The following is a 72,089-nucleotide window of genomic DNA, read 5'->3' on the forward strand; positions in this document are numbered from 1 at the left end:
CTAAGGAGCAAGCTGCTGCAAATGTAATTCGTACTCTGAAGTCTCCTGTCACCTTGATAGATACATCACAGCCTGATGTCATTGGCACTTTAATGCTTTCTCACTATAAGCAGATATATAGTCATCATCAGGAAATAGACCATTCTAGGCTCTGTAATTTTTTAGCAAGACACAATATGCCTTCTCTATCTCAGGCAGACAGTGGAGCAATGGTGCGCCTATTCTCAAAATCAGAGCTGGAATTAGTGGTAAAGAACCTCCCAATTGGTAAGGCCTGCGGCCCGGATGGCCTCCCCGCTGAATTTAAGGTTTTCTTCTGCGTCTTCTCTGATTTATTATTACAATTAGTTAATTATATGTTAATGGGTGGGCAAGTTCCAGATTCCTTCGGGGAGGGTACAGTTGTTAGTTTTCTCAAAAAAGGCAAAGATCCTAAAGATCCCAACTCATATAGGCCTATCACATTATTAAATACTGACTATAAGATCCTTACTAAATTATTATCAATACGTTTCAATCACATTGCGAAGGATCTTATTCACCCGGATCAGAATGGCTTTGTGGCAGGCCGACAATTAGCCACTAATACACATTTTCTTACTGAGGCTTTAGACTATTTTCAGACAAATAAAATTTCAGCTTTAGTCCTATTATTAGATGCGGAAAAAGCTTTTGATTTGGTGGTATGGACAACCTTATTTGTTATTTTAAAGCACTATGGAATTCCTCCACAGATTATTAGTTTAATTCATAATCTGTACACGGGTGCTAAAGCCAATATAATTATTAATTCAGTTATGGTTGGTAAAGTATCGGTTCAACGGGGCACCAGGCAAGGGTGCCCTTTGTCCCCTATTCTTTTTGCATTCTTTATTGAACCATTAGCCACAGCCATTCGTGAATCCGTAAATATCTCTCCTCCTATTCTTGCCATGGCAAAAATCAAACTATATGCCGACGATATTTTGCTTCTGATCAAGTCGGATATTCAATCTCAAACTGTAGCTCTTCAGCTTTTTGAAGAATTCGAACATTGGGTGGTTACCGAATTAATAAAAAAAAAACTGAAATATTAGTCTGTGGTGGGGGTGAGGTTGAGCTACACACTGATTTATTTGGCTGTGTGAATTTAAGACCGAAGAGGTATTTAGGAGTTATGTATTCTGTTTCGGTTTCCGATTTAGTTAAGTTGAATTTTGATCCTCTCTTATGTAAGGTTCAATCCTTATTTAGTAGATGGGACTCGCTGCCATTTTCCATCCTGGAGCGGGTGGCACTCATAAAAATGTCTATTCTTCCGTTATTTAATTTTTTGTTTTCTGCCATTCCCTGTTTTTTGCCCAGTGGTTTCTTCTCAAAAGTCCAATCACTATTCTCAGGTTTTATATGGGCAAAAAAAAGTCCCAGGATAGCAATGCGGACTCTTTACGCCGATACGGAATTGGGAGGTTTAGCCGTACCCAATGTTAAAGATTATTATAGTGCATATTTTGCCCAATATTTAGAGCGGTTCAAATCTGGAATGCAGACCCCAACTGTGTTTATTAATTTTCTTTTTGACAGAATTTGTCATGAGGTTCAGATCCCATCTCCGCCACATACTCCCAAATTACCAAAACTTACTCGATATAAGACGATGCTTTGGTTTTTCCAAGCGTCGTGATGCCTTTCTTAAAAGATATTCTCTCCCGCAATATAATATGAGAACCCCCTTAAGAAATGCTCTTCTTTTTCTTGGAATGAAGATTGGAGTCGACATTACACTACATTGGGCACGTCTGGGATTTCATTCTTTGTCAGATTTCTTAAGGGAGGGGACATGGCTGTTACCAGGAGAGATGCAATTTATTATTCCAGGGAATTTCATGCTACTTGGCTCGTATGCTTCAATCTTTAAAACGTTGCTACAAGTAGAGCCATAAAGCATTGGCTCCTCCAATCCGTTATGGGACGATCTGTTTATAACTTCTAGGACGAGGAAGCCAGGGGTATGGAAACGATTCTTAGCACAATATACTGAGGACGATCTTAGCCAAAAAGCAATTAAAAAATGGCAAGAACAGGAGAATCATGTACTTACTATTAATACTTGGAAAACTATAAATAAACTGAATTTCAGTGTTCTTCGAGGATCTAACTAGAGAAGAATGCTATTCTTCAGTAAATGGCTCTTGTATCGTACTCCTGCTGCCATTGCTAAAATGTTCACTAACACCACTGCCACCTCTTTTAGATGCCAGCAATATACTCCCGCAAACTGGTCCCACACTATAGCTTACTGTGTTAAAATCATGCCCTTCTGGAATGAGATATTTGAATATTTGCAAAAGTATTGTGGGATTCTGATTACTTATAATGTTAAATTAATATTGTATGGATACGATTCTGATCTTGGCTTGACACAACAGATCGTTAAACTATTATTCATTGCAATGGCAGTAGCAAGGTCATTGGTGCTGCAAAACTGGAAGTCAACTCAAGTTCCTCTTTTTAACGCCTGGTTTAAAAAAATTCGGAATGTTAGAAAGACTGAAATGCGATACGCACAGCGAATAGGTGGGATTATGCAGTTTAATAGAATTTGGAGTCTGTACTTTGAGTAATGATCGATTCTTGCATTTTGTCAATTATTTTCTTCATGTTATTCTGTATTTTTATTTTTTTGCTCGCCAATCTATGCAATTATTTTCTTCATGTTATTTTATATTATTATTCTCTGTTTGCCAACTTATGTTATTGTCAGATTGTAACTTTGTCACAAGAATTTCAATAAAAAATTTATAAAAACCAAAACAAAAAAAAACTATTGCAAAGGCTGAATTAACCCTTCTTTCCCTGCAGCTGTCTTCAGCCTCACCTGTCCCCGACGTGGAACCCTTCTCCTTGCTGAAGTATCCCCGCCTTCCCTTGTTTAGTTTCCCTGTTTTCCCCTGGTGTGCCATCCGTTACTCTAGAGTCTGATAGAGTCGGAGGGCCACGGGGGAAGGCTGTGGTATTCTCTCCAGATTCCAGACGCTCCTGCGGAACCTACTGGTATGCATAACAATGGACCAGTGCGGATGGACAGCCGCCAGAAGCAGAAAAGGCCCATAGTGGTATTTTCACATGGAGTTTCACTGCATGCTCCACGACAAGCCATTTAAACACAACATAAGCAGCGGCGGCCGGCATGCTCGAGGGAGGGAAGGGGTTGCGGGGGGGGGGGAATAAAACAAATAAAACGTACCTGAGTGCCGAGTACCGCACCGCCTCCGCTCCTGGCCAGTCACGCTGTACTGGTGCAGCGGCAGCCGGGTCCGCGTGTTCCTGCTGCAGGAAGCAGGAACAGGAAGCAGCCAGCAGGCAGCTTCACTCCCCTACGCAAGCCAGTCACAATGCTGCAAATGGCAGAGTTGTGATTGTAGGCGCAGCAGGAGAGTGGGTGGTCCTGCTCGAGGGCAGGGGGGGAGTGGCTTATTCACTGTTGTGGGTACTTACTGTTGGTCGGCTCCAGCGCCAACCAAACAGTCAGTACGCACAACACTGGGCAAGCCACTCCCCCCTGCTGTCGAGCAGGACCGCCCACCCGCCCGCCCCAACCAGTCACGCACAGAGGCACTTTTGCTTTCTCGCAATGCGAGAAGGCAGAAACAAATGGTAGGTTTTACCGTTTTTGTTTCTGCCTTCTCCCACTGCGAAAAAGCAGTGGGGCGATGCCCCCACACCCCAATGGGGGAGCCTCCACTGCTTCAAACAGAGGTTTAAATTCTGCCACGATGACTCCACACTCTCCTGATGAATGGTGAAAGCCACTAGCTTTAGGTGTTCGGCAGTTTGGCAGCTTAGCAGCATCCCAGACCCCTCCTGGGTAACGTGTATTTTGGCTCGAGTGGAGTGGGAATCATGGGCGATACTAGTGGTAAGAGGAGTAGTGGATCCATATGCGAACACTTGGGTTGACGTGCATCGTGGAGCCGGTTGCAGGGGAATGGTCTGCAGCACTGAGCGTGCCATGATATTGATAGACGCCCCGGTGTCAATCAGTGCTTGAACCAGGTGTATGGCGATCCGTACACTGGATTTCCAAACCCGCCTTCTTGGACCTCCGTCCGGTTGCATGGTGTGAATAGGACACTTTACCGAATAGGACACTTTACCCCGCACACTTTTACTCCACGTGCCATTACCACTCAGTTTTTACACCGCAAAATCTTTTACAAACGCAGGGCTTTACAAATCAATCCATTACAACGCATTCCCCATTACAACACAATTTACTATTCTAACTCCACCATGGCGTTACTTTGGGGAATTGTAGGAAGCTGGCTCTGTATATACTATACCAAAGTGAGGTATAGTGTGCACAGAGTCCAGTGGAACCCCAAAGGTAGGCAGAGGTAAAGTGGATATCACCTCACTCTCTATTTGCGGTAGTGTTATAGAGCAGTAAGCCTTTATCAGAGGACAGTGTTAAGCATTTGTTGTACACACTCAGAAAATGAATTCACACACTCAAAGACTGAACTTCAGACCAATTGTTTTTGTGTAAAAGTGTTCTTTCAGTTATTTTATTTCCTATAACCAAGCAAGCCTGGCACAGGTAACTGATAAATACTTTGCAGTAAATATACAGTTGTATACCCAAGGCCGCGGGGTGTCGGGTGCAGGGGTGCCTTTTAGGGTCGGATCTTACCAGCTCCCGGTCGTGGTTGGGGGGACCTTCTGGTTTGAGGCTACAGGCGCAAGCTGGAGGCTTGAGGTAGGTTAGGGCTCACCGGATCTCGGGTCAGGATCACCGGGGGTACCTCCTCTTGGTGTTGGGCCACTCGAACTCTGGCCGTGGGCGTCGGGTGCAGAGTGGTGCAGACCTGCGGATCTTTGCGGAACTGGAGTCTATTGTTTGAACAAATCCAGTGTTCAAGGGAGACAGTCTCTTTGGTATTGAAGGCAGCCAGGTGCTCCAGGTTTGTCGAGGTTGCTGGCTACAGGACACACCAGGAGTTCACTGGAGCAGGTTCGAGGTTGGGACAGGCGGGTAGGGCTTGGGCCAAGTCAGTGGGCCTCCTCCTCCTGTTAGCTTCGGCACGGCTGTTCAGTCCTTCTTCTTTTCTTCTTGCAGGTTCTTGTCTGACTTCTTGGTTCAGGGCTGCCCCCTAAATACTGCATTTAGGGGGCATTTTAGGGATCTCAAGGTCAGTAGCCAAAGGGCTACAGACCTTGCGGTGACTACACTATTGGTGTACTCACTTCTCGTGGGGGAGTGAATACAATCCCTAATCCTGATTGGGGAGTGCCTGCCATCTGCAAGATGGCGGGCACTGAAGCGTAGGCTTCACCTCACCTCCCCCACCTGAGGGGTGGGGTTGGCAGAGCTGGGCACACCTTCTAGGCTGGCTAATTTTTCCCGCTTGTCTTCCCGCCAAAAAGGAGGGAAGACAGGCAGGGGGCCTGCTCCTGATAGCAGGAGAGGCTGGGGGTCACATTACAAATGCTGCCAGGCCTCTCAAGCTTTCCTGCCTCAGATGGCTCTTCCTGGCCTAGGGGAGGTGTGAACACCTCTGCCCAGGAAAGGCTTTGTTTCTGGGCTCAGGAAGCGAAGGCTCCCACCCTAGGGGTCCAGAAACATGTCTTGTGGTGACAGGCTGGTGTGTACCAGTCAGGGAACCCACTAGAGGCTGGTCGTTTTTCAGTGGGCATCTCTAAGATGCCCTCTGAGTGCATTTTTCATTAAATCCCACACTGGCATCAGTGTGGTTTTAATGTGCTGAGAAGTTTGATACCAAACTTCTCAGTTTTCAGTGTAGCCATTATGGTGCTGTGGAGTTTGTAATGACTAACTCCCAGCACCATATACTCCTAATGGCAGCACTGCACTTACAATGTCTAAGAATGGACTTGGACACTGTAGGGGTACAGGGCTCATGCACCTGTACCCTCACCACTGGTATAAGGCACTAAGCTAGAAGGGTGACAGATCTATGCCAGGGCGGTGGGTCGTAGGCATGGCACACACAAGGATGTGTGCCAAGTCGACTCTTCACTTTGTTCTGCACCAAAACACGCAGCCTGCAAAGGTAGTGTGTGAGTGTAAAGGTACAGGACCTCTAAGGCTGGCACAATAAGTGATGCAGCCCTTAGAGGCCTTCCCTGGTCACAGTGCCCTGGGTACCTGTGGTACCATTTACCAGGGGCTGACCGTGGCCAGAGAGTGCCAATTGGGTGTACAAGGTACAGTTTTGGGAAAAGAACACAGGCCCTGGGAACCTGATTGGCAGGGACCCAGGGCACATCAAGTCATAATGCATCAGTAGTCTGGCAAAAAGTTGGTGGGTTACTGCAACAGAAACCCAGCTTCTCAAAGGAATGTGATGTAATAGATTGTGGTGTAAAGCCCTGTGTTGTAAAAGATTTTGCGGTGTAAAAACTGTGGGGTAATGGTACTGCGGAGTAACGCATGCAGGAAAAAGGATGTTTCCCGCATGGCATGAATGACATGGACGGCTCCCTCCACGTCGTCATCATCCATGTCCTCCTCATCTTCCATGGACTGGGGAGTGTTCATGGTGTTGACTTGTTTGTTTCGCTGTCCCTTCCGTTTGGCAGAGCGACACACCTTTGCGAAGTGGTGAAGTTTGTTGCATGCAGAGCACCTTTTTCCTTGAGCCTGGCACGGGCCTTGGTGTGGAAAAGGCCCAACACATCCATAGCATGTTCTGTTGGAGGCTTGTGGCTTGCTGCGCACCAACTTCTTGTCTAAAGCTCCAGATAACACGGCATAAACCGGCTCCGTCTTCACCTGCGTTGTAGCACTGCTTCCATGTGCGCCGCTCGCACCTTCGACAATTCTTTCGTACTTCCCATTGTCAGCATGTCTGTCATTGACATCTCCGGTACTTGGAGTATGTGTTCTCTCAGCTTGGGGGGGGGGGGGGGGGGGGGAGGAGTACACCCTTGAACTAATTCCGCCCTTATCTCATCATTGGCATCCGGCAGTGTTCACCTGCTTGCTAGCTCTTTGAGCCGGTGTAGAAACTGTCCACTGACTCCTCTGGGAGCTGTCTCGCAGTAGGAAGGGTTGGCTAGAATGCGCGGTTAGAGCTCCTTTCAGCGTGGCATATGTATGCAGCGGTCCAGCTTCCCCTATCGACTCCCAGTTTGTGTAGTGCAGCACCACCCACTTGCAGTAACATGGGACATTGACGTTCAGCTTGTAGGCCTACGGCCACAAAGTTGGTCTCAAAACACCCTAACCAGTTGCTTTGTTTGGCTTCCTGCGCAGATGGCGGGCCATCAAGCAGGAATGGTTCGACGGATGGCACAGTGGACATAATGTGTGCGTTCCACATGGACTGATGAACCCCAGACTCTGGTGGATGTTCCAATGCGTGACCGTAATCCTGGTGACACAGCAGTGAGGTTTAGAACACCGACGCGGGGGTGATCTACACTCTTTGCGGACTCACTCGTCTGTCGGGCATAGCGGGCGCTGATTGTCCGTGCTCCAGGCCGCTAAAGTAGAAACGGCACGGCAGCACGTGGCTGGGTGGGGCCAGCCCTCATGGCCTCGGAAGCGGGGCGCACTTCACACGCGGGCCGTCAGCGTATAGCTGGGCCGCAGGAAAGCACTGGCCGCTATGCTACGGCGCTAGTTGGTGGGACTGTAGGCAAGCAGGCCAGCTGAAGTCTCACCTGCTGTGGCACAGCACTCAACGCTCTTAAGCCACCTCGTCCCTCGCAGCAGACACAATGATGGCCTCGAGCAGGAACAGAGCGCAGGGCCGGGACTGCCGCCATCAGACACAGGTAGGAGTGCTTGCTGGCACTAGGGCTCGACCATTCTCATCGCCAGTTGTTCTATTGGTTTAACGGAGAGTGCCACAGGATAGTGGAGACACTATATGGAAAAAGTATGGACACACACACACAGGGAATGCTCGTGCGGTCACTGAATCACGAGATGGCCGTCCAGGTCCCATTTATTGGTTCGTATTTTACGGCCACACCCTTTTCTCACCTCCACCCCATTGTTACTCCGAGAGTGGTTGCCGAGAGTGGCACAACCCTCGGATCTCAGCAAGGTGGGACAGGCCACCAAACATAACACTCGTTGCACGGCCTTTTCCCACCTGCACTAAGCTTTTTTTGGCTATTTGGGATAGTTTGTGCTTAGGCCCCTGTAACGTTTTGTACACATAAGGTATCCATGCCAAATTTGTGTTCTTTTCTTCCAACATCCTGAGGATTTTAAAGATACCAAAGGTTTGTTGATTCCCTCGAAGGGGACTCAGGAATTAGCCAAAATATAGCAACATTTTTTTTTTGTTGAAAAAATGGGGGGAAAGTGCTGCAGAAGAAAGTGTCTGTTTTTTTTCACTGCAACTGGTATCAACAAAGGGTTTGTGGTGCTGAAGTCACCACCTTCCCAGCTTTCAGGGACAGGCAGACATTTGTCAGAAAACCAACATTTTCTACACAGTTTTGGCATTTTACTGGGAGTATATCCTATTATTTTTACTATTTTGTGTGCTTTCAACCTCCTTCCAGTTAGTGGTAGAAATGGATGGGAAAGCAATAATAGATCCCAGAAAGCTATACATTCCAGAAATCTAGACACAATTCTGAATTTAGCCTGGGGTCATTTGTGTAGATCCTTCAAGGTTTTCCTATAGAAACTAACAGTTGAAATAAAAATATATTGAAATTGAGTTGAAAAAAACTGCCATTTGTGTCGTTTTCACCAGTAACTTCTTCTAACTATGGCAGATTTTTTAAAGCAATATACGTTACATCCGCCGGACCCTTCTGGTTGTGGTGATATATAGGACTTGTAGGTTCACCAAGAACCCGAGGTACCCAGAGCCATAACCGAGCTGCCCTTTGCAATGGGTTTTCATTGTGTACCGGGCATACAGCAATTCATTTGGTAAAATATAAAGAGTGAAAAATAGGTATCAAGGACGCCCATTTATTTCCAAAATTGGAACAAAATATAAAGTTTAGAATCAGTAATTCTTTGCACATCTCTGAACTTGTGGCTACCCATATTAGTATGTGAATTAAAGGACATATTTCAAAGTGACTTCTTTTTTACACATTGTCTTACATTTGGAAGACAGACAGGCACAAAAAGTCAATAGCTTATAACAAATGTTCTACAATTTTGTGTTCCCCTAAGTCTCCCGATAAAAATGGTATCTCACTTGTGTGGGTAGACCCAGTGCCCGCGACAGGAAACAGCCCAAAATTGAACATGGACATATCCCACTTTTCTAGAGAAAATTGATCCTATTTTGCCTACCCACCCAGAATGCCTCTAAGTCTACCGATAACAAGCATTGGCATAGCCAATAGGTCTCGCTTTTGGGATCTTATAACTGTTTAGTTATCCAGCACAATACCCTTGGTGCAACAACATCAACTGTTGCATGGCTAAACACTTATAAGATCCCAAAGGCGAGACCTATTGGCTATGCCAATGCTTGTTTTCCCTCTTATGATCCATTTTTCTAAATCCAGCATTGATAAATGTGAACGTATCTTGGTAAAAAACTATGGCCACAAAGTCTCACAAAATATGCAAATTTCACATCATGTGAATTTAACTTCACTTTAAATTTTGTGAGACTTTATAAGTGCAAAGTTTTGCTCATTTTTGTGCCTGCGGGAGTTGTTTATGTATAATTAAGAAATAGACCTTGCACATGACCTTAAAACTATAAAATCAACAAAGTGACGCATAGCATCTGCACTGGATAAATGCAATGCAGTTAGACAGGGATTGTGGATCTGCTCTGAAAGTTTTGTAGGTACATTCCATCGGAAGGAGGTGCACATTGCAGAAGCTGCAGTTCAATACGTTTAGCGGTCTGCAGATGCGAAGCAACAGACACTGCTCATGAAAGACTGGTACCCACCTGTCAATCTGAGAACAAAAAGCAATCAAAGACCACTCAGATTTGTACATGGTAAATGAGAAAGTAAGTACCAGATTAATCACCGTCAGCGCACAGACATGCCAGACTCCTTATCTTTGCAGCTGCCATGTTGTGGTTAGTGATGAAACAAGGTGAGGTTACCTACTACCTGAGCTGATGCAGCCACAACAGCGAGTTTACAGGATATGAAACCATGAAACTGATTAGGTTGATAAAATGAAGTTGGTTGAACGGTTCTGGCTGACTGCAGGGTTCGTTTTCAAAAACCACATTTCCATTTAACTCAATGCCGTACTACACTATATTTTAAGAACTTCAAGGAGCTAGACAGCGCTTTATTCCGACGGTTCAGCTGGTAGCCGGGCATCGCGCTCAAGGCTCAATATGTTGCGTCAGTCAATGGGCATGTTGGCTAGTGCACAATGTATAACGTCTCGTGAGCATAAAGGCTGTGTCGCCAATGGTTACCTTCATCGAAACCCGCACAGAGGAGTCTAGTGAGCATTATTGCTCCATAGTCTTCCGCGACTGGAGGGGGAGAGAGCAGCCGTCTTACACCAAGATACGCACACCGAGGACGTGCACGAGGCGCCGAAGAGAGCATGGAGTGGGGAAGCCAACCAGAAGGAAGTGGTAATGATCATATATATAAAACGAGAAAACAGCGATCCAGGCTGACTACAGAGATGGCAGGGGGAAGAGGATAGACACCTAGCAAGATCGAAGGAAGAGAGAGAGCGGGAGGGGGGAGAGGAAGAGGCAACGATAGGCATAGGTAGGCGCCGAAGTCGAGAACATGGACTAAGTAGGCAAGAGATATGTAGGAAGAGGAAAGTAGTAGCATAAGGGGAAGAGTCAGGCGACGGAGGGATGCAGGGAGAGAGTAGCAGTGGATTTAAGGTGGGGACAGGGTGGTAGAGAGCAGGAAGCGGGAATGAAGCAGATGAGAACACAGGAGAGGGCAGAGAGAAGGAGAGGGCAGAGAGAAGGAGAGGGCAGAGAGAAGGAGAGGGCAGAGAGAAGGAGAGGGCGGAGAGGGCGGAGAGAAGGAGAGGGCGGAGAGAAGGAGAGGGCGGAGAGGGCGGAGAGAAGGAGAGGGCGGAGAGAAGGCCGCTAAGTTACGGCTGAGAAGCGGAAGGGGGTGTCAGTGGATGAGCCAGGAGGAGGTTGCGAACACTCTGTACATATGTCATGTTTTTGACTCAGCATGGTCATTCCCGTCAGTCTCCCCCGTGCAGGAGAATACGACAGCCATGACTTGACCCCCAACCGTCTTACTCGGGTTCCGCTGAGCGCGGGGGCACCAGCCATGCAAGGGTTTTTAATGGATTAAGACTAGAAATTAAATGAGCGAGAGCACGAAAAACAGAAGCGAGCACTCGAGTATCACTTTGCAACTGCCGCGCCCTTAAAAAACAAACAAAAAAAAATCAAATGAGGAGTACGGCAGGAAGGGGCGGAAGCAACACATAAGTGGGTGGGGTGAGGAGAGAGCACAATGGGCCCTCAGGTAAAAAAAAACACCATTGATGGAAGTGTGCGTGTCTGGAACTACTCTCCGAGATGTTTTGATGCTCGAAGTGTCACGGGCTGATACCATTCCGATAAAGAACCCTGTTGAGCTGTGTGTAAATCCAGCTGAACCACAGCAGCAGATGGTTCAAGTGGGCTGTCCTAAGCCCCTTTCTGTAGAAGTATCCGTACTGTTTGTGCGATTACAGGAGCATCGCCCGACAGCTACAGCTTTCTGTAGGTGAGACTTAAGGAGGTAGTCCAGCTAGTCAATGCAAAATGATATGTTTACTGAAGACTCGGAACCTTGGTTTAGCACACGGTCTCCCTATGGCGTGCAAGCCAGGTGCACACAGGTTAGCTGCGAGAGGGAGTTTACATATATGTGCATACTTCCCTCTCCACCACAGTCACTGAACACAAACCTGCGCCAGAGAACTCTTACTGGACACAGTTCATTATTTAACGAAACAGCCCCTTTCTTCCAAGTAGAGGAAATTATAAATCAATCTTAAGAGAGCATTTCCGTCTTCCTAAAGGGCTTAAGAAACAACGTGCTAGATTACGACAGAATGGCTCTTGGAACTGAGGGCACTGAGGCACTAGATGAAAGCAAGCCCAGTAGCTGCACAGCTCATTCGAATGTCAGACATTACAGTACAGGCGCTGAGACTTGTTGATTGTTGGGATCTACACTCTAAATAAACTACAGGCATCTTAATACAGGAAACACTCAGCTGCTACTTTATCACAGCCAAAGTAGCAATAAAATTACCGCCCCATTCACAAGCTGGTGCAAACAGCCGATACCGCCAGTTTTCCGGCGATAGCATCCTCAAAAAACATCGCCACGGAGGACCCCGGCAACTATCGCTAATGAGATGCAGAGTAGGTGTGCCCGTGCCAAAAGCGCGACAACACCACTCCACAACATTCACAACGACCAGCCAGATCTGTGATAAGAACACAAAACAGGCAATAAGGCACGTTAGCAGCAGGAAACTAACATCTGCTCTGACCTGGTGCAAAGTCGGACAACAACAAGCAGCAGCCAAGGAAGCACAGCCCATAGCCAAACATGAAGAACAACAGATGCCCCCAAGCAACTGAACATGCAGCCCGGAGCACCAAGAGGGCAACAAGACACACCCACATCCCCCGGGACCCCACCCACCCCCCTCCCTTCCGACAAAGAGAATGCGCATCAACTCCACGAAACCATGACCCAAACAAATCACCTGAAGTCTCACAACCACAACACCTAACATACAGGTGTGGCCATAAAAATGGAAACACACATCCACATCATATAATCCCCAAAAAATCTTTATTACAGATGAAACAAAAAAAAACAATCATGAAGAGGCACGGCGGGTCTTCTGTAAGTCACAGCCTGCAAGACAGAAAGACAGATAAGAAGGTATGACAGGCGCCCATCAAAGGACAGAGAGGGAGAGCAACAGAGAGTGAGAGAGAGAGGGGGAGAGGGGAAGAGAAGGATAGAGGGAGAGAGAGGGAGAGAGAAAGAGGGAGGGAGGGAGAGTGCTGACTCTGCGGACCCAGGCCCCACCGCTCACCTGCAGCCATCGGTGTGTCTCCAACCATGTGCCGGTACACACTGCAGTTCCCCAGGTCACTCATCTGAAACAGTTGCCAGAGACATGAATGGCAGAGTCCATACAGTAGCACACGCCATCATCGCATGCCCGCCCCTGCACACACAGGCTGCTGCACCCCCAGCCCCTCCTGCCGCCCAGCGGAGACTGCCCGCCCATGCGCAGTCAGGCCTCACTGCTCACCTTCCGCCACCGGTGTGTCTCCAAGAGGGCCCACCATGTGCTGGTGGGAGCTCCAAGCCCGTGGTCCACGACCATGGCACCCTCCACATCATGCAGCCACGCACCGCGGGCCACCAGGTCACACACCTGATTCTGGGTCTTGATTTCGCATGGTATGCTCAGACGTGAGTCCCTTGCTCACTTTGCCACTGGATTCAAGCTTGTTTCCGGTCCAGGAAAGACATGGCTTGGCAGTTCGGGCTGGACTGTTCCCATGAGGCACAGGGTCAGACTGATTTGCATATAGCCATGTCTGAACTGGGGTGGCAGAGTGGGCTAAAGAACAGTGATGGATTAAACCCAGATCAGTTGACTGGGGGGGGAGTGCTTGCAATGTTCAACACTCCGTCCATCATTTCCTTTGGTTTAAGCACATCCCAAGCACAAGGCAGCGAAGACCATCAAACACTTGCTCCACATGACTCCGCTCTGTCCATCAACACCCTTAGCTGTGAGATAGCAACCATGAGGCACATGGTCAAAGACCTCACCGCACTGGTTAAATGCTTACTACCAATGTCCCCACCTCGTTATCAGCACGTAAACCAACCACTTTACCACAGCCAAAATAAGCATTGAAAATGCAATAGGTCTCGCCTTTAAGTGAAAGCCCTTTGCTTTGCTAATGGTATTGTATAGCAAAGCAAATGGCTTTAACTTAATGAAAGGCGAGACCTATTGCATTTCTAATGCTTGTTTAAGAAAGAGTTCTAAACATCCTGACACCTAAACCCGAGTTAAAAAACTACAATATATTTCTAGAAGGCAAATCAATAACACTTTCAAAATTAACTGGGGAAAAAATAGATGGAGGTCCAATATTCTGAACAAAATATTTGAGAATCACATAGTGGAAAGGCTGCAGCATACATTGGTCTCCAGACACAAAGTCAAGGGCCTATTCCTGGGACACTTGTGGCACAATGTAGACCTGGTCTGTGATATGAAAAGCCTCCCAGAGGCTGGCCTTAGGTGACCAGCATGTAAAGCTACAAAATTGTCATCTTCTACAACTGTAACCAGTTTATTGCTTTAAACTCCTATAATGCAGCTGTGTGAAAGGAAATACAAAACTGGGTCTGATTGACTGGAGAGGTCGAGGGATTTCAGAATAAAGACCCTCTGGCGGGTTCTCAATACATAACCCTCTGTAAAGCCAAGCAAACAGAGAATAACAGACAGGTCTTAACAGTACAGGATTGGGGGTCACTCACCAGCTCGGACTAGTCTGCCGGGTTGGTGCATTTGTATCCAAAGGGGTACATGAGGAGCTGGGAGTAGCTGTGGATGGTGAGGAAGGCATTGAAGTTTCCGTGACTCCTTATGAAGTTTGCTTCAGACCTCACCTCGACTTCAGACTCAGCACTGGGCCCGTGATATGTGTCCGAGCACGGGTCCGTGCTGGTGCAGGGCCCTGTTGGCAAGGAAAGAAGTGATATTGCCATACAGGGGACCTTGAGGAAGAGAGGTATTAAAAGGAGGAGGATCTATGTAAAGATAGAAGGAAAGAAAGAAGTATCTAAAGACTGAAGTAGGAGGAGCATGAGAGAGGAAGGAAGGATGAATGAAGAAGGAACAATGGAAGTGAGGGAAACAGAGCGGAAGAGAAGATGGTGGAGTAGGAGAGAAAGAAAAGAAGATGGAAGGAAGGAAGGACAGAGGAAGGAAAGAAGAAAAGGAGGGCCTGAGGGAGGGATCCAAGGATTAAGGAAGAAAGGAAAGGAGGGATGCGTGGAGGGACCGAGGTTTACAGGATGGAAGAAACAAAGGGAAGGAGTGAGGAAAGATGAAAGCGAGCAAGAAATGAAAGTAGGAAGGAAGTATGGAATGAAGGAAAGAACGGCAGAGTGAGGGAGAGAACAAGCATTTGCAATGCAATAGGTCTCGCATTTACGCGAGTTTGAGCTATTGGCATTGTAAATGACAATGCCTTTTATTTATGTTTTGGTTTTTAACATTGCATTGTTTTGTTTTATAGATTTTGAAATCAATAATTTGTTGGTGAATATTTCAGGACTGGTGACAGTGGTCGGAGGGGGTCACCCTACACATTAGACTCAAGATAGAACCCTACAGCCAGCCATCTTGTAGCCGATTCATCAAAAAAAATCCAGTCAGCAGAAACTTGAAGGTAGATTTTCCCCACTTTGCCAACAGAATTCAACCATAGTCTTGATGAATCACTGGCAAAAACACAACTATTTGGGCTGGCCTTTTTTGAGACGTTGATTCTTCCATCGTAGCACACAGTGTATACAGCATAGGCCTGTATGCTTCGAATTCCGTTGGATCCTTAACACAAATATCCTCAGCCGATAGTTCTCAGACTCTCTGGCACTCTCCAGTGGTCATAAGGCAACGTAAGGCTATTTATAAAAACTGCAAATAAATAAATAATGCTTCGAGGCGTGGACCCTGCTTGAAACAGGTGCCCCACAAATAACACAACGGTGTCTCCAGATGTAAGAAACATAAACTGGACTTTAATGCTTCTGCTACTTTGTAATGTGTTACAGTTAGCGCTCTAGCGTTTCAGCTAGAGCGCCGCAAGACACGCGTAGGTTGCGCTCATGTCCCCGATGTGAGCGCATGTATAAATAATAAACGGGCGGGCGAACCAGTTAGTTCGCGCCCAACCAAGTGACAGTGTGTGGTGTAGTCATTGCGCGGCGCGCATGCTAGGCCCCCCCTTGACTACCCAGATTAAGAGAGCGGTGACCCAGGTCCCTAACCTTCCTAGACAGAGGTCAGGGAGTGGAACATTACATAATGAATTTGTAAACCAATTTGAGCTTAAAATAAGAGCATACACTTTGGGCAGGCGTCTCATTGGGCATTAATCACACGAAGCAGAAACAAGTGGTAGCGTTTGGTTGCATTTAGTGTGCGAATGTAATAAACACTTGTAACGTGCATAAAATGGGGCTGCGTGCACGTAACCGACAGCACCGCCTTGTCGGCGATTAATTTACGAGCACAAATGCCATTTTACGGGGGGGGGGCTGTTTTTGATACCTTAGCGTTTAATTGAAACTCAGGGACACGTGCTGTTTGCTGTTCGGAAATATACTGGGACGTTTCACAACTATCCCCACAATGCGTGGTCACTTCTGAACAGGTACGTTCATGCGCGACCTCCACCTGTTCCCGTGCTCGTACTGACATAGAAACCTACCTGACAAAAGAAAACACTGCTTTGGCAACGGCAAAGGTGGTGATAAAGGAGTATTTCCCTCGCTACGGATTTCCTCGTGTGATCTGGAGTGACAACGGAAGACATTTTAATGCAGAACTCATCACACATGTGTAATGGACTACAGAATAAACAGAAATTCCATGCGGCTCGACACCCCCAGTCCGCTGGGTTGGTCGAGAAGTATAACGGGATATTAAAGCTCAAATTAGCTAAAATTCAAGAAAGTACTGGATTGAAGTGGCCAGATGCTCTGCCGCTGGCATTAATGTCAATACGAGTTACCCCACATTCTCGTTCTGGTTTGTCTCCATATGAGGTAATTTTTGGGCGCCCTGCTAATGTTTGGGGCGTCCCGAGACCCAGAACATTTCGTAATATAGAGTATCCTATGCTGACAGACTATTTGTATGTTTTGACTAAAGATCTTCGTTCCATTCATCAACAGGTCTCAATAGTTTTGCAGCAACTGTCGGAGGGTCCGGGACATCGCTTGGAACCAGGACAGTGGGTTCTGGTCCGTAATTATCAGCGAAAATCCAGTCTGGATCCTCGATGGTCTGAACCGTTTCAAGTCTTGTTGGCCACGCGGATGGCGGTAAAAGTGAACGGTAAGCGACACTGGATTCATGTGTCACATCTGAAAAAACTACCCCTCCCGCTTCCATATGATCAGCGAATCCAGGACGTGGTTCTGACTCAAGAAAGTGAGCGAGTTCCTCGATTAATCCCTTTTTCTGACACCCAGGTAATTGGAGAAGGGCAAGGAGAAGGTGCACCGGGCTCGGAAGGGGCTCTGTCATCAGCACAATTGATCGCCCCAGATTCTGTTGTTCCTACAGCTAACCCAGAAGCTCGCAGTACCCCTGTTTCACCGGATTTGTCATCCTCTGTTTTGTTCTCTGATCAAGAAGTGCCTGGCCATACTCGATACAACCTGCGGCCCAGAAAACAACACGGTACACCAGGTGAACATGGTAGGAGATAGGGAGAGACTTGAGTGATAGGGTAGAGACCTGTGCTATGAATGTCAGTTAGATACGCCTCTGGTGTACTGAGCGAGACACTGGACTGAACGCGCTGAGAGCCTTGAACATTTGTTTGCTCTGTTCAAAAAGAAAGACTGAATTTCATGTTCAAAGGGGCCCAGGTTGTGTTTTCTTCAAGGGTTGTGTGAGAACATAACTCTAACGTGAGAAGTTTGTTTTGGTATTATCTGTGATGAACAATAGGAGCCTGCCTGTGAGGCTCTGACCGGACACAGGAAAGAAGTACCCTCTGGCAGGTTGGACTGCATTGCCCTAGTTTATTGTCGGACTTTTGGTTAGCATGTATCCCTTTGCTCGTTTTGTTCCTGAAGAGGAACGTCCTTTTGTACCCCGCTATTTTCCTACATCTATGCCTGTTTTTTCTAGTTGGACCAATCGTGTTAAAATTGCATTTAAAGCTACTATAGCAATTTTACTAATTATATTACTGGGAGTATTCATATATCTAGAATTTCGCCACCCTATGCATACTGTTTTAGGAACAACTACCCCACCTCCGGAACATGTGTTTCATACTTTAGCCCCTCATAAGGAAAGGCATCGTCAGACTTATGTGAAAAACGCATTAATTGAAATGCTTAATCAAGCACACAGTGCCACCAATACTACGAATTGTTGGGTTTGTGGTCTTTTACCATCTGTTATGCACAAGCACGACTTATTTATATCTCTAACATTGTCTCTGGGAAGTTGCGAGGCTTGGTTCAAATTGCTTTCTATGATGTATATGCATTACACTGTGAGCGCTCTAAGGTTTTCAGAGAGAGATTATGAAATGATTTTAGCTTAAATTGAGGTTCATCAAGGATTCAACCCCGATGGGAATAATGGAGAGGGAACCTTAGATCCGAATGCCTGTATGAATATGTATATAACTCACGAAAATACCACTTGGTTGAAAAATGAAATTTTGGACTTTGTTGAATTCAATTTCACTCAATATTATTGACACTTTCAGGACCGTAATGTTACTGAAGATAGGGCTATTTCAGTGCCTGTTTTAAACAGCACCTCTACGTTTTGTGTTTAAGGAGCAGGGTACATATCAGTAGGGAAAAGCAGATGTAATTACACTTATCAGTTGCGTACCTTTAGCAGCCCTCCGTTGTTAACCCCTCCTAATGTATATTTTGTCTGTGGAGAAAGTGCCTATACTTGGCTTCCATGAGGTTGGAATGGACGTTGCTACCAGTCCTTCCTGTACCCTCAAGTCTATATTGCTCCTTCTGATTATCAGAAGGATCACCGACTAGATAAACGTAACGTGCTTATTAGGAGAAATAAAAGAGTGATAGATACCACTGATGTAGATCAGACCGATACTCCACTGCAGCATTTCACCGACATTATGAAGGGAGTGTTACCCTTTTGGGGGCCTATGATTACCAGCCAAGAAGTACGACGTTTGTCTAGAGTAGTTGAAGGGGTAATTAACACTACTGCAGTAATACTGACCAATATAACAGTAGAGCTACAGGCGACCAGACTTGTTTCACTTCAAAACCGTATGGTTTTGGACGTTATCTTGGCAGATCGAGGAGGAGCATGCCATGTGATCGGCAGCTCTTGCTGTGTTTATATTCCTGGCTCCGCCCCCTCCGTTCATTTGGCTATACAGAAGCTACATCATTTAGCTTCCAAGATACATGTAGAAACTGGTACGTGGTTTCTCTCTGGTTGGTTCTGGGGTCTGCTCTCTACTTGGGGATGGAAAATTTTGATGGTGCTGGCATGTATAGCCGGTATCATATTCACGTGTTGTGTTTGTGTACAATGTGGACCGGCATGTTGCTCTTATTGCGCGACAAAACTCACTTCCTCGGTGTCTGGTCCATCCCCAACAGCGGTAAAAGCTCAGCTAGTTCAGCAGGAGCTCAAAGACCTAATGCAGATAGATGAGGGGATATTTGAAGATTGAACTGTTTTAGTTAGCTACATCATGCTAAAAGGGCCGTTCTGAGGGATAAAAAAAGTTAGATTTCCCGTATATAAGGAGGATCGGACCTATATTATGTTAGCATGATGCATCTATGCGTACATTCCCTGTTTGATATATATGCTTTTGCTTGGAGGAAACTCGTTTATTTCCTCCCTGTATATCTATTGCTAAAAGAGTAGGCCGAGAACCATACAGACGCCATCTTCTGAACATATACTCGAGCATGTGCCGTGATCAACGCGTTGATCACGTGCAGTTGTCAGGCCCCAGTTCATTTGAGTTACTGGTAGCAGCTGTTTACTCGACTGTTCGAAGACTCAAGGTCGCATCTGCCTTTGGGGGCGATAAGCGCATTCCTGGAGGCGCCGTGCCTACACTCCAAGGCACCAAGACGAAAGGGAGTCACCCCTCCAGACCTCATAAGTAATAGATAGTCAAGCCTTTGTACTGGTCTGATGTGTGCCATATATGGTCCTTTCCTGGAGCTCGAGGGCCAACTGGTGATTTTCCTTTTACAGTGATTGTATGTATTGAACCAAAAAGTATATAACCTCATGTTTGAATACGAGCCAACAGCCTTCTCGGCGCAGCTGATGGGTGAGGTTCGGAGAGGCTCCTCTATAGAGTATTTTGTTTAATAAACGATTGAACCTTCTTCACTGCCAACTGACTGATTATTTGGTAATGGTGTTGGGACTATTGGTAGGTATAGTCCTTTAATTTATTTTTATAGTACATCAGTGTCTCTGTCAGATCTTATTGTGACCAGGTACAAGAGTGAGTGCGAAAAGGTGTGTCTTGTTACTGCGGATCCTGAGAGATCTGGGAGTGTTGTGTTCTGGTGTGTCAAATTACTTGTTTCACTGTCGGTGAGTAGGAGAGCAAGTAAGACACTATAGCTAGTCGGTCCTGGACTTATGGGTACTCAGGTGGTAGGATGGCACAGTCCCTACTTACTAAGATCCCATAATCCTATGCATAGTTCTGTTCTTGGGCAGAATCCCTGCAACGGGAGTCGATTATAACAGCCTCAGGTTTGTCCCGACTGTTTTACAATGGAAGAGTTTGCTTTTTACCGACGGGTGTGTAAACCAGCAGCACCAGCAATAAAAGGGTAATACTGGGTGATGGTAAATTAACTCTGCTCCGCCGGCGGAGTTATGTTTGTGCCGAACTTCCCACTCTAAAGTAGAGTGCAGAGCAGCAAAGCTCCTCAAACTCCTCCGGCAGATCGGAGTTCTCTGCCCACCCTTACTTTTAATCAGACTTTTTGCTGCGCAGAAGTTCCAAGTGGAATAAAAACGATTTTACGAGCCCAGAGAGGTCACCACTTGGGAAGATCGGTGGGGTGGTTCATCCCTGTCCTCTGGAGAAGTCCAAAAATATTTCAGGTCCCGGATTTTTACTGGTGGAAGGAGAAGTGCAATCAGACACACTCAAGGGTCTCAGGACCTTGGGACAGCACTTAGGTGCCATGACTCAAGCAACAGAGGCCACCATCAGGGTCTAGTCAAATACTGGACAGCTGGGAACTTCAGTGAAAAGGCCTCTTGCAGCTTGTTGTGGCCCTGTAGCTACACAGTAGATCAGCCAACTGGCCCTTGAAGTTCACTTCTTTATCCTGAGTACAAGAGGGAACAGGTCCAATCCTTCAGGTCTCCCTTCAGGGCACTAACTGCAGGGCCAGTCCTCTCCTTTTTTCTTCCGTAGGTCCAGCAACTATTATGAATAGGGTGACTGGAGGTGACATATATGTAGTGGGTGGGAGTGACTCCTAGATCCTCCCAATAGGGTAAAAGTTCCCAGGGATAACCCAATCAACCATTGCAGCAGTTCCTGTTTGCCCTATTTCAAATAATGCCAGAGTGACCGTCACTCTCACAATCCAAGATGGGCAAACCCTTGTGCAGAGTGTGTGTGCCCGCCCGGAAGTGTGGCCAAAGCAATAGACAGTCCCTTTCTCTCTGGTCACTCCAAACCCGTTCTGGGCGTAGCTTTTTTACCAATGGGTTTTGTGACAGTACAAAAGCTGGGCCCTTTCCAGGTGCCACTTAACATTTAATTGTGACAGGGGAGACCCCAATGAAATAATTTAAGGTGCTATATCCACCCCTCTCGCCTTCCTGCCACAGGAAGAGAAGAATATAAATCCACACCCAAACCATTATCTCTGCTTTGGGGGCATATTTTCACACCTCTTCAGGGTTAATCACTGGCTGGGCCACTGAAGAAGAGCTAATGGAAATTGTAGCCTGATTTACTCAAGTTTCATGCAACGCTATGAAGTAAGGGGACCAATTTGCAGCGCTGCGTTGCAAAAAAACGAGAGCAAAGATTTGCCATATCTACTAAGATGCGGTGCACATTTGCTCCCTCCTTGCACTGACACACTGTGTGCTGCCTAGTGCCAAGGTAGACACCCATTCATCATGATGCAAGGACCCCTGCTTTACAGGTTGCATTGTTTTTGTGCCAGAAGCGATACCTTCCTGCACAAAAACAATCCTAAGAAGCTATTTTTTCTTTCAATGTGTGTTGCAGAATTATAAATATTTCTTCTTGTAACACCAGCCTCAATAGGTGCACCATTTTGGCTCAATCCCAGGTTTACTGACTGTAATAAATTTGAGATTGCATCTAATTCCATAGGTGGATGCATGGCAACATCCATGCTTGAAATGCCTACCACAATTAAAAGTGATGCAATTCAGTGCAAGTTGCTGCGTTGCATTACATGTCTTTACAAAATCTCGCAAGGTGGCTCAAATTGCCCCTTGTGTGGCTTACTAAATATTAATTAAGGACTTGCATTGCTTTCCATCGACTTGTATGACTCAATGGTGGCCGACCACGCTTGGAACAGCACCGACACCCACGGACCACGCACGCAGCCTGGGTATCATCCTCGACTCCTCCCTCTCCATGTCGAAGCAGGTCAACGCCGTCTCCTCCTCCTGCTACAACACCCTCCGCATGCTCCGCAGGATCTACAAGTGGATCCACACCGAAACAAGAAGAACAGTGACCCAGGCCCTCGTCAGCAGTAGGCTGCACTATGGCAACGCATTCTACGCTGGTATCCCGACCAAACACCTGCGACAACTGCAACGTATCCAAAACGCCTCCGCCCGACTGATCCTCAACGTCCCTCGCCGCAGCCACATCACCCCCCACCTGAGAGACCTACACTGGCTCCCCGTCAAAAAGAGGATCACCTTCAAGCTACTCACCCATGCCCACAAGGCCCTCCACAACACCGGGCCAGCATACCTCAACGACCGACTCAGCTTCTACACCCCCACCCGCCAGCTCCGATCAGCCACACTAGCCCTCGCCGCTGTACTGCCGGTGGAAGATCTTTCTCCTTCCTCGCCGCCAAGACCTGGAACACCCTCCCTACCCACCTGCGGCAGACCCAGGACCTGCTCACCTACAGAAGACTTCTCAAGACCTGGCTCTTCGAGCAGTAGCAGCACTCCCCCTCCCCTCAGCGCCTTGTGACCCTCACGGTTATGTAGTGCGCTTTACAAATACTATGATTGATTGAAGGACATCACAAGGCTTCAGTACATCTTGGCCTTTGCCTCCAGGGGTTTCGGGCAGAGAAAAGGTAGCTTTCTAAATGTTACTTATCCTTAATATTTATTAACGAATGATTTTACCATTAAGTTGAGCTTTTAATAAATATTTTAAAAAGTTTCATAGCTTGTCCCTAACCAGAGATAGCAAGATTACCATATAATTTTGCTTCCCAGTATTTCTCAGCTAGAGCTTTCTTATAGTGAAAAAAGCTTTTGGGCGCTAGCCACTGTAAGAAAATGTTAACTTTGAATTTAAACTTGTTCTCTACTTTTTAAATTCCATTTACACTACCTAGTGGGCTATAATGGCTACAATGGGGTGACTTATTAATATTAAACGGAATAATTTCTCCTGTCCCTGTCAAATACTGGTTATATTGACAGGTCACACTGCAGATTGCACTTTGCAGCAGTCAGGCTTCACAGGATAACATTTACTGTATGTTTGCACCTCCACTATAGGTGATGGCACAACAGGTGTTTCAGTCCACAGGTGGCATGTAACTTCCATGCCTTGGGTGCACTTGTTATGGGGAAAAATAAATAATTCCCTACACGTCCTGAGAGGTTTTTTTTTGTTCTGGAGTGCCTGTGTTTACTTTGTGATCCCAAACAGAAAAAATGACAACTGACCACTCACTCTAAATATAGCAGTCAGTCTGATGGGCCGTCAGGGGTGGGGATGATGGAGGGTCTCGAGCCACCATTTAATAACTTAAATGCCATTCCCTAACCTACCCTGACAAAATAAAGTGTTGATGTCAGGCTTCTGCTCCCCGACACAAAACCTACTAACATGCTAAGTTACCATATTCCCACTGAGCATAGTAAGACACATAGAAGTCCATAGCACCTGTAGAACCCAACGTACATAAGCCCAAATAGGAGGCCCAAGGCCCAAAGGCCACCACCCCATGATATCAGTATGTAACATTCAGAAGTTACTAGGCCCAGGGTTTCCAGAGTTGCATTTCAGTTGCACCAGAAAACACGAGGAAGCCCAAGCCACTAGAAAAACACAGTAACTTTCCACCGTTACAAGGCCATTGCACACCCCCACGTAGACAGAAACTCAGCTGGTACAAGTTGACATTGTTTATCATCACTGAAACCCTATTTTTGGAAGTTAGCTTGCTCAAGATAAACCGCAATGTCTGATGAAAAACTGCACCTGCCTTGTGGGTGCTGGTCACATGCATACTGTAAGAAATGTACGTGATCACAACATTTCCTTTGTTTATACGTTGCGGTCAGGCATGACCTATCAACTGTTGTGCCACCTGGCCACCTTACCCCACCCACGGCCTTGGAACACATGCGGTTGACCCTTTCCTGTATCTTGGAACACATGCGGTCAAGCCACCTGTTGGCAAAGGCGTCAGAAAATACGTCAGGTCCACCCCTGGTTCCCCATATCAAGATATTTAAGATCCAACACGACAGTTGGAAGGTAGAACTTTTCTGTGCTGTCCACAGGCCTGTTCTCCAGCCAGCTGCCTATCTGATTTGGGACCTTACAGCCTATTTCAGGTAGAACATCCCCCTCTTTGGGGATTTTCCTTTATCTCTTAAAGATATCCTCCTTAGCTCTGCATTTTTGATCCACACCCATTCCCTTGCATTTCAGCTTCTAATAATTAAGTTTTAAGGATTAGTTGTCTTAAATTGAGGTTGCCTCTGGGCACTATGCTTTCCTAGAATAGCTTTTGCTTCCATTTAAGTTGTCTTAAACATGTTTTCAAGGTCTTAGCCGTAGCAAATGTAGTCACCATGAAATGTTTTAGCCACCTAGATCTTTATTCACAGACATAGCTGTATTTCAAATGATTATCTGCAAAAAGAATGCATTACAATGAACATCTAAACCTTCCTAGGGTTTAAATACATCGTGTCATTAATCATTAAGCGTCTCTCTCTCTCTCTAACTGATCCATCTTATCATTCATCCTTAGCCAGTATATTGCATAAAAGTGTGTGCTGTGATGCTCAAATGCTTTTCCCTGGCAGAGTGAAGCCAGGTTTTTGCTGATGTTTTAGTCTAAGACAACGTGAACATTGTTTCATATATGTAGCATGCTTGTGTTAGTTAAATAAACTACGCCACTCCAAAATAAATGCCACTGCGTCAGCTCACTACTTTGTTCCTCATTTCAGTAACTGTCGAGTTGGTGCCTGCGATCACCCACGGAGGGTATTTCTCACTCTTGAGGGCCAGTGACCACACCCTTGGGGTTTTGATCTAAGACCTCCCTTTCTCATCTGGCGCCCAACGTGTCATCGTACCACAGCTTGCGGTGGAGGAAGTGCTTCCCCAGGAGCCACCGTCGGGGGTCCGCCGGCGCCAGTACAGACCTCGGGTAAGACAAGGTTTTTTTTTTCCCTTGCATTTCCCTGGTCACGCCTGGCTGCCTGCGAGTACCGCTGCCGGTTGGCACTGACTGAGGCACACCTCACACCCTACAGCACTCTCTCTCTGGTCACGATTTTCGAACTCTCTTTCCTTCCTGTGTGGTCCTGCCCTGCTTCGTTCTCTTCTGTTCATGCCTTCCTTTTCATTTTTTTATCGCCTGCAGACTTGCGGTTAGTCGTCTATTTCTGTATCATTGAGGGCACACAGGATAGCACTGTGTGTGGAGCCATAGTGTGTGTGTCTCACGCCTCGGTGACTGTGAGACCGTGCTTTTGAGGGCACACAGGATAGCACTGTGTGTGGAGCCATAGTGTGTGTGTCTCACGCCTCGGTGACTGTGAGACCGTGCTTTTGAGGGCACACAGGATAGCACTGTGTGTGGAGCCATAGTGTGTGTGTCTCACGCCTCGGTGACTGTGAGACCGTGCTTTTGAGGGCACACAGGATAGCACTGTGTGTGGAGCCATAGTGTGTGTGTCTCACGCCTCGGTGACTGTGAGACCGTGCTTTTGAGGGCACACAGGATAGCACTGTGTGTGGAGCCATAGTGTGTGTGTCTCACGCCTCGGTGACTGTGAGACCGTGCTTTTCCCCTGCTTTTTCTGGACACATAGATTTCGCCCTGACACTACAATCTCCATCTTTTCTCTTGCTGGCGCACCATCACCCATGGGGACCACCTGCCTCTATCCCCCTGTTTCACCCCCTCCTGATCTCTATTTGCAAGGGTTGAGTGCCTTGGTTATCGGTATCTCCCTTCTTCTTCGGCTCTCTGCGCCACTTTTTCGTACCCCTCGTCCGCCGCCCTTGCCGGTGCCTCACCCTACACCCACCCACCGCCGGACACTACCTTGTGGTGTTTGCAGATCTCTCGATCCAACAAGCACGCACTTCCTTGCCTGGCTCCGGCCCGTTCCTCTGCCTCACTCCGCCTCCCCTCCCTGACTCCCCCATGCAACTTTCTCTCCTGCACTTACTTTTCTGTCCCTCTGCCCCCCCCCCATATCCTCCTTCTCTGCATTTCTTCCCTACCTCCCCTCTGTCTTTCTTCCCTCTCCCTTGCACTCATTCTTCCACTTTTTTCTTCCTTTCTTTCCTCCCCCCACTACCCCCCCCCCCTTTTTTCATCTTCTTGCCAGCTCCCATTCCTCTCTCTCTCTCCATCCTCCCGCCACTGCCAGCGCGACGGCTCCTGCATGGTCTATTTTGGGATCAGGGTGTACTGCAATGTTTTCATTTGGGGATTGCCATGTCGTTGTTATTTTTGACTTCTCATTATTTTCCCTTCTGTTTATGTTTTCTGTCGCCTTGTCTCAAAATGTATTGCGCTTCTTTGTCCCGCGTCCCCTGTGTGCTTTCCTATTCCCGCGTTGTGCTGTGCATATTAGGTGCTTTTCATTGTGTCAGTGCCAGCTCCTTTTGCTGTTTCATGTGCCTCAGTGCGTGCGCTCTGTTCAGTACTACACTTCCTGCACCACCCCCCACCCGCATATGTTCCATTGCCCACTGATAGTCTCCTTCCTTCCTTCCTTCAACTGGGTGCCTTCGCTACAGTCTCTCCATTCACACGCACGGTTTTTCACCCAGCCCACCTCCTCACATTTTGTCTATCATTTGCTCTCGCCGATGATAGCCAAAAAGGGGGGCTCAGGGGTCTCTTAGTTGCACCCTTGCCAAATAACCCTATCTCTCGCACCAGCATTCTCACGCCCCGCCGACTACACAAACAAGTCTCACAAACAAACCAACAAATAAGTGCTCCTTTACTCACTACACCTCTGTAATACCGGTCTGTCATTTACCTAGAGTCCGACACAAATAACAGCCCCATGCAGGCACTCCATGCAGTGTACGACAAACGAATATTTGGCACCTCAGTGCACAGAACACCCGACTGGATCTACATAGGGGTTCGGTTGCTGTCCCCAGGCTTAGAGTTACCCACCGTATTCACCTCCTCTTGGCCACGAAACCCACTGCAAAGCCAAATACGTCTTGCCTTTGCCCGCCACAATCTCGAATTTCCCGACCTTTCCCCAGAAGGAAACTACAGGGGGCCTGATGAAATGCACCTAAGATTCATACTGTACAACATAGTATGTACGGAAGTAGGTGAAGAACTTATCAGAGACCTGCCTCTCCCTGCCTGTAACACCACCCTGAACACACACTCCACAGACCCCAACAGCCCCCACAACTAGCCTCACTACGTAGACACAGGCAGCCCGTGTATTCCAGCCACACATCCCCCGCCATTTCCACGTTGCTCTACAGGTGACACAAACACGCACTAACTAGCCCTATGAGTAGGATACTGAGTTCCACTGTGTATAAAACACATACTGTGTTTCAAATATTCTTTATTTTGGAGGTCCCACCAAGAGAGACCACAGTTGTATCAGGTTTCTGGCCAAGAAATCCCCTCCAATCTAAAATAGCTGACGCCTGCTTCGGCGGACAGCTGACATTCCCTGGGTGCACCCCCTCCCAAAACATTGAATTACAGAACGGTATATATGACCGCATCCTCGAAGGGGTAGGTACAGAACTAGTGCCAGACCTCTAGGGGCGCATAGATACACCACCCCAGGAACACATTCTGCGACCGCACCCATATCCCACCATGGCGACACCCCTTCAGCACGTCCTGAGCGTATTCGGCGGACAAGAGGGAAGGATACTAAAGCATAGTAGGGAGCTCCATAAGTTGACAAAAAATATGGACCACCCTTGGCCCTCGGAAGGGAGCTTTAATAAAACTATTCTGGAGCACGCCACCACCTTCCTGAACACCAAATACACTGGTACCAAGCTGCAAAAAAGGAAGGCCACTTTAGATCTCTGGCGCATCTTTAAAGACAGTACGCAAGAGCACACGCCCACCCTGCCCACTGCCCCTTCGGCACCCCCACCCTATCAAGCTAGTGGCATGTATCCCGTGCTCCCGTCCACAGAAGGAAAAGAACTAACCTTACAGACAACCACTAATAGCATGCCGGCGGTAGGATATAGTCAGCTCCCCTGCGATATCAACGCAACATCTGAGCCCCCTCCGCCTCCCACCGATCATTGTATTACCCAGCCACCACCGGCCACCAGCAGTGGCCCAAGCTCCCCCGTCACAGTGTCAGCCACAGCAGCCCCCATCACAGGACCATCCCCGAGCATCCCGGGTGGAGCAGCCCAGCCCCCGTCGCCCACTTCCAACAACGGTCCAACACTGCACGCTGCAGTACCTGGCCTACTAGGGCCAATAGACGCGCAATTTACATTAAGACTCCTCCCCACGGCTGCCTCTGCCCTACACACCGAAGAAAGCGATGAAGATGTAGATGATGCGTCCATCGCGTCATCTATCGCTTCCAACACATCATCGCATCATTCGTCCACTACATCTCCCCACTCACTGTATCCCCGCCTCGACGCCCTCCGTGACGCAACTGCTCCGCAAGTCCAGGAGCAGGGAGCCACGCTCCAAGACCGCATGCCATTCTGTAACATTGACACCACCGACCACATGACCACATTCTCCTCTGTCCAACAGCAGATGGGCAAGGGGCAGCGGCTCCCTCCGCCACCACCCCCAGTCCATTATGACCAATGGAGATCGGCCCCAAACACACACGAAAGCCTAGAATGTAGTCCGACCGAATACGCCGCCACAGAATTCTTTGGCAACCCAGTGCTACACCGCCTCGAGCCAGACTCAATAGTTCCTTCAATACGACGCATGTCGCTAAGATTGGAACAAATTAATGACAGATTAACTGAGACACTGATCCTGGCCCGCCCGGAACAATATACCGCTCAAACACCGACACGTATTCCAACAACACAACACGTGCAAAAACATACTTCCACAGCCATAGCGGAGGATGGGACACTAGGCTGTACTGAACAACAGATCACCGACCCTCCACCCCCGGGAACTACGGACCCCTCCACAGGCAAGGTGACGACACCTTTGGGGGCCTTTGAGGGCACAAGCGGGAATAACGCAACAGGCCACGCCGGCCAGTCCCCACGCCCGCAGGCAGCAGCACCAATGCCCTCACTTTCCCCACAAACTACGGCACCTGTGGCAAACTCATTCGCCCCACCACCCGCCACAACTAGGGTACGATCGTCCGGCCAACCACGGGCGGCGACAAATACAAACCCCTTCCACCAAACGGCTCAGGGACTGACGAGTTCAAGGGATACAGGGGGAAAACGGAAGCCTAGACTCACAGAAGTAGATAACCTTAGGATACTAGGAACGCACGGGCGCCCCGATGACACCGTATATGACTTCCCTGATAATGACTTCCCTGTCACTGACGCCTACATCAGCTATGATGTCACTGGTGCCGTTTCCATGCGCAACACTCGACACAAGAAAGGTAACAGCATGCTCCTCTGTAGCTCACATGCCCTACAAAAGAACAATGGCATGACTCCCAACGAAATAGTAGAAGCAGGAGAGGGTTCAGATTATGCTGTCAACCCTTTCACGGACGACCTGGCTGGCTGGACGGAGTCTCTGGCCCCGCAGATGCTCCCATGGCCCAGAGACGGGTCTTTTGAACCTCAGCATCTGGCTACAGCCGTAGAATGCATCCTGCAAGGTGCAGGGGATGAGGATTGGGATTATGCCTACATGCGAGCCAGTTTAAAAATATGGCAGAAATATGCCAGACGGTATGACACCACGAGACCAACGCTTCAAGATGCGGGATTTGCTCGCCAAATGCCACTCTTGTACAAGAGGAAGCAGGACCCCCCAATATATCACTGCTGGTTGTTTGCAGAAAGAGAAGCTATTAAAAAGAACCTCCCCCCCCTCACGGAGGGTGCAGGCAAGTGGATAGTGGCCCTAGAGAAAAATACAACAGGCACAGTTCCAGGGATAGGCGATATGAAAAGTTTGCTCATTTCCCTCATGGGGAGAGAAGCGGAAGAAATTTTTAAAAGTATCAGTAACGGACTGATAACTATGAATGACACAACATACGACGGAGAACCCTTTGACAAAATAAGAGCGGGGGTTTGGACAAAACTGACACTAAAATACCCCGATGTCCCAGACATTGGGTCACTCATGTCATTAACAATGCAAGTAAATGAGGACCCGATTACCTTCATCTCTAGGATGAAGGAAAAGTGGCACCAAGAATTAGGCGACTCTTGGAATACCACGGGGGGGAACAGCAGACTTTTTTATCACATGGTTAAGAGAGGCCTGCCAGAGGAAGTACAGGAAAAATTAGATGGCGTAGTTGCCATGGAAGCAAAGCCATGGCCTGAAATACAAGACCACATCATACATTTTTGCAAAAAGAAGATAGAACAGGAAAAAAATAGGCAACTTGCCATAGAAAATGCAGCTGCAAAATTGGTGCAGCAGAAGCTTAACAAAAAGAGAGACACTGTGGATACTGTCATGTTGGCCGCTCCAGTGAACCAAATGACAGCCGTCACCACATTTCCCCAAGCCGCTCAAAATGTGCTCACCACCAATACCCAATATACTCCGCAACAGGTGCTGCAGCCTGCTGTACAATATGCACAGCCACAACAGCCACAAGTACAACAACCAGCCATACAGTATGTGCAAGCGCCGATACAACATACCATGCCCCAAGTGCAGCCCCAGCCCCTGCCACTAGTACAGTATGTACAAACGCCACAGCAACTCCAAGGGCAAAACGTTGCTGCACAACAGCACCATCATAACGACCAGCAACAGTATTACGGTATGAACAGCAATAATACGGGCATGCGAGGCAGGAGTAATGGTATGGGCCAGCAGAGAACTCAACAGCAGTCAGGACCGACAATTTGCTTCTATTGTAACAAACAAGGCCACATACAAAGAAACTGTCGTACTAAGTCCATGGACCAAATTAGGGGCCAATCACAGCCGATGCGACAACAGTTCCAACAACAACAGTCATACCCGCAGCAACACCAACTACAGTACACCCACGCCCAACCTGTCCCCCTGCAGAACATGCAGCTAGCACAACTACAAACGCCAGTAATGGCACAAATTCAACAGGCACCCCCACAACAACTGGTCCCCATGCAACAGGCACAAGCTACATTACATGCCCCTATGCTTCAACAACAGCAGATACCTACATACCAAGCGATGCCCCAAGGCCCCAGTTCGACACCCGTAGGGGGTATCATAGTCGCGTCTACACCCAACAATTCGTACCCACAAAGCACCACCCACCAATACCAACAAGGGGGGTACACTTGTTAGGCCAGCCCACAGACAACCCTTGTGTGCCCAGTTTTGTCATGCACCATGAGCGGTGAAGAGGACCCCACCGTCCTGGTCACGATAAACAACGAAACATACAGCTTTCTCATTGACACAGGCGCCACGTACTCCTGCATCACTGGCGGACTTCTGCCCATTTCCAGCCAAGTAGCGGACACACAGGGATTCTCTGGGGCAATAGAAAGGGTCCCTTTCACCAAACCAGTGCCCATACAAATAGGAGACCGGGTGTTGGAACAGCCACTGCTTTATTCCCCCCGCTCTCCAGTGAACCTTCTGGGGCGCGACCTCATGACAAAATTAAACATGTCCATACACTTCCATGACAATGGAACTATGATTTGCTCGATACCAGGCACCCCCTTGGCAAGGATGATGGCACTCGCCGTTGATTCCTCCTTGGCAGCCCACATACGAGCTCGCCCTGTAGACGAGCAAGCATTTTCCACTGCAGTACATATCGTTGTGGCCAACACCCCAGAGCTGCATGACCGCACAGTTCAGCTCCCAAAGGAGTTCCTCTTCCGCCCACAATCCAGGAACGCCCAGATATCAGACACAAGCATGATTTTAGGCCTACTTGCCCTCCATATTACACCGACATATGGGGCGTTCATAGCAGGTGACGACTATATGCGTTCCTGGGCCTGTGTGATATTCATTGAGCCCGGACACCAGGTGAGAGACATTTCAGACGACCAGCTCTTTAGCGATCCCGATCAGTGCCCCATGACAGAGATTCTGTACCAGTATGAGGTGCCCCTCTCAGTGACAGTAGAGAAAAGAACACCCACTGCCCCTCCAAAAATTGATTCAGTGCGCGAGGAAGACTTAGCTCAAATTCCGTCACACCTGTGGACTACCGGCCCCAATGATGTAGGTCTCATTCGTTCTGCCGCTCCATTTAAGATAACTTTAAAAGTCGGAGCAATATTACCACGAATAAAACAGTACCCATTGTCAAAGGAAGCAGAAGAAGGCATAGCTCCCACAATACAGGCCCTGCTTGACCAAGGGGTAATATACCCATGCGTTTCCTGTTGCAACACCTGTCTTTTTCCGGTGCGGAAGGGTAAGACCAACCAATGGCGTCTCGTACATGACCTCCGTCCCGTAAACAACATAGTGATACCCGAGTTTCCCATTGTCCCAGACCCTTCCGTCATCCTGACAAACATTCCCCCGAACGCGAAATATTTCTCCGTAATAGACCTGAAAAATGCGTTTTTTAGCGTCCCCCTTCACCCAGACAGCCAGTACCTATTGGCATTCTCGTTCAAAGGGGTCCAGATGACATACACCCGTCTAGCTCAGGGATACTGCGAATCCCCTAGCGTCTTCAACAGGGCTGTCAGAGAAGACCTATCCAACTTCCAATGCGGCAGCACCTTGTTGCAGTATGTTGACGACATTTTGCTCTGCAGCACCACGGAACAGCAATGTAGAGTAGACACCATCGCTCTGCTCCACACCTTAGCCGACAGAGGTTACAAAGTGGATAGGAACAAACTCCAGTACTGCCAAACAGAAGTACACTATCTAGGCCAAATACTGTCAGCCTCAGGGAGACGAGTCACGCCAGATAGAGTTGATGCCATAAATAGAACGCCAGAACCCCAAACTGTAAAAGACATGCAGAAATTCCTTGGACTGGTCAACTATGTCCGACAATGGGTCTTTGACTTCACAACAATAACAGCCCCTTTGCTGAAAGCTGTTAAAGCAGCTAAAGACAGACGCAACAAGATAAACTGGTCCCCAGACATGACAGCCTCTTTCAAACAGCTAAAAGATGAAATAACGAATGCACCAGTGTTGGGTTCACCTGACTACACTAAAGAATTCTACCTGTTCACCCACTGCAATGGTCAGGTCATGACATCTGTGCTTGCCCAGAAGTACCCTATGGGTCACAAACCCATTGCGTACTTTAGTGGCATGCTGGACTCTGTCATGAAGGGTCATTACCCCTGTGAGCAGGCTCTTGCTGCCGCCGCCTTTGCTGTAGAAAAGAGCACCCCCATAGTCATGGGATCCCCCCTGACACTATACACTGAACACGCCGTCTTCGCCATAATTCAAAAAGCCAAGACAACGTTAACCACACAAAGAGTGTCAGGATATGAAGTAATATTATCATTACCCTCCCTGAAAGTCGTCAAATGTCACACGGTGAACCCTGCTACATTTTTTGCCCATCCCATTGCAGCCTCAGACGATGACACTCATGACTGCGCCACGTACTCTCCAGATGAGTCAGGAGCAGCAAAAGAGGACCCACTACCAGACAGCACTGTGTATTTCGTTGATGGGTCCTCTACCATCGACCAAGAGACAGGGATCAGGTACACCGGAGCAGCAGTAGTTCGGGCCCAGCAGCACGAGTCCTCTGACTCTATACGCTGTATAATGCAGCAATTAACATTGCCTCCACATTACTCAGCCCAAGCTGCCGAGTTGGCGGCATTAATTGCAGCGTTACAACATGGGGCCGACGACCGCATCACAGTATACTCGGACTCTGCATACGTCACAACTACAACACATTCAAGCATACTGCGCTGGAAAAGGCGCGGATTTCTCAAATCAGACGGAACACCTGTATGTCACAAGCAATTGTTAGAAGAATTGATTGAAGCTCTGACACTTCCAGCTGAGGTAGCTGTTGTCAAGTGTGCTGCACACACCAATGGACAGGACTTTGTCTCCAGAGGGAATGCTCTGGCAGATTGGGCAGCCAAAGCGGCCGCCAGAGGCCCCCCACCTGTAATGTGGCCACACACTCATAACACACCTATCCTCCTTGCCCAAGCACTGCCACCGGCTGACCAGGTCTCCACGCATGATGACTTCCAAGCCCCGATACAGCAGACAGACACACACCAAGACAGTTTAGATTCACAGCTACACACAGGCACGACTAACGAGACACCGGACTCGACCGTTGCCTGTCCTATGGACAACACACAGCAATACGACAAGATCGCACAACTGCACCTCAGGGAAATACAGGAAAGTGCACCACATCAAGAGAAAGAGTTATGGAAAAAGAGGGGAGTACAGCAGGACCCTGCAGATTTCATTTACAGACAAACGATGTCAGGAAAGCCCGTTATGCCGCTAGCCTTACTGCAGGTGGCGCTAGACCAACTCCACCTTCCTGCTCACGTCTCCCGAGATAACATGTCCACTACATTGCAGGCAGACTGGTTCATTCCCAACGCCTACGAATTAATACAACTCTTCGTCAATAAATGTCTCATCTGCCAACAATACTCACCAAATCCGACTCTCAAAACAGTCACTTCCACCATCCCCAAACCCTCTGGCCCCTTCAAAGAGCTCCATATCGACTATGTCGATATGATTGATCGATGTCAAAACTATCGATATCTCATTGTTGTAGTTTGCCCTTTCTCACGCTGGATCGAAGCTGGACCATGCGTCCACTGCGATGCCAAAGCAGCAGCCACATTCCTGCTCCGTGATGTTATCTCCCGCTTCGGGATCCCTGAGGCCATCCGAACAGATAACGGAAGTCATTTTTCAAATGCCATCTTCTCCTCCCTGACCACGATGCTAGGCATCAGACACAAACTGACATCTGCTTACCACCCCCAAAGCAACGGCATTTGTGAGCGCCTTAACGGCCTACTCAAGAACAAAATAAGCAAAATCAGCGCCACCATCGGTAAAAAGTGGCTCTACTGCCTCCCACTTGCCCTCTTCTCACTAAGAAACTCCCCAAGTTCGGATCACCACCTCACGCCCCACCAACTTGTCACCGGACGATCCATCAATGTAACTGTCCCTCCCACAAGGCCCAAAACGGATAGCGAGTCATCTTCTGAGATTGTTAAAGCTGAGCTTTACGAATTCTTGTGCTCACTAACCCGCGCAGCGCAGTTCCTTTCTGTACAGGTATCCAAGAGGAAGGAGAAGGGCCCCATCGATCCGGAGCTCCCACCAATACGTCCTGGAACTTTGATCTTTATCCGAAAGCACGTCCGGCGCTGGAAGGATCCCAAATTTGAAGGACCTTTCAGAGTAATAGATTCATCCCCAACGGCTGTCCGGATAGCGGAGCGCAAGGCATGGATCCACAGGAAAGACGTCCGGCTCGACCCTGCCCCGCCGCCACAATAGACAATGGACTAACTGAGGAAATAGAAATGGCCAGCGTCCCCCTGAACGAAGATAGCGGCTGTCCCTCCACTGTGGAGGAAGAGGATGAGGACACTCACGTGCTGATCCACGAATACAGTGGCCGCGAAGCAAAGATATGTATACTGTCTATGGTACTGTTTTGTATTATCATTGGAGTGGCGCTAGCTACATTTAATTGGTATATCTTTTTCCTTGCTGTAAGGAGCTATCATGCTGTAAGCAATAGTGGTACAGGAGCACCCACTGATGCCATGTTACCTACAACACCAGCAACTGCACCAGCGGTCACACAGAACACAGATATCACGACACATAGCATAGGATTCTCCAGAAACAAAGACACAGCCCCACACCACACGACAGGCCCTGAACTCCCAGCCTCTAGAGCCAGTAACGTACACACCACTTCACCTCCCGAGCCCCCAATGGTAGTACAAGACGACAAAGGGAACACTGGGGATAAGACTGCCAATCTGACGGAAAAACGAGTAGCCCATGGACACCCGTCCCGCCGTCACAGAGCCCGCAGATTCGCCCCCATCTCCCCATATATAGGGAGAGCCACAAAACACTGGGTCATCCATGGTCTCCCTATCGACCCGAGACACAAGCCTAAGGGAATGCCATTTAAAACGTTCCAACACCTCGTGACGATACAGGAAGGCCTCGGGCCTATGCTCAGCCTACCCCAATCCATAAGAGAACATTCAGTCCACTCCTCCCTGGAAGAAAATTCATGGTACCGGGACATGACAGCCATAGGGAAAAGAATGTCAAACGAGTCCTGCTATGTGTGTTCATATGTCCCCCACGCAGTTGGTGCAGACAGACTAGTTTTCCCTAAAGAGGTCCCACCACAAACAGTGATGTGCTTGCTACACCTTTACCTTTGCCGCATTGAGGGGTTAGTGCAGCTAGTAGGAGGGGCTGAAATATGGGTTGGAATTGTAAACATATCGGAATGGGACAACAACAATGTGATATTTAAGGTCACTTCTGACAAATGGGACATAGAGCGGATGATACAAGCAAAGATCAAGAGAAATAGACCCAATATGGATCGGCGAGCAGAGCTGTATAGGCAAGCACGCTACATGTCAATTTCAACACCCTATGCGGACTGTGACACACTACCGCACCTCCATCACCACTCCCACCCGGGGAATTTCCCTGGCCCAGACTGTCCATGCCAGAACAGAACGCTCCTGGCAGTACTAGCCCGAGTATATTACAACGATAAGTGGGAGGATCCTACCAACATATACTGCAAAGCAGCATCCCTGGGCCCCCCATGGTCGGGCGAAACAGAGTGGGAGGAAAATATTGATTGGGATGTAGAAGAGGACTGTGCACAAATTTGGAAGGAGGCAGGGAGCCGATACACCTGGGGTGGGGACAGACTGTACAAACATAAAAAGGCATTTAAACTTAAAAATCCTTCTCTTTGCTTCATAGGCAATGGCTCCGTCTCTGTTGGGCGTAACACAGACTGTAACTCTACAATATTCAATTTCGATATGCAGTACGGCACCTCCACCCTGATGGACTACTATTGGGCCTGCGGTGAACACCTGTACTTTCAACTTCCTCCTCAATGGCTCGGACTGTGTTCATTGGTAACTCTGCACGAGATACATCTGGTGGTACCAGCATCGAACGTCTCCCACATACTGTCACATCCAATGACAGGGGATGTTACATTCCTGCACCGCCACAGGAGATCAGCTGAATATTTCGCAACAGAGACACATCGTAACATTCCCCAAGAATTCCGCCTCTTCAACGACGCCCAACTATTTTTTGGAGGAGCATTTCCCTTATTTCAAACAAAGGCGAATGCCCGCTGGCTGGAAGTCACCCGGTATGAGGTTATGAAGGCCATCAACAGTACTAGGGATGGGCTCAATGCAATTAGGGAAGAGCTGCGTCCCCTCAGACAGATGGTCTTGGAGCACCGCTACTACCTGGACATGCTGACCGCCAAGGAGGGTGGTCTGTGCCACAAAATAGGGAAGTCATGCTGCACGTTCATACCAGGAAACGACGAGGACAACGGATCAATTGCAAGGGCCATTGAGGAGTTGTCGAACTTGGGAAAGAAGATGATCGACGAAGGAGGTGCCCCTGCGGACATTATCCCAGTGAACTGGTTTGACTTTGACTGGATGCCATCCTGGCTAACAGCCATACTGAAACTAGTAATACCTGTAGTTGGAATTATGTTGGTTCTGTGTTGCGCCTTTCAGATAGGGAGTCATTGTATTAGGAAATTGAGCACAAAGGCTGTAGGGATAAATTACGCTAGCACAGGGATTTACCAGACACCCAAATATGAAGATATGGATAGGCCTCCCGGGGATGGGTCTGGAGTACAAGTACCAATGATAGAGTTACCCCTCATCGCCTCACGCCATGGTGTGCCTACGGCACCTCCGCTCCCACCAGCCAGAAATACATACAACAATACCCCTGATGCTGTTCGGTATGAGTGTCTGATCAGGGAGCCAGCCCCAGGCTATACGCAGTGGAGTACAGAGACTGATGAGGGAGCGGCCAGGCAGCTAGGACAACTCCCCGATAACATTGAATGCTATGTTAACGACACCCCATGGATTTCACCGATAGCCGAGAGACCACCACTTGTCAGCAGATATTCACTTAGGCATGTGTTCATGTTGAATGAACAAGAGGAGGGAGATGATGGAGGGTCTCGAGCCACCATTTAATAACTTAAATGCCATTCCCTAACCTACCCTGACAAAATAAAGTGTTGATGTCAGGCTTCTGCTCCCCGACACAAAACCTACTAACATGCTAAGTTACCATATTCCCACTGAGCATAGTAAGACACATAGAAGTCCATAGCACCTGTAGAACCCAACGTACATAAGCCCAAATAGGAGGCCCAAGGCCCAAAGGCCACCACCCCATGATATCAGTATGTAACATTCAGAAGTTACTAGGCCCAGGGTTTCCAGAGTTGCATTTCAGTTGCACCAGAAAACACGAGGAAGCCCAAGCCACTAGAAAAACACAGTAACTTTCCACCGTTACAAGGCCATTGCACACCCCCACGTAGACAGAAACTCAGCTGGTACAAGTTGACATTGTTTATCATCACTGAAACCCTATTTTTGGAAGTTAGCTTGCTCAAGATAAACCGCAATGTCTGATGAAAAACTGCACCTGCCTTGTGGGTGCTGGTCACATGCATACTGTAAGAAATGTACGTGATCACAACATTTCCTTTGTTTATACGTTGCGGTCAGGCATGACCTATCAACTGTTGTGCCACCTGGCCACCTTACCCCACCCACGGCCTTGGAACACATGCGGTTGACCCTTTCCTGTATCTTGGAACACATGCGGTCAAGCCACCTGTTGGCAAAGGCGTCAGAAAATACGTCAGGTCCACCCCTGGTTCCCCATATCAAGATATTTAAGATCCAACACGACAGTTGGAAGGTAGAACTTTTCTGTGCTGTCCACAGGCCTGTTCTCCAGCCGGCTGCCTATCCTATCTGATTTGGGACCTTACAGCCTATTTCAGGTAGAACATCCCCCTCTTTGGGGATTTTCCTTTATCTCTTAAAGATATCCTCCTTAGCTCTGCATTTTTGATCCACACCCATTCCCTTGCATTTCAGCTTCTAATAATTAAGTTTTAAGGATTAGTTGTCTTAAATTGAGGTTGCCTCTGGGCACTATGCTTTCCTAGAATAGCTTTTGCTTCCATTTAAGTTGTCTTAAACATGTTTTCAAGGTCTTAGCCGTAGCAAATGTAGTCACCATGAAATGTTTTAGCCACCTAGATCTTTATTCACAGACATAGCTGTATTTCAAATGATTATCTGCAAAAAGAATGCATTACAATGAACATCTAAACCTTCCTAGGGTTTAAATACATCGTGTCATTAATCATTAAGCGTCTCTCTCTCTCTCTAACTGATCCATCTTATCATTCATCCTTAGCCAGTATATTGCATAAAAGTGTGTGCTGTGATGCTCAAATGCTTTTCCCTGGCAGAGTGAAGCCAGGTTTTTGCTGATGTTTTAGTCTAAGACAACGTGAACATTGTTTCATATATGTAGCATGCTTGTGTTAGTTAAATAAACTACGCCACTCCAAAATAAATGCCACTGCGTCAGCTCACTACTTTGTTCCTCATTTCAGTAACTGTCGAGTTGGTGCCTGCGATCACCCACGGAGGGTATTTCTCACTCTTGAGGGCCAGTGACCACACCCTTGGGGTTTTGATCTAAGACCTCCCTTTCTCAGGTTTCCGATGGAAGAGCCAGCAGGGGCACCTCACAGTGAAACATGACAGTCCTCTAGACTCTAAACAGCATGGGTGGACTGTCTGTTTTGCAGACTGGCTACTATGTCACAGAACCCTGTCCACCAAAATCAAATCGGGCCTAAAGTCATGGTCTGACAAGGATGTTCCTGGAAAGGTCTGCAACACACCAACCCGATCACAAGTGAGCAATTTCTCAGCCTTCAGGCATGCTTGGAAAAGAAAGGACAGACTCTGAGGCCCTGATTCACAAAGGTAAACTTACACTTTATGTAAGTTTACTATATTTCAGTAAACACAAAACTGAAATTTAATAGCAACTTCAGGAGTATATTATGTGCACAGCTCTCTTCTCCAAATGCTAAGTCTCCATGTTGATGAAGTTACTATTAAGCTGTAGTTTTTTGAATATCGAAAAAGAGTAAATGTTGGAAAATGGCCCTCTCTGAAGGGTCACCCCAAACTTTTCTCCTCCTCTTTTTCTGACCTTGTTTTTGTTGGCTTTAGGAATCTGAGCCCCTAACCAGTGCTAAGGTGCATGTGCTCCCTCCTCTAAACATGGTAGCATTGGTTCATACCCAATTGGCATATTTAATTTACTTCTAAGTCCCTAGTAAAGTGCACTACCTGTGACCAGGTCTTATAAATTAAATGCTACTAATAGGCCTGCAGAACTCAATGTGCTACCCACCTAAGTAGCCCCTTAACCATGTCTCAGACCTGTCACTGCAGATCCTGTGTGTGCAGTTCTAAAATGCAATGTCAGCTTGGAATGTTAAAGTTCTTGCCAGGCCTAAAACTCCCCTTTTTTACATATACGTCACTGTTAAGGTAGACCCTAGGTAGGCCATAGGGAAGGGTGCTATATAACTAAAAGGTAGGACATGTGTTTTTAAGTTTTACATGTCATGGTATTGAAAAACTCCCAAACTTCTTTTTCACTACTGAGAGGCCTACCCCTCTCATAGGTTAACAGTAGGTATTCCTTATTACATTAAATAAACTGTAATTTCGAATTGAGAAAAGGTAGAGTTGCCATGTTTAGTATCTATGGAATGGTAATGATCAATCTTCTGTAATGGTGAAGTTGGATTTGTTTTAACTATTCTGAAAATGCCACTTTTAGAAAGTTAGGCATTGTCCTGCTCTTAGCTATTTGGTGTCTGCTACCTGTCTCTGATCACTGGCTGGGCTGGGTGACAGCTGGGCTTTGTGTATTCTGTCTAGACAGTCACACACGAAGGAAGTCTAGGCGTGACTTCATGCAATTTCCTGAGAGGATGGGAGTGAGGAGCTAGGCACAACCTCATATTTACACCTGAATAGGCTATGTCCTGTCCACACACACAAAGGGCTGCATACCTCTCGTAGTGAGTTTGAAGCCAGGGCAGGAGGAAAGGCACTCTGTGTACTTCAAAAACCCCTCTTTTAAGCAACCGCACTTCAAAGGCACAACTGGGTACAAGTACTGGGCCTCTGACTCTACCAACTCTGTGCACTTCTGGGCCTGAAACCAATCTGCCAAGAAGAACAGCTGTGCTTAAGGACTGCCACTCTGCTGGACTGCTGCTCTGGAAGACTGCTGCCTTGCTGTGCTGCCCTGCTGCTCTCTCTGACTGGACCTTCATCACTTAAACCCAGAGTGACTTTAAGGGCTAGCCTCCTGTTCTCAAGGCTCCGGCACATCAATGTCTTCCATCTTGCTCCTGTGCCTGGGTCATTGGAAGTGGACAGAGGTGATTGTTCCAGCAGAACTGATGCCTCCTCTGCTGTAAGAGCTGAATTGATGCATCACCACTGTTACTGGAAAAGAACAGGTGCATCACACTTGGAACCAGGGCATCGCCATCAGAACCGCTGCATCAGAACCACTGCTACACCACAACTGCAGAGAGTTGATCGGCACATCCCCTCAATTGCGTGGAGATACCCGGTGCATCGGCTGTGGAACCAACACATCTCGCAACCGGTGCCTCGGCTTTGGAACCAACACATCTCGCAACCGGCGCCTCATCTTCGGAAAGAAAGCATCGCCATCATGGTGTAGAGAAAATCCACTCATCGCCCGACTGAGGGATCGACATCAAAGCAACGCTCAGCTACACCCCGCATCTCACTGTTTGCGACTAGGATCAAGGTAATTTTGTTCAGCGGGCCCTGCATGGGTCCTGAGCCCAGCTCAAGATCCATTGCAGTCGGTCTGAAATCTTGACTTTGTTCCGGTCCAGTGCAGCCAATTAACCCCATAGGTGCTTATTGCTTCTAAGTGCTATTTTTATTCTTTAAAAATTATTATCTTGACTTCTACTTATTACATTTGAGTCATTTTGGTCTTGTTTTACTTATTAAATTAAGAGCTATTCTTCCAACTAGGTGTGGAATATTTTGTGTGGTTGTACTGTTTTTAACTGTATGATGTGTTGCACACATACTTTACACATTGCCTCTTAAGTTAAGCCTGACTGCTCAGTCCCAAGCTACCAGAGGGTGAGTTGTGACTTACCCTGACTAGGATTGTGGTTCGTGCTTGGACAGGGTGCATACCTCTGCCAACCAGAAACACAATTTCTAACAGTAAACGTACACAAACGTGTAAGTTTACCTTTGTGAATCAGACCCTGAAAGTGTTGTTCCAAGCAGCATATAGCTAGCATCAGCAGGGTCAGTAATTCCACTGTGTGAAATCACACAGGCCCAAGTACAGCTCTTACATTCTGTTTCTTGATATTAGTATTAGGCCTGTGCAAAAATATTTGCCCAGTTTGTGAAATAGGAAATTTGCGAACATTTATGGAACATTACTGAAATGACACCAATTTGAACACTGAGCTTTTACATGCAATTTGTCGCAAACACACTGGAACAACAGAACACAAGCCGTTGTTTGTTGTGATTTTGTTTAAATGCTTTCTTGTGCCAAAAATGTACTTGAGTAAGCATTTCACCCTAAACTATTGTGCAAAATCTCAGATTTGTATTTCATTCATGACGTTTTGCTGACATTTGGTAATTACTCAAACTGTGCAAATGTCACGCTCCTATAGTTATTTTAGGAAATCAAGCCTTGGGATTGTGATTTCAATCTATTATGTTTCTTTCTAAATATTATGCTGCATGAATATTGAATCTATGCCATGTGAACTATTATTGCACTATCAACCTATTGTCACCTACAATACACATAGCTCCCCGAAGGCCTCCCAGAGCTAGAACAGTTTTCATTGTTGCCAGCTCACTATCAAGGGGTAATTACTGTAAAGACAGGTTTTCAACGCCTTACGAAAGGAGCGCTCACTAGACAACTGGTGTAGCTCAAGGGAAAAAGTGCTCCAAAGTTTGGGGGCCTGATGGGAAAAAGATCAGCCCCCCTGTGAGATCTGCTGAACTCAGGAGCTTGCAACAAGTGAGAAGAAGAGGATCTGAGTGACCTTCCAGGAATATCCGGAGATCTTAAGAGTGGGGCCTCTCTTGTAACGTGATCTATGCAGAGGGCATTGGGCCTTGAATGGAGCGCGCTGCTCCACTGGAAGCCACTGAAGAGCCTTCAGGGCCTTTTTCCAGATGTGTGCCGCGGACAATTCATAAGACGCCGGACAGCAGCATTCTGTGTGGTCTGTGGTGAGTCAAGATGAAGCGCATTGCCATAGTAAAGGCGAGAGATGCTGAGGACCTGGACAATTAATCTTTTAGCTAAAAATGGGAGCAGGCTTAAAACCTTAGTTTTTAAAGTTTAAGGATACCAAAGCCACCCGTCGCAAGATTTGTTTGCTTGGTACTCCAGTGTGAGACTAGAGTCTAGCCACAGTCCAAGGCTCTTTGTCACACCTTTAGGACTAGGGAGTCCCTCGAGACGATCCAGCAGAGGAGTTGGAACTTTCTCACTGATGTTATTACCCAAAACCATGACCTCAGTCTTGTCTTCATGGAGCTTGAGTTCACAGTCGGCCAACCATCTGGCCACTTCCTGGGATCGGGGGAGAGGGATATCAGCAGCTGGGGACCATCAGCATAAGAAACGAGTGACACCCCGAAAGGGCGTACAGTTTCTGCCAGTGGATCCATATAGACGATGAACAGGGTAAGGCTCAGGGAAGAGCCACGCGGCACCCGACAGCTCCAAGGAAGGCTGCCAGCAAACCAGGAATGACCGAGCCCTGGGATGCCCTGCTCTTCAAAAAGGAAGAAATCCCCACGACACCCACTTTAGAAACTCTGTGAAGTGTGGGGTAGTATACCGGGCCAAAGGCAAGCCTGCATACATGTATATTGAATGAATACATGAATGGTAAAAGAGGGCCCCAGAAACAGAAATAAGGAAAACCTCACAGCAGTTTGCCCTTACGTTCATGTCCTAGGTAAGATTCAACTAGACTCTACATGGCCCCTACACCTGCTCAAGTAATCTAAGCTGCATGAAAAATAGCTCTGTCTGCTGTTTCGGCCTGTTTTTAACCCTCTTTCATTCCCTTACTTCACACCCCTTTTAGTACATTCATTTTCCTTGAATGTTTAGGGAATATCAGTCTATAAATTCAGAGATAATTCATAATTCCCGTACTCCGTGGTTGATTATGTCATGAACTCTACGAAGAAATCCATGGTAATGCCCTTGGCCAGGTTTACTGGGACAATTTGGACTCCCAAGGTCTGAGCATGGAGAAGGTGGCAGTATCCCGAAATATTTAACACTGCATGAGAACACTCTGTGGATGTGCACAAGATATCATGCAAGTGTGCCCTTAATGCGACCCATGATATGGGCCCAAAAATGTGTGCCCTTAATGTGACTCAGTACAAACAGTTATTTCCAGAGAGCTTGTTATGAATACACTCCAGACACCAGCGCCACCTGCAGGCTGCTGACAGCTAGGAGTGTGCGCCGCTCCTGGAGTGTCTGTCTGTGGAGTTACCCAAAAAACGCCCTGAGTTCCTGGGAGCTCTGCAAATGGGCAGAAAATGCACTTGGTGCTGCTCACGCTGTGATTTACTGCTGGTAGCTCGATCCGCACTGACAAATTAGTGCAAACAGCACCACAACCGCGCGGCCATTTTGTTTTACCTCCTTCTGCCTAGCTTTCTCCTGCCTGCTCTTTCCCAACTTTTCAATCCTACCAAATCCACCTACTTCTGATCACCCACTTCACAATCCCGCCCTTTATTTAATTATTTTTATAACTTTCTCTTTTTCCCTGTGCGTATTTATGTCTCTCTGTGTGTTTGTGACTTTTTAGGTCTCGCCTAGGCAGTGCTTGCACTGTCTCGTTGAGACATGCTGTATACACTATAGTGTATATAAGCTCCACCCACTCTCCACCCATCATTGTCATTGGCTAGTGTCTTAAATGGTGCCTTCCAATTGGTTGTAGGCTTGTTAGTCCCTCCTTATGATGGACATGTTCTTCATTTGTGTCCTTCCACGGCTATTGGTCCCTTTACTGCACAGACTACTTTCTTCAGATGCCTTCTCACACCCCCATACATTGCCAATGCTTGTTTTATTTTTCACAACCTACTCATACTTTTGCATTGAAAATGCTTGTTTTATTTTTCTCTCCTCACTCAGCTCAGACTGTTTAATTATTTGTGATTAATACAACCCACCTCCTATAAATTATTTTTGTTTAATACAGCCCACGCGGACCTTGTGCCCAAGCCGAGGATCGAACTCTGCTCTCCAGCTCCAACGTCGGCAGCTTTATATGTTACGCCACCGCTCCTTGACATCGCTCCAAGACACGCCCGTAAAGGGAGTGATGTTTGTTTCCATTGCGTGCAATGTACAGTGCCCCTGGGGCACAAGCAGGGACCTACTAGAGTGCTTCTCTATCAGAATGCACTTTGCGGTCCCCCTGGGGCACAAGCAGGCATCTACTTTAGTATGCCTAAGCAAGCGTGTGATGAATGGATGCGTGCGCGCGAGGCTGCAGGAGTGGACAGATGACGAATTTCACGATCACCAGGCAAGGCAACTCAGGATGTTTTACTTTTCTGCTGCCCGGGGGTCAGATACCAGAGCCGGGAGCCCTGACGTCAGCCAGGAATGAGGGAGATAGGCGGGGAGGGGGCAGTAAGTAGGGAACCCGCTACCATTGGCTTGCGTGTAAATGCTTGCTTTTGATTCATTATGAGGCTTGATAGCCCCTCCTTAATTCCTCCCATGGCTATTGTCCCCTTTACTCTGTTGTTGCACCGGACCTGTTCTATTTTCTTTATTGAGTTTCTCCGAACTCAACCACAACAACATGCTTCATTAGCTGAGGGGATTTCACTTAGTAATTGCTTTTGTTCGCCAGTGCACGCTTCCACCTCACAAAGTGCGCGCTGGCCTCTCCTCCGGACTGGTCAAGGCATTGCAGCCTGTTACAGCCTGAAACGTCGAGCGGTTATGCGCCGTTTCTTCTTTAATTAATGTGGTCGGGTGCCGCGTTGCCTACCACGGCGCCTGGTTTCATGATTTTTTTGTTATGTTTCCGATGCGTTGTTTTTGTTTATAATAATGAATGTGCTCGGGCGCCGTGCTGCCTACCACGGCGCCCGGTTTTATTATTTTGATGTTAACGTAACCTCAGATTCTCCCCGCACCTTTACATCTCCACGGAAACCATTATTTAAAGAGCTTGCTGGAGCTCATTGCGCTTTCACTTTTACAATTGTTCCACACGCAGCGCCCGGTCATTATCTAAGAGCTTGCGGGAGCTCCGTTGTCATCCCTGTTTTGTGATTGTACAGTCTGATAGCTGGGCTTTTGTTGGTGAATTCAAACGTTGTCTCCTTTCCAGTGGGAGACCCGCTCCAAGGACAGCAAGGAAAAGGATGCTGGTGAGCAGAAGGATAGTGAACACGATCCTTATCTTGCCCCCAATCAATGCCCGTGGCTGTCAAGTGCATGAGTTAGTGTATTAACTAATTACTTACGCAGCTCATCTGGGCCCGTGCCTGCGAAGCTGGGTGCAGGGAGCAGTGCGCCGACCTGGGTGGACCGCTTGGAGTTAATTTTAAAATTTGGGTTGACTCGTTTTTGCTAAACACTTCGAACCTTGGCTGCCGGCTGTAAGTGGCAGGTATGATTTGTTTCTCATCATACAGTAGTGCATACAGATAGCATGCCTGCACCAAAGAATGTGTTCCTTCACATTACAACATCACAAACTGTATTTTATGGAGTTTTGCTTTAGCCATGGCAATCCTTTTCTTACTTGTTGTTTTCCAGCCACACCTGCAGCTGAGCTGGGAGATGTGGCAGTGTGCTTGGGTGCAAAAGCTCCTGCTGGAGACTCGTGTACCTTGACATCAGGAACTGTATTTTACGTAGTCAGCTCAGTGGGTTATTGCTTTAGCCACAGAGATCCTTTTCCTACTTGTGATTCAGCCGCACCTGCGGCAGAGCTGGGAGACGGGGTGATGGGCATAGACATGCGTGTTACAGCTCCTGCTGGAGAGTTACTAGTCTAGTAGCAGTTTCAACTCTCCATAAACTAGCGCATAGGGTTAATATGCATGCTGCAAACATCAGTTGTTTTGCACCTGTTTCAAGTTCTTCTTAGCTTTTCCCCTCAAACATATGGGTGTAATTTCTTGTATTTATATGTTTCCTTTGTCTTTATGGCGTGATTTTGCTTGCGAGAAAGTGTCACTCCTAGACGATGATATGTCACTCAGAATTACACAAATTATGAAAGAGTCACACATAGCAATTTGGAACCTTGGCAGCTATGCCTACAAGTCCAGTGATGCAGAAGACGAGCTGCCAGCAGGTAACATGCTTGCGTTTCTCCACCATAATTTGTGTAGAAAAACACAAACCATGAACTCAGCCAAGTTACGAGTGTAGCATTCTGGTGGCACATATGTTCCCCTTTACGAATTTTAAAGTGTTAATTTGCGCTTCAAGCGGTACAAATCGTGTAGTTATTCAAAAGTGAAACGCACATTAAGTGTTACCCTATACTGAAGTGTTTTCTGCTCAAGCTGATTCTGATAGTATCACTTATGCCACTTTCATTCTTGCCTGAACCCCAAATGATAAAGCCGCAAATATTAGCTGTAAAAGTAATCCCTGACCCTTCTCCAACAGTGGTGTAAATTATATAGGTACGCATAGGGCTTGTGTGTTTATTTTTTAAAGGAGCTTACTTGAGGGATTGGACAAACAAGGTATTTGAAAAATGGTACTGTATTTATTTAATCCCCCCCCCCCCCAAGTTGCTCGAACATTTCTCACTCGGTGAGCTGTCCAGGGACAGTCCTGCATTGCCAGCTTTTGCTGTAAAAGAAACAATTTCAATCTATCTTTTCTTCATTGGCCTTACTGCCATCTTGGGGCATAATTGACCAATATATGCTTTGTGGAATCTCAGAATTACCATTGATTTGCACCTTCACTTGCTCCCTCTCCTTAGCTGTGCTGTCAAAATACTCAAAAATGGAAAAATCATTGCTTGCTATCTATATAAACCTCTGAAGTCCATAGACAAAACCTAAAGTATTCTGTATTGCTGAAATTATGGGATCGTAATAATTGAGATGAATCTTCTGAGATGTATACAAAATATATGTGCCGAACCCATGGAAGGTATCTGTTGAACTACAGTATTCAGTATTTTGGGTTTCGTTCTACTGTGCTAGGTGCTAAAAGGTCCAGTACTGTTTTGTCTAAGCTGTTGCTGCCCCTTTTTAACAGCATTTATTTTTCTTGATACACAATTAAGGTGGCCACTCCCAAAGCCCCCGAGACTTCAGAGGAGCAGCCATTGGACACCAGTGAGGCCAAAAAAGACAGGGTTAGCGGAAGAGAGGTGAGTTTTCCCCTTTTTAAAAAATAAATCCTGGACATTAGTTATTGATAAGTGTAGCCGGCCCATCTTTTGAAAAAACATTTTAGGTCAAATTGCCCTGCATGCTGCTTTAATAACATTGTATATAGCACTACTTCACGGAAACAATTTGTCTTCAGTATCTACAATATTGATTTACATTAGGTAGGCAACACCATAATTTAAAGGGCCTTCCAGTGTACACTGTTCTTTATACATCCATGGGCCCCTTACTGTCGCAAACAGTAGACCAACATAGTGTTCCTTAGTCTGCCTGGGTTTTCACAGCTAGTTCGACATAAATCCCCCGACCGACCTCTAAAATATTTAGAATGCAGCTCACGCTGCTCTTCTCACTCTCCCTCCTTGTGCCTCATGCTGCTCTTCTCACTCTCCTTCCTTGTGCCTCACGCTGCTCTTCTCCTCAGTCTCCGTCCTTGTGCCTTACGCTGCTCTTCTCCTCAGTCTCCGTCCTTGTGCCTTACGCTGCTCTTCTCCCCACTCTCCATCCTTGTGCCTCACGCAGCTCTTCTCCCCACTCTCCGTCCTCGTGCCTCACGCAGCTCTTCTCCTCACTCTCCCTCCTTGTGCCTCATGCTGCTCTTTTCCTCAGTCTCCTTCATTGTGCCTCACGCTGCTCTTCTCCTCAGTCTCCGTCCTCGTGCCTTGCGCTTCTCTTCTCCGCAGTCTCCGTCTTTGTGCCTCATACCGCTTTTCTCCTCAGTCTCCGTCCGTGGTGTTGCACAATCTTGATGAATTCAGGCCCCAGCTAGGCCCGCAAGACACAAGGGTTCGCTCTCCTGTAACGGAATCTATAAGGAAGTTGGCACGGAAACTGCAAAGTACAAAAACAGCATTTATTAACCCTTAAGGGTGGTCCTACAATCCACACAACACTCTTCAGTATTGCATAGAGTAGCACAAAGAACATTCGTACATGGTCCCCTTTTATACACAGTAGAGGGGCTCATAAGTGGGTGGATACAACATGAAGACGAAGAACATTACCATTTATGGTCATTCTCGATACTGAATCAATACATGGGCGGAGCCAACACACTCCTTGAGCCCGCGAACACATGGTCAAGCAAGGCTAACTAGTAACAGATGTGGTCAAGTCTGGGCATGCGCCAGATAGACAGAAGGGCTATTTATAGACTGTTACTGGGCAGATTACAAGAGCAACTAACACAGAGGTCGGACTCTCCTCGTGGCGAACACGTGGCAGCATGACAACACAAAATGGAGGCCAAACTTCGGTTAACATAACGGAGAAAACATGATCTGAAGGGAAAGCATTAATGTCTTTGGTAAATGCTTAATCACATTACTGTTTCAAGTTACAACAGACGACCCTTTCAGCATTTACTGAAGACATCCGGTTTACCAGAATAATCATCATATATGTCAATGGTCATCATTCCTTCAACCTCTTTAGCTAGACGCTTCTGGTGAGCAACATCGGCAATAGCTTTCTTATCTGGGATGCAGAATGAAATGCATACAGAACAGAACAATGGTCCACATTGAACACACATACAAAAAAGGAACAGAACTGCTATAATAATACAGAGACCAGTTAAGACCTTCCATCCCCAGGCAGTAACCAATGCCCAAAACCATCCAGAAAAGGACCAAGTGCCGTTTTCTGCGTGGATTTCAGCTGCTATTTTATGCAGCTTATTAATGGCGTTATAAACTGATGGCGTATGATCAGGGATGAACACACAGCAGCTACTTCCAATAATTTTACAAGCTCCACCTCGATCAGCTAATATGACATCTAATACCATACGATTCTGCAATGCAACAATCCTAGTGATTTGTAACTCTTCCGTAAGATTCCCAAGAGCAGCAGCAGTCTGATTTGTTACAGCTTCTACCACTCTTGTTAATCTTCGGATCTTCCTACTGTTCAAAGCGGCTCCAACAAAGAAAAACAGTCCTAAGTTAAATCAATATACTGCTGCAAGCTGGTATCAGTCTGATCCACATCATCAATCGATAGAGTACGTTTATACCTATTTACAGTCACATTATTCAACAATTTCAAATCTTTATGATAAGATGCGGGTGCTAGGAATACAGGAGGTAATAGGAATGATACATAGCATACCCCAGACCACCCAGCCGGCAAACGGTAATAACCTTTATTTCCACACACAAAGTAGGTATTATGGGACGCTAGGAAGGTACTATTATTCAATCCATCAATGTTCAAGACAGTGATACAATCACTGACACCAACAGGGATAAAGCCCACACTCTGGACACACAGGTCCGCTTGAGCTTGTGCTACTTGAATTACAAATTTATCTTTTCCCACAGTGTCTCTTGTGTTCGTAAAGATGTAGGGAATGGATTCATTGTCTGGTCGGTACTCTTCCCATTCCCAAATTGTCCCATTCGCTTGCGGATATCCATTTTTATCCTGATGACATTCTTTATTGAGTCTGAAAAGCAATCGTCCCACTGTCGGTTTCCGAGTGGCAAACAGCAAAGTGTACCATGCTCTACAAGAGCCATTATGAGAGAAAGGAAGTGGTATGAATGGCGTACCTCCTTTCTTCTGATGGGCTGGCATCATCCCACATATCCAACAGTTCGTAGCGTTCGTAGCAACGTGGGTATGATGCAGCATCTGAATGAAAGTGTTATTCAAATAGGACTGTCGATGCTTCAACTCTTGATATGGTAATGTATAAAAGTAGTGCTCCGCAGGCACTGGAGTCGTCAACACAAGTGTTTTCCGAGCAGGAGTTACCTCCTCCACAAACCATGTGGCTATCCCAACAATAGCTACTGTCAGCATGAACCCCGATGCACAAAGGATTTTCTTCTTCTCCATGTCAAAAAGAACAATACCCTGATATCTTCCTGAAACTAACAGGTCTGTCAGAACTCTTCCCCTTGGGCAGCGGTTGATTTCTTCACCAGCGGGCCAAGACGGGTGTCACTACACTAATGCAGGGCTGATCCCCCCCCCTTGCCTCATCGGCTCTCCGTTTCACTAACCCAAGGGCCGTTCTGACAGTATGTCCCGGTACTAGAAAACTCACTTCCGTGGTCGAAGATGATATCGCCTTCCTCCAGAAGTCGCGTGGTCCGGAAAGAGCTCCTCAGTGGCGTTTGGCTCCCCAGCACGGCCTGCCTCCGCTGCCAGGATTTCTCGTTGATCGGTCAGCACGGCCGGCTCCACCAATCCGGGCGGTACCTTTCGACAGTGCAAGGAATGGATCCAATTCTTCCTGTTCGAGACTCGCACAGCCGTCCTCGTCGCGAGGAGGACCTGCTCAGGGCCCACCCATCTCGGTTCCAAGCTGTTTGTCCTGTCGAAGACTTTCACCATGACATGGTCCCCAGGCCGGAGACCATGTCCTTCGCCGGTAGACCGATCAGGGAGCGCCTCTCGGACCTGTTGATGAATAGAAACCAAGTTATCCGTTAACTGTGCCAGATAATCGCTCATCATTACACAAGGTACATCATACACAGCCTTAGGCCTTGGTGGACCCCAAATGTTCATTGGGCGTCCAAATACGATTTCGTATGGCGTAAGGCCAGTTCGGGAGTGCGGTACTGATCTAATTGACAGTAACGCCAGTGGCAGGGCGTCTGGCCAAGTCAAAGACGTCGAAGCTTGAATTTTAGCGATCTTAAGCTTCAGTGTACCATTATACTTCTCGACTAGTCCTGCAGACTGAGGGTGAAACACGGCGTGGAACTTCTGAGTGATGCCTAGACCCTTCAAGACATACTTTATAACATCCGCTACAAAGTGAGGGCCATTATCACTCCACAGAAGTCTACAGACGCCGTATCGAGGGAAAAACTCTTTCAGCAGCAGCTTCGCTGTAGTCATTGCAGTATTGTCTTTCGTAGGGTACGCCTCAACCCATTTACTGAAGGCGCAAACCACTACTAGGACATACTTCAAATTGTTACAGCGCTCAAGCTGGATGTAATCCATCTGCAGAACCTCGAAGGGTGCAGTGGGTGTCGCAAATCCTCCTGCTGGAGTTCGAGTACCCTTTCCTGGGTTATACCTCAGGCAAATCATACAGGTCTGCACCACCCTCTTTGCCGTGCTAGCAATCTCTGGATGCTCCCAAACTTGGGTAAGCAATTTCACAATTGCGGAAGCTCCAACATGTGCTAGCCCATGTGCCATCTGAACCATAGGTTGTACAAAAGCCGTAGGTAATTTCCATCTATCCATCTGCTTATTCCTCCAGCAGCCTTCATCATCCAACTCTCCCTCGCTAGCCCATTTCTCCCGCTCTTTATCAGAAGCGGTCCTTTGCATTTCTCGCACTTCCTCCTTCGCATCACGCCATCTTTCCACCTGTGACTTTACTACATACATGGCAGTAGCACCGGGCTGCATCGCAGTCTCCCGTGCTATTCGGTCCGCTAAAGCATTCCCTTCTCCAACTCTATCAACTACTTTCCTATGGGCGCTACACTTAACGATGGCAATTTTCTTTGGGTATGTCAATGCGGTTAAAAGATTGTGAACTAACTCTCCATGCATTATCTGTACCCCATGTGACGTTAAAAACCCTCTCTCCTTCCAGAGTAGGCCGAAGTCGTGCGCTACTCCGAAGGCATAGCGGCTATCTGTGTAAACATTCACACACAATCCTGTACTGAGCTCACATGCTCGTGTTAATGCTATCAGTTCCGCTGCTTGAGCTGACTTCTGTGGTATGCGTGCTGTCTCCACTATTGTTTGTAATGTGGTAATTGCATACGCTGCTGAAGTCGTACCATCTGGTAGCTTCAGGCATGATCCGTCCACCCACAGTTCTCCATCTACATCTGGAAAGGGCGTATCCTGGAGATCAATACGACCCTTTGTTTGTTCCTCAGTCACAAGAATACAATCATGCGCTTTCCGCGCCTCAAGCTGGGTCTCGGGGTATGGCAATAATGTGGCCGGGTTTAACGTTACGCACCTTTTCAACGTAATATGAGGAGCCAAGAGCGTCAACTCATATCCCGTTAAACGGGCACTGGTCAAATGCTGTGTCTTTGTTTGATTAAGCAGGGCATCAACAGCATGGGGAACTAACACCAACAGCTTATGGGATAACACAATTCCTTCACTTTGGCGTATTGACACAGCTGTCGCCGCAACCGAGCGAAAACACCCTGGTAATGCTCGGGCGACAGGATCAAGTACAGCCGAAAAGTATGCACACGGGCGTTGCTTATCGCCATGCATCTGCACTAAAACTGATAATGCACATCCATCTTTCTCATGCACATACAGCGAAAAGGGTTTTGCATAATCAGGGGTCCCTAACACTGGTGCTGAACAAAGGGCCTGTCGCAGTTGCTGAAAAGCAGCATCACACTCATCTGACCAAGGGATTGGGACAGGCGTGTCTTTTGTCAAGAGAGCTAGCAATGGCTTAGCTATGTGAGAAAACCCCAATATCCACTGTCTACAAAAAGAAACAAGACCCAAAAATGCACGCACATCCTTCTGCGTGGATGGTCTCGGTGTGTCCAAAATTACTTGAATACGATCCGGTGTGAGTGCACGCCCCTCCTTAGACAAAAGGTGACCCAAATACGTCACCTTTGGTCTACAGAATTGCAATTTCTTCCGAGATACTTTATGATTGTGGGATGCTAAAAAGGAAAGTAAGGATAACGTGCTTTTCTCACACAACTCCAGGGTGTCAGCCGCCAGCAAGATGTCATCGACATATTGAATGAGGGCGACCCCCTCGAGCAGAACAAAGGAATCCAATTGTCGTTTCAAAGCCTGACTGTAAATGCTAGGGCTTTCTGTGTAGCCCTGGGGGATCCTACAAAAACGATAAGATCTATTATTTAAGGTGAACCCAAAAAGATATCGACTATCGGGGTGAATGGGAATGGAAAAGAAGGCATTTTTCAAATCAATCACTGAGAACATGGTCGCCGTAGGCGGGACCAAGGTAAGCAACGTCGTGATATCGGAAACCACTGGGTACTGAGGTATCACGATCTTGTTTACCTCTCTCAAATCAATTATAAACCGATAGACCTTAGCATCCGTGTCCTTTTTCAGAATGGGGAGAATCGGGCTGTTACAGATATTATAGGGAACTTCTTCCACTACTCTCACTGCGATCAAATCTTGCACAATCTGTATGAGAGCCTCCTCGCCCTCCTGGGAAATACGATACTGCGGGAGGCGTGGTAACACCGCCCCCTCTTGGACACTAATGTGGACCGGAGGAATCACCATTTGTCCCACATCTGTGTCCGAAGTCGCCCATAAAGCGCGAGGGAGGGTAGCTAGCAACGCATCCTCTGATATCGCACACATCCGCTCAGACCGGGGGTAGTTGTCATTTAAGATCACCCTCACACCTTCAGGGGAGCAGCGGATCGTAGCCCTAAAATGCTTTAACATATCAAGGCCCATAATGTTATCCGGTGTGTACGGAGCAAGCAGAAACGGACAGGGCGCAGAAAAAGAATCAACCTTAAATGTAAGGGGCTGTGAAAGAGGGCTTCGGGAGAGTGTACCGTCAAACCCTACCGATGTAACCATTAAGCCGGATGGGGGAGCCCCCGGAACCAAGTGCCTAGACAATGCACTACGTGTCGCTCCTGTGTCCACTAGGAACTGATCAGTAGAGCCTAAAACCTCAGCCGATACATAAGGACCCGTCTGATCGACCGGCACCTCAACTGATTCGTACCCCCATCCAACGCATTCCTATGCATGCTGAGAATCATGATATCCCGATCGGTCAATCTCCGACACGTGATACTGATGCTGGCGATCGAAAACATTTGATCTATCTCGGTGCTGCCCAGCAGTGTCAAAACGGACATTATCGTTAGAATTCCCTCTAGAACTCGAGAAACCCCCTCTACCTCTCGGGCCACCCGGAGTATGCCCCTGACGCGAAGCACGCAACACTGGGCAATCCCTGGCCCAATGGCCCGATTGCTTACAATACGCACACTGGTTCCTATTCAAATCAGATCGGCCCGAGGGGGGACCATAAGATCCTCCCCTACCTCTATTACTACCTCGTCGAGGCGGGCCATAGACTTGCGCCAACATCACCTTTGTTTTCAAATCTTTCGATTTCTTTTCCTCCTGGCCCTTTGCTTCTTGCTCCTGACGCTCATAATACTGGGCGATAGTCAGGAGGGCCGTCGGCGTAGCGGAGGACCAAGAACTTTCACTCGCTTTTAGACGGGCCGCAACCGCCGGTAGCAGATTGGCCACATATTTGTCCGCAAAAAGGTGGCGGCCCGTTTCGTCAGTAAGCGACTGGCCACTAAAGTCATGAAACGTTTCTTCGAAGCGCGTGAAAAAATCTGCAACTGACTCGTCAGCTGTCTGTTTACATGCAGTTAACATATTCCAGTCAATCTTTTTAGGGGGGATAATTGTTTTCAACTTAGCCACAATAGCAGCAGGGAGATCTAAAATACTCTGGGGTGGTTTCTGTGCGGGCTTCCTCTCCCTGTCCTCATCCTCAAGCTCAGACCACCGGGCTTTGAAGGCAACTGTATCATCTACCCTTCGGACAGATCGCCACGTATCCGGCGGTAAGATAAGGCCAAAGAACAGGTCTATATCCGCTAAGGTCATGATGCAAGAATTCAGGGCCCCCTCGACTTCTTCGTAGAAGGCCGCTGGATTCTTGCGGGGGTCAGGCAATGCATTCTTTAATGCCATAACATCAGCCCTATGCCACGGAGTATAAACCCAATTATACACGAAATATCCCTTAGCATCGGCGGAGTTAATGTCCGAGCTAGTCCCCGCTCCTTTAGGAGGAACATACAAAGGCGCCGCCTCTCGCATTGGTTTAACATGCACTACGTCATCCTTATCTGACAGGGAGGTGGATGGGTGGCCCCCTGCTGCAAACGAATCCGACTGCTTCTCCTCCTCTGTTTGTTGGCGCGCTTTTTCTCTGAGGGCCAGCACCTCGTCCCGCAAGGCGAACAGCCGCCGAGCCGCATCAGGAGCCTTAGGGGGAGAAAAAACACCGTTACGCAATGCTTTGGCATCCGAAGACACTTCGTCAGGCTCAAAGACACCGGAACGTTTCCGGAAAGCATCAATCACTTCATCCGCGAAATGACCCAGAAAATACACTTTATCTCTCTCCTGCCACGACCCCCAAGTTTGGAGTAATTCCTCCATGGATACCTTGCCCTTAAGTGCACGGAAGGAAATTTGCCGAAGCTCAGCCATCTGCTCGGCCGACAGCATGGACCGCGTGTCTACCTTACCCGAAGCCGGGTCAGAATCTTGCGGCCGCGGAGCGGATGCGCCAACATAAGGGGGCGGAGAGCGATCTAGCAAATAAAAATCATCATCAGCATTATTAAGGACAGGATAAAGTGGCTGCCGAACAACATATTGACCCGAAACTTGCAGCCTACGCTCTTTCTCTTGTCTGTCCGTCTGCTCTCTGTCCTCCCGACGCTTCGCTTCCTGCGCTCGCACATGATCATTCTTCCGCTGTTCTTTATCAAACAGCGCTTTCTCACGCTTCTCTCGCTCACGCACTTCCTTCACCCATAATCGCACACACTCAAACATATCCTGACGAGCACGTCGCTTACACATACACTGTTCCACATACTCAATCTTACGTATATCAAACGATCCATACAAAGGCCATCGCAACTCAGGATCCTTCTTTGTGTATTTCCTCCATACTGTGCTGTACATTATGGAAGAAAGACCATGCTTCACATACATATCCCTATTAGGAGTCCCCTCTGGGGGAGCTGGAGCAGATTCCTCGATGTTCAACCGGTTTCCAAAACAGCAGCACCACTTACGAAGTGCGCTGAAAGCAGGCATGCTCAGAAATAATGCAAAATATGCAATATTATAAAAATGGCACTTAATCGTTGCGCCGTTCAAAGTTTACACAGTTCCGGAGAAATCTCTCCACATTACCTGCCTATATGTGTTGCAACGCATATATTTTCACAAAGACAAACCCAAAATATGACTAGTCATCACAAATCAAACTCAAATAGCCAGATCAGGCTTCAAAACTCGGAGCAAGTACCGTACAACGGTTCTTACCAATCAAGAGTCCAGATTCCAACTGCCAAGCTCCACAATCGCCCAAACGGCTCTCACGGCAGGACCGACAGAAGAGGTCTCAGTCGATGACCGGCGCCACCCAGACGGTCAGCTCGGAAGGGAAGGAAGAAAAACCTCGGGATGCCAGGGCTAAGACGCCGCTGGCAGTGATCACATCCCCGGCCAAACTCCTCACCTTCGTCGCGACCAGTCCTTCGAGCATCCGAGTCGCCGATGAGCCCCACGTGACGGGCGCCAATTGATGAATTCAGGCCCCAGCTAGGCCCGCAAGACACAAGGGTTCGCTCTCCTGTAACGGAATCTATAAGGAAGTTGGCACGGAAACTGCAAAGTACAAAAACAGCATTTATTAACCCTTAAGGGTGGTCCTACAATCCACACAACACTCTTCAGTATTGCATAGAGTAGCACAAAGAACATTCGTACATGGTCCCCTTTTATACACAGTAGATGGGCTCATAAGTGGGTGGATACAACATGAAGACGAAGAACATTACCATTTATGGTCATTCTCGATACTGAATCAATACATGGGCGGAGCCAACACACTCCTTGAGCCCGCGAACACATGGTCAAGCAAGGCTAACTAGTAACAGATGTGGTCAAGTCTGGGCATGCGCCAGATAGACAGAAGGGCTATTTATAGACTGTTACTGGGCAGATTACAAGAGCAACTAACACAGAGGTCGGACTCTCCTCGTGGCGAACACGTGGCAGCATGACAACACAAAATGGAGGCCAAACTTCGGTTAACATAACGGAGAAAACATGATCTGAAGGGAAAGCATTAATGTCTTTGGTAAATGCTTAATCACATTACTGTTTCAAGTTACAACAATCTTACATCTGAAATACTGGTGTGGTCATCTTTTTGATGCCAGCTTCTCTAGGTTGCTATACAAGGAGTGTGGTGTTGCATGTGTTTACATTTGAAATATCAGGGTGTCATCTTTCTGCGGTGAGCTATATACTATACACGGGATGTGGTGTTACACATATTTACATCTGAAATACTGGTGGGGTCATCTGTCTGCAGCCAACTATTATGTTACTATACAGGGATTGTGTTGTTGCATGTGCTTACATCTGAATTATAAGGGTGTCATATAGCTGTACTCTTTTACTATGCACGGGCTGTGGTGTTGCACATGCTTGCATCTGAAAAAACGTTTCAATACTTTGTTTACATCTGAAATATCAGGGTGTCATCTTTATGCAGCGAGCTGTACTCGGCTGCTATGCACGGGCTGTGGTGTTGCACATGCTTGCATCTGAAAAAAGTTTCAATACTTTGTTTACATCTGAAATATCAGGGTGTCATCTTTATGCAGCGAGCTGTACTCGGCTGCAATGCACGGGCTGTGGTGTTACACATATACACATATTCACATCTGAAATGTTAGTGCGATCTACCTGTATAGTTCATGGGTTAGTGTGCAAGGATTGTGGTTTCGCAGATGTTTACATCTGAAATACCGATGTTGTCATATCTGCTGACAGCTCTACCCTGTAACTATGCATAGATTGTGGTGTTGCACAGGTTTACATCTGAAATCCCGCAGTGGCCTTCTTTCTGTAGCCAGCTCTTCCTGCTTACTATACAGTGATGGTAGTGTTGCACATCTTTACATCTGAAATGTCATGGTGTCCTCTTTCGGCAAAGAACTCTACAAGGTTACTATAGAGGGAGTGAAGTTTGTCACTTGTTTACATATCAAATGCCAGTGTGGTCATCTTTCTATGAAAAGCTCTGCTCTTGCCCTCAAGTGATTTGCTCAGAGGTCCGGAATGTTGGTTCGTGCAGTGCTCGTGAGATGTATTGGTTGACTATCTTCATTTTTTATGGATTATTTTAGCACAGTGAAGTAGGTGTGTGTTATGTGTACATTTTGGTCAAAAAACAGAAATGTCAGAATGCAGTTAAAAACTTTTGTTTCAGGAGAGTACCTGCACTTATCAAGAAAAATGTTATACTTTTAATTGGAGAGTACCGACACTTCTCAGAAACCAGCAACTTCTATTTTTCCATTTGCTCTCTCCCACGTGCTCTGCCCCCCCTTGAAATACTTGTTCCTTGCTCTGTGCTGTGCACACGTAGACAACAATATTTTAATCTTGAATTTTCAGGGATATCACCACCGAAGGCCCTCATTTTACATTAAAAACAGAGCTTTGGACTATCCCATTTCCTGCTGAAAGGCAATATTTCTCTCCATGTGTTCTCATACCTGGCGCGTCACGCAGTTTGGTGCTTCCGTTCCCTCCATATTAAAGAACAGTAGATGTTTCAGCACCCAGGCTAATGTGCTGCATAGCTAAATACATATAAGGTCCCAAGAGCGAGACCGATTGCATTGCAAATGCTTGTTCTACTTTCTATTGTGTTTTCATTTCCTGATCTGTCCTCCTCTTGTTTTCTTTTCTCTTCCCAAGTTTCCCATTCCAGTCCGGCTCCCTCCCATCCTGATCAGTCACTCCAGTCTACTCCCCTTACCACATGGCAGAAGCAGGTAGGGCCAGTGCCAAACCGGTCCCAGGATGCTTGATTCCGGTCCAGGGAAGACCTGGCATGGCATTTCGGGCTGGATTGTTCCCATGAGGCACAGGGTCAAGACTGATTTGCATATGGCTGGGTCTGAACTGGAGAGGCGAAGTGAGCTAAAGAACGATGATGGATTAAACCCAGATCTGAGCTTGTAGGCCAGGAATCAGTGAAGCAGAGTGACAACGTAATTCTTGATATCATCGAGCACCTGCGTCCAGTAGTTAGCGAGTTTGGGCCATTCCCAAAGTACGTGTGTCAGGGTACCCGGGGACCAGCAATCGTGCCAAGACAGGGGATCTCTTGCAGGGTTCCCCCTGTGAAGTCTAGAGGGTGTAACATGCCATTAGGTGGCTATTTTAGTGCCCATCTCTTAACTAACTACATTACGAGCTGTGTGTCGGGCCCTGTATTATATGTCCTCCAATTCCAGTTGTGAGAGTGTGCAACCTAGCTCTAGTTCCCACCTCCTCTGACACGGGGACTTAGTAACAGCAGAGGGTGGTCTTAGTAGGCTACAGTTCAGATGTAAGGTGGGTGTCTGAGGATTTGGATAGTAACCACTTCTCGATTGCGGTTAGATGGCGTTGCACCTGTGGTCGGACCCCAGGATGCATCATCCAGTGTCTGATTTGTTGGTATCCATATCGTTCGGTTTCTGGGAGCTCCTGCTGTAGTCAAAAGTCCTCAAAGGTCAGGGGGCCAATCTCGTCAAAGAAATGCCCAATGGACCTACCACGTTCCCCGGTCTACTGAGTAAAGGTCCCTCTGTCTAGACCAGGGGTGAATTCTGGGTTAACTACTATGGGTGTTCACGGTGAAGGGAATGTTGTTAGTGCTTTTTTCTCTGCAACCCTGTCCCACGCCACCAGGGGAGCTCGTGTGACTGTCGAGAGATCGTCTATTAGGGCGTGTCTGCCTGGGAAGGAAGGGGATTTTCCACAGCGACTGGCCCGCCACCACCCTGTCCTGTCCAGTGCTTTTCTGACTCAGGACGCCAGCATTCCACAAACGTCTTTATCTGGACTGCCTAGTAGTACTCCCGTAGATTTGGCACCCCAAAGTCACCCTCCTTTAGGGATCTGTAGCACAGATCTCTGTGCAGTCGGGGTTGCTTGTCGGCCCATATGAAACGTTCCACCTCCCTCTGCAGGGATCGCAGAATGCCAGATGGGGGTTCCAGCGGAAGAGTCTGAAGAAAGAATGGTATTTTGGGTAGGATGGTCATCTTTACTGCCGCTACCCGGCCCAGCCAGTACAGTGTGTGCGGTCTCCAGCGGTGTAGATCTGCCTGTATTTGGTTGAGTAGTGTAGTGTAGTCCGATGATGTAGTGCGCTGTATGGATGCAGTGAGTTGCACCCCTAAATACGATATTGCAACAACTGCCCATTAGATACTGTAGGGGCATTGTATTTCTGCCAGTATGGGATCTTTAAGAGATAAGTTAAGAGCCGGGACTTATGAATATTATTCTTGAAGTCTGGGGCTGTGTAGAATTGCTCGAGTTCAGCCAGAAAAGCCAAAAGGGAGGTCTGGGGATCATCTAATGTGGCTATCACATCATCCGCATATAAGCTAAGGGTGTGTTTATACCCCCAACACTAAGAGGGCTGTCACGAGTCCTTTGGGCCATTGGCTCCATATATAGAGCGAAAGGGAAAGGAGAAAGGGGAAACCTTGCATATTCAATTGAGTAGGAGGCAAGAGGTCTGGTGAGAATTCCTTTCAGAAATGGCTGTGACGCAAATCCTGATTTTATTTTTGCGAACTGAAGCCAAAAACGTCATTCCTTCCCTATATGACACTGAGCAAATGTCCAGTATGTGGTCAATGTGTTGCATGCAAGAATTCGAGTTGCGACATAAAAATGACAGAAGTCGCACATGCATATCAAATCAGCAGAAGTGCTGGTACAGCTTGCCAACATTCCTGCAGTTTAACAGGAGTGTAAGGACAAATGTCCTCACGCGGGAAGGAAAGCTGTGCCAGGGTGCCTCGTCCGTCTGTCTCTGGTGGACCAATATCGTAAAGTGCGCTTAGCGCTTTCATATTTATTGCCGTCTATCACTGGAATTTATCGACCGGTTAGTGTGTTATTAACAATGCGTTACTCCAGGACGATAATATTCCAGCGATTTCCAGGGAAATGGGCCAACATCGCTGGAAAACCAGCGATGTTGTCCCCAAAATGGCGATAGCCTTGGTGATACGACCCTGCGGTCGTATCACCATAATCCACCTCCCATGTTAGGTATGCCTTAGTCAGGAATTGAATAGATGTTAAATTCCTGCATTAAGGCATAGTTAACGCAATGATTATTATCGCTACGGCTCTTTGCTGATATGGCGAAGCTGCCTCAGCGATAATTTCCCATTCAGTTTTCCCAGCCACGCCTACTTTGCATCTCATTAGCCATGCTTATCGCTGAGATGCCAGGCGTTAGGAATTCAGCAGCTAACATGTGCAAATGCATGTTAGCACCGCCTTGTTTATAGGGCGTTAAAATTATCGCCGCTGTAGCGGCAAAAAGAGCCGCTAAAGCTGCGATAAGGCCCTTGATGATACGCCCACATCTGTTTTCCCCTAGAAGACTCAAGTCTACAGCAGTTTCCCCAGCAAAACACAAAGCTCTGCTGGACAGTGGCCGCCCGCAAAGTGACCCCCACCTAGGCTGTGGATAGCTGCCGCCGCCGCAGCAGCGGGCAGTGAGCACACTGGGCCTTCCTAATGCCTGTTACTAAGGCACCAAATGTGCAAACTTTCACTGAAAGTCTAAAATCTCTCATTACCATCGAAGACAGCGGCAAACGTTTGTGAGAATTCCAGACCAAACAAAGAGCAAGGAAAAGTTTACTCTGAGTTTCGCATCCTGGGTCCAGAGGGAAACCGAGAAACGATATTCAGTGAATGAGGGAGAATTACTGGAAGTGTCTGTGGGCAGCAGGTACATTCTGCCCACTTGTATGGGATATCCACGCTTATCACCGTCCAGTGGTCATCATTCTTAATGGGCTAGCAAGGAGCAAACATACTACCAGGAATGCAAGGATATGTGTGAACCTGCTGGGATGAAGGTTTACCACTGAGTACATCCTTTTCTTGTGGCGAGTCTGGACGGTGAATAATGCTTTGCAGTGTCTCTAGAGCTGGATGAGAGCGCCAAGGAAGAAACCTGCTCGCCTACTTATCCTGGGGGATTGAGCGCAGCGTGTGATCAAGTATTGTAATGAGGGGTGACACCAACGGAAAAAGAACCCCCCATTTCTTGGTACATTATGCAAGGGGTTCCAAGAACGGTATATGATGGATGGGAAGTTCGCCCCTCCCATTAACGTCAAAGGTCAAATTGCTGACGTTGCTCATGCAGGGCATTCCGGTTCTCTCTCACTATATGCAGGACTAGACATTTCTGCTGGTAGCCATCTAGGGTAGGGGTAGTGACCCCCAGGTTGAATGAGGAGTCCTCAACTTGTCCAGTGACACACATTCTGCCCCTTTACCAACAGCGGTTGTTCTGGGAAAGTCCTGCTTCACACTTGTCTAGACAATATTCCTATTCACTGGTCTTAGATTAAATCTCTACATTTCTTGAGTTTGGGGTTGCATTTCTAGCTGACCCGTCTAATATTGTAGAAATAGTTTTTTCTTTCCGATGTCTTTTCCAGAGAAGTGTTTTCTTCTGGTGACAAGAGCAAAACGTTTCTATCAGATAAAACAGCCGCTTTCTTCCAGAGCTGTTGGTTCAAACACCGTCTGAGAACTTTCCGCTTCTCCACTGAACCACCAGCCAATCAATACCAGATGCCCTGAATCAGTTGAGTGGCCTGTGTGTTGAGGGGTAAACTAATGCCCATAGATCGCATGTCCACCGTAAGCCAGGGCGTGCACACTAAACACAGATTTACAAGCTAGTACTAGTGGTTCAGTCCAGGGTTTGAAGGGTCTACCTTTGGGGGTGGGCTCCAGAGTGTCAATACATGTTGAGTCCAACAGATCCCGTCTGTCACTGCAGAGGCTGCACACAACATGTGAAGGGTTTCTGACTTGAAACTCCAATGGGGTCCCTCATGTGCAAGTGTGGCCACACCTCACCACTTCAGTGATTCACAGGTGTCCATCATTGACTGTAAGCATCAGACACAAACCGACCGAAGCCAAGCCTGGCTGATGTTCGCCTGGAATTCTGTCAGTGAGCCTCGATGGAAGGGCAATACGACAATGGGGGGGGGGGGGGCGACTGCTTCTGGGAACCTTAAACTATGAGAACTAGCATCAAAAGAATTGCCTTCATGATTCAACTCGGTTCTTTGAAGCAGGAAAGGCAAACGAGGAGAGCAGCTGTCTTGAACGGATTTTAAGAAACAGCCCAGCATAAATACCAGATGTGCGTGTTATTTTACATAAATATATGGCGAATGGCATACATCATCATTTGCCAGAGCAATGGGTCAATGAATTAAATGTTTGCTGCTGATATCTGATGTGACATTAAATAACTCAATTTCGAATCCTGGCAGGACCAATTCCTGGCCCATTTCCAGGTCCAAATATTTAGCAGCATTCAGTGGATAGGCGTTTGAAGCAGTCCATGTGCTAAGGCCTGGCTCACTGCATGAGTACTTGGGTACTGACTGAATGATTAGAGTACTGCAAGGAGAGTGCCTGGGTGAATTTATAAGTGGTTGGGTTTTGGCGCAGTGAATGGATTAGTACATGGTGCTGAATGGGTCACTGGAGGAGGGCAAGGGGAGTGAGTCCTAGAGCCAGTGCTATGCTAAAAGACACTTCGTATACAGTGAAAACACCTACATACACTAGGGAACACTATGCGTTGGGGTACCCCTGTGATAAGAATGACCTCCTCTGTAAGCCCCTAGTACATAATAGGGCAGGGGGATTAAAACGACTTCTTAAAACACGCCACAGGGAGTGTTTGCACTCTGGTGAAGGGAGGGGGGGCTAAGCTGATGTGTGCAAACACGCCCTGTGGCCGTTTTAATTTGGGGGATAAAGTCCCCTTGAATTCTGAGTGTCCCTAGGGTCCAAGTAGCCCACTAGGTACCTCCAGTAAGTGCCACAGAGCTGAGTTGCAGAGAGGTGTAAAAAGGGGTGCGGCCTGGGCCACCACTCTGAAGCACAGCGCAGTGGCGCTTACTGGGAGCACCTGGTGGGCTAGTTGGCCCCCTGGGGCTCTTAGGATTGAAGGGGCATTATTTTCCCAACTTAAAACGCGCCACAGGGCGTGTTTTCACACATCACCTCAGGCACCATCCCCTCCCTTCACCACTGTGTGAAAGCGCCCTGTGTCCGATTTAATGTGGGAGATTAAGTCCCCTTGAATCCTGAGTGTACCTAGGGTCTAAGTAGCCTACTAGATACCTACAGTATGCGCCACAGAGCTGCGTTGCAGAGAGGTGTAAAAAAGGGGCACTGCCTGGGCCACCTCTCTGCAATGCAGCGCAGTGGTGCTTACTGGAAGCACCTGGTGGACTAGTTGGCCCCCAGGGGCCCTCCGGATTGAAGGCAAATTATTTCCCCATCTTAAAATGCGCTAAAGGGTGTTTGCACACGTCACCTCAGGCCCCGTCCCCTCCCTTCACCACTGTGTAAACACGCCCTGTGGTCATTTTAAGTTGGGAGATTAAGTCCCCTTGAATCCTGAGGGTCCCTAGGGGCAAATTAGCCCACTAGGTACGTCCAGTAAGCGCCATTGCAGAGAGGTGTAAAAAGGGGCACCTCTCTGCAACGCAGCGCAGTGACGCTTACTGGAAGCACCTGGTGGGCTAGTTGGCCCCAGGGTCCCTCAGGATTGAGGGGAATTATTTCCCCAACTTAAAACGTGCCACAGGGCGTGTTTGCACACGTCACCTCAGGCCCCTTCCCCTCCCTTCACCACTATGTAAATGTGGCCGTTCTAAGTTGAGAGATTAAGTCCCCTTGAATCCTAAAGGTCCCTAGGGTCAAACTAGCCCACTAGGTACCTCCAGTAAGCGCCACAGAGCTGCATTGCAGAGAGGTGTAAAAAGGGGCGTGGCCTCTGAACACCTGTCTGCAACGCAGCACCTGGCGCATAGTGGAGATACCTCTTGGGCTAGTTGGCCCTCAGGGACCCTCAGTATTGAAAGAGAATTAATTCCCCAACTTACAACTCGCCATGGGGTGCGTTTGCACAGTGGTGAAGGAAGGGGGCTTGGCCTGAGGTGACATGTCTGCAAACACGCCCTGTGGCGCGTTTTAAGTTGGAGAATTTATTCCTCCTCAATCCTGAGGGTCCCTGTGGGCCAACTAGCCCACCAGGTACCTCCACTATGCGCCAGAGAGCTGCGTTGCAGAGAAGTGTTTAGAGGCCACGCCCCTGTTAACAACACTCTGCAACGCAGCTCCGTGGTGCTTACTGGAGGCTCACCACTCGATCTGAATTGTGAGCCCTGTTGACCGCAGTGTAGGCCAGAGGCAGTGGTAATTAACGCCTCACAGCCACGTGCCGTTGGATTCGGAAGCACGGAGTTGGTTGCACCTGATCGGAGGGGGTACACACAAATCATCAGACTTTATCTTCTGACATCCTCAATCATAGAATCAAGACCCCGTTTCACTGTTCGGACCTGCTGTACCGCGGTGTAGTCCAGTGACTACAGTCAACCAAGCCCAATAATCATGTGCAGCAGTTAGCTACGGAAGCACAGAGTGTGATGCACCTCAACGGAGGGAGTTCTGTGAAAACCAAGCAGCAGGTAATATCGGACATCGTCCATTGTGGGATCAAGACACCGTTCCACTGTTGGGACCTAGAGTTGGTTGCACCTGGTCGAAGGAGTACCTTCATCTCCACTCTCAGATGCAGTTCTAACATCATCCATTGTAGGATCAAGACACCGTTCCACTGTTGGTACCTGTTGGACTACTGTGTTAGTAGTATACAGAGCACTCCACGGTGCTGGGCCTCAGGCTGGGCGCTGTGTGCCTGTGTCGTGGTAGCTAGCGTTGATCTCAGAAACCTTTCCAGCTCGCATACGATGGTGTCGAAAGGTGAACTGTGGGGCATATGTGCGTCGCAGCGGCCAGGACAGTTTCTGGGTACCAGCAGGCTGAGAGCATCATTCACACACCCACCTTCGCTCACGGCGTCAGCCTCGTGGCAGTGTAAGCTGTGCAGACCTGGCAGACATGTTCGCCATTCCGGAAGAGAACCACACCCAGAGAAATGTGCCTTTTATTCATACCCCTACGCTAGCCTTGCGTATGCCGAGCCAGTCCACTACGCTAAAGATTTGGGAGGGGGCACGTGTGCGCTATGTTTTCGTAATCTTCCCTACTGACTGTACTATCATAGTTGTGTCCACTGTCCACTTCACTCAATAGACCATCAGTGTATGTTGACATGTACATATCTGTGCTCTGCATACTCAAGTCTCTCCGACACATCCCTCAACACTTTCCATTGTATACTTTTATAATCGAGAATCACTTGCCACGTTCGCACATACTTTGCTCCCATCTCTCCCCGCATTCTGCATTGTGTGGCAGAGGTACAATGCCATGTTTGGTTTATGTACATGGCTAGTCACGGTTTCCACAGTACGTAGTGTTGTTGTGTCTGCTAGGTGTACATGCTGTTTGTCATGTTGTATGTGATCATATAAGGTAGCGCTTTTATTCACGAGCAGTGGTTTCTCCCACTTACATATCGCTATCTTAAAGAGGATACAGAAGTTTTTCTCACAGGTGAAAAGTGCGACCACAATGGCAGTCATTCATTACTATGCAAGAATGTCCAACTGCACGACGCTTCTAAGCTTACAGCCCCCAATCTTGCGTGCTTTCTTAAAAGCACGCCAACTCCCACAATCATACCAACATTCACACAGATTTCTAACAGCAGTTATCTGGTTCTTAATAACATGGACTGCTACGGAATGTGAGCTGGCATACCGTATGTCCTTACTGTTTCAAACAGAGTAACTTCCTGTGGCAATGTCTATTCCCACCCACACAAAGTAACTCCGACAGTTCAACTTGACCTTCAATACCTACTTTGAAAACAGATTTCATTAAACCCTCACTCACTTCTGCAAAAGAAATTTATCAACTGCAGATAGCACGAACTTCAAGTAAAATACAGTCCCTTTTAAATACGAACCTCCCATTACACTTTGTGAATTGTTACACAATTTTCAACACATCTGACACTCAAGATCTGTCATATTTTTTTTAACACTGTCTCCTCCGGTCTTTTCACAGGCTTTCAAACTCTTTTTGGTATAATATCAGACTTCATTAATTCGACCATTTCTGGAATAACAGGAACAGTGCCCATAATTCTCGCTCTGTTTGCGGCCATCCCACTACTATTTTTGCTTGTAAAAAAAGGCTGCGCTCCCTGTGGTAACAATCATGTCCGACAGAATACGCGAAGCTACATCAATACCGTGAAAAAAGGGAACAACTTTTTGGCTGCCTGCCTCTATCTATCATCGGAGTCAGCTACAACATGACATTTATTTACACATATGCAATCTGCTTGCAACCATCTTTTTATTATAAAACTTGCCCATTCGACTGGCGAATGAATCTATGCCTTGCCAACATCCCAACAATCGCTCCCGATATTCAGCAGGTAATGGAGTATCTTGAAAACCATGAACTTGATTGTTCGGGCAGTGGAGCAATGGCGGATGCAACGCAAAAAGGTATCCTGGCAAAATGGGATTTCTGTGCAGCCGCGAAAGATCCCCTGCAACGTGCAACCTTTGACAACATCGCAAATTGCCTGCCAATTCAAATTGCTGCTCCAACATTCGAGGAACATTACTGTCCCTTCGAGGATATGAATTGGATCGCTTCGCTTTTCTCACACGACAGCAACAATCTTGGAACATTACGCATCTCAAGCCGCTGAAGAACTTCCGGACTGCAATCTCCAAGACTTGTAAAAAATTCACGTTATCCTTGGATTGATTTTTTTTTTCCAACTTTTTTTCACTTTTTCCTATACATATTTTTAATACACTTCAATTGAACTATTTTCATATAATAACTTTCTAAGTATACTCAGGCATTTGAACTCTGTTTTCATTATTGCCACTTAAGTCTCCAGCCTAACCAGGGATAGGTGATGTATGGCCTATGCATATACGCTATTTACTTACTAAATTAGCTTAAACCCGACATCCATTTTGAAACCATGTCTATTCTTTGTGCACACGTCTCTCTGCCTGCCTGTTATCCACGAAGCCCTTTCACACAAATTAGGTCATCCTCAGCCTCTGCTCACAATCTAGCGATCAAGATAAAAAAACACGACATTGTTTAGGAACTAGTTTGCACAGTCTGGCAATCGTATCCTACCTTTATTTTCATTATAGAATTTACTCATTCATGTCTAAAAGCTATTGTTTGTCACATGGAACTGTAACATGTAATGTGCAATTCACTGATGCAGCATCTTGGGTTTCAATACAGCAGAAGCGGTTGGAGTTTGCCTCAGCTCGATGCCTTAGCTCTTGCACAAGAATGTTTTTTTGAAAGGGCTGAAGACAATAATGTATGGTTTGACGAGAATGGTACCGAATGTGCTTCTGAGAAGCGAAATGTTTGTGTTCCTCCTCAAAGTACCGATGTGACTAGAACTATTACCAATTCCGACACGCACCAGATTGAATCTACTGTAGAAGCGATTGCTGACTGTTCTGCTGTTGAAAATTTTGTGTTACAAAAAAGGAGTACCAGGGTACCTAAGAAGTTTGATGATTACATTTTGGAATATTTTTTTTTTTCTTTCTTAAAGGATACATGTGGTAATCGTATCCTACCTTTATTTTCATTATAGAATTTAGAGTCATTTATGTCTAATAGGTATTGTTTATGTCACATGGAACTGTAAATTGTAATGTGGAATTCACTGATGCAGGAGCTTAGGTTTGAATATAGCAGAAGCGGTTGGAGTTTGCCTCAGCTGGATGCATTAGCTCTTGCACCAGTGGGTCCATTTATGGCACTTAAATAAAGACACTTTTTATATAATTTGCAGACTCCATCGCTTTATTACACACAGCCACTTTCTTAGACACACCTGATTTCACCATTTGTCTTTTGTGGCATTGCAACATTCTGAATTATATTCTTCACGATAATTTCTTTATTCCTGCTTGCTAAAACACTGCATTCGAGTCTTCACACTGGTAGGGGTGAGTAGTTCGCTTCCCACTCCCTGTATAGTATAAACGCATACTAACACTACTTACACAGGTATGCTACAGCAGCCAGTATCCTACAACGCCCACAGCAATCAGCTCACGGCTTAGGCTCACGGTTTGATCCCCGAGTCTTCAGACCGGTGGGAGTGAGTAGTTTGCTTCCCACTCCCGCTATAGTCTAAAAGCATACTAACACTTGCACAGCTATGCTACAGTGCCCAGAGCACATCAGTTTACAGCAATCAACTCACGGTTTAGGCGCACTGTTTCATCCCCGAGTGTACCGGCACCTCGCCTCAGCATCATCTCACTCTGGGCAAAACAGCACTTTCACACCGGTAGGGGTGAATACTTCGCTTCACACTCTCTGTATAGCACACCCTAACCACCCCACAGAGCTCACAGCGCTCCTACCCTCCTCTTTCCTACTTTTTTCACCCTTTTTTCCCTTACTCGCTTCAACAGAATCACAAAATGGCTGCCAACACTTCCTAGTTGCAACCGTTCGCAGCCAATAACTAGCAAGCTCGTGCTCGTAACGCCTCAGCCAATCAGATGGCAGAATTCCCAAATATCGATATCTGTAAATTTTGATGTTTCTCCAAAACTACTGAACGGATTTACACCAAATAAACAAAAGAATGCTTTCTAGACCAAGACCCTTCTCCCTGCCAAATAGGGATAACTCCGTTCACCCGTTGTCCCCTAGGTGACCTCTGGATTGAAGAGGAATGAATTTCCCAACTTAAAACGCGCCACAGGGCGTGTTTGCACAGTATCACCTCAGGCCCCGCCCCCTACCTTCACCACTTTGCAAACACGCTCCGTGGCGGGATGCGCGGACCCTACGCGCATCCCGCGATTTTTTAAAATTTGTATTTTTATTTTTTGGCCTTGGGGGACCCCCTGAGCAGGCGTAGGGGGTCAGGGTGTTTCTACCCTGCCCCCTTTTCGCGTTTTGCAATGTTTTTTTGGAGCTATATATATATACATATATATAATCTACTGGCGGTCAAAACTAATGGGGCGCTCCGCTCAGCTCCTACCCTGAAAGTCTCGGGGTGATTCGTCAAGCGGGTCCGAGAAAAAAGGGGGTCCCAAAGCGCGTTTTCCCCATGAATTTTCCCATAGGACCTTTAGTCGAAGGTACAGCTCGAACAGCTGAACAGAATTACTTGAAATTTGGCAGAGAGGTAGTCCTCAGGTCAGGCATCTGCCTTTTGCATATATGGAGTCAATCTGTTCAGTAGTTCCTGAGAAAATTGCAGTT

General features: G+C 47.4%; 1 protein-coding gene and 1 long non-coding RNA gene across 5 annotated transcripts in view; both read left to right on the forward strand.

Annotated features, from left to right (window-relative positions):
- Positions 1–10,427: 10,427 nt before the first annotated feature.
- LOC146788715 (uncharacterized) lies at positions 10,428–39,495 on the forward strand. 2 transcript variants are annotated; one of them, XM_085630322.1, is made up of 3 exons: positions 10,440–10,547; positions 25,181–25,383; positions 35,614–39,495. In XM_085630322.1, the coding sequence occupies exon 3, from the start codon at positions 35,802–35,804 to the stop codon at positions 38,598–38,600; it is 2,799 nt and encodes a 932-aa protein (XP_085486448.1). In that variant the 5' UTR covers positions 10,440–10,547; positions 25,181–25,383; positions 35,614–35,801; the 3' UTR covers positions 38,601–39,495. The 2 variants fall into 2 exon arrangements, 1 of the variants encoding a protein (XP_085486448.1); XR_014969968.1 differs by lacking the exons at positions 25,181–25,383; positions 35,614–39,495 and adding an exon at positions 16,906–19,982 and having other exon boundaries at positions 10,428–10,547.
- A 6,727-nt stretch (positions 39,496–46,222) lies between these two features.
- LOC146788716 (uncharacterized) overlaps positions 46,223–72,089 on the forward strand; it is a 255,871-nt gene continuing 230,004 nt past the window's right edge. For 2 of the 3 annotated variants that reach the window (XR_014969969.1, XR_014969972.1), the window contains exons 1-2: positions 46,223–46,554; positions 48,881–48,967. This is a non-coding gene — a long non-coding RNA (uncharacterized LOC146788716). Of the gene's footprint in view, positions 46,555–48,880; positions 48,968–68,864; positions 70,647–72,089 lie in introns of those variants that run through there. The other variant, XR_014969970.1, reaches the window with a different exon arrangement.

This window comes from Triturus cristatus, chromosome 10, assembly GCF_964204655.1.
Source record: "Triturus cristatus chromosome 10, aTriCri1.1, whole genome shotgun sequence".
NCBI lineage: Eukaryota > Metazoa > Chordata > Amphibia > Caudata > Salamandridae > Triturus > Triturus cristatus.

Bases quoted from the DNA above. Each gene is read 5' to 3' on its own strand.
- LOC146788715 (XM_085630322.1), top strand. From the start codon at position 35,802: ATGGATCCACAGGAAAGACGTCCGGCTCGACCCTGCCCCGCCGCCACA.